General features: G+C 42.5%; 1 protein-coding gene, 2 long non-coding RNA genes and 1 pseudogene across 4 annotated transcripts; 2 read left to right on the top strand and 2 right to left on the bottom strand.

Moving 5' to 3' along the window:
• Nucleotides 1-13,012: 13,012 nt before the first annotated feature.
• On the top strand, nt 13,013-13,823 carry LOC122056669. The gene is made up of 3 exons (XR_006133352.1): nt 13,013-13,205; nt 13,283-13,477; nt 13,549-13,823. It is a non-coding gene; the product is annotated as an uncharacterized LOC122056669 (long non-coding RNA).
• A 16,431-nt stretch (nt 13,824-30,254) lies between these two features.
• LOC122054977 lies at nt 30,255-31,123 on the bottom strand (annotated as a pseudogene).
• Nucleotides 31,124-32,450: 1,327 nt separating this feature from the next.
• LOC122056667 lies at nt 32,451-37,408 on the bottom strand. Its single transcript, XM_042618723.1, has 3 exons — nt 37,194-37,408; nt 37,073-37,118; nt 32,451-32,627 (listed from the first exon to the last, which is right to left on the bottom strand). Exons 1-3 carry the CDS (start codon nt 37,312-37,314, stop codon nt 32,624-32,626), a joined length of 171 nt encoding a protein of 56 aa, XP_042474657.1. The 5' UTR covers nt 37,315-37,408; the 3' UTR covers nt 32,451-32,623.
• Nucleotides 37,409-37,455: 47 nt separating this feature from the next.
• On the top strand, nt 37,456-56,051 carry LOC122056668. 2 transcript variants are annotated; one of them, XR_006133350.1, is made up of 3 exons: nt 37,456-37,852; nt 38,346-38,451; nt 55,727-56,051. It is a non-coding gene; the product is annotated as an uncharacterized LOC122056668 (long non-coding RNA). The 2 variants fall into 2 exon arrangements; XR_006133351.1 differs by lacking the exon at nt 55,727-56,051 and adding an exon at nt 53,981-54,406 and having other exon boundaries at nt 37,544-37,852.
• The last annotated feature ends 16,038 nt before the right edge of the window (nt 56,052-72,089 follow it).

Below are 72,089 nucleotides of genomic sequence, written 5' to 3'. Positions count from 1 at the left end.
AAGAACCGAACCTGAGTCAGAAGAAGAACCAGATTCGGAAGACGATGATGAACTTACAACCGAGATAGTCAACTTAGTAAAAAAGCTCTGCAAAAAGAAGGGCTTCAACAAAAAGGATCTCAGAAAAGCCATCCAGTCTAAAGAAGCCCAGCCAAGCTCGAAGGTTAAATTCGAAGTGACCTGCTATGGGTGCAATCAGAAGGGTCACATCAAGGCAAATTGCCCGAACCAGAAGGATTCAAAGAAACCCAAAAGAAAGAAGGCATTGAAGGCAACATGGGACGAGTCTTCTTCCGAGGAATCCGACGACGAAGAACTGGAACAGACGAACTTTCTCGCCTTGACAGCCAGGGACTACACCAACGGATCCGGAAGTGAGGACGAATCGGAAGCTGAGTCCAAGAGAAGCCACGGATCCGCATCCGTTTCCGAAGGGCCGAACCCCTCTGTAAGTAAAAGTCTTTTATATAGTTTAATTAATTATTTAATGCATAAAGTAGCTAACTCCAAGATTCGAATCAAAGCGCTTCTAAAGGAGGTAACACTCCTTAAAGAAACGCCTAACAACGAATCCTTAACTGATCAAGTTCAGACTGGAACCTCAACTCAAGTTCAAAAACTTGAGGAAGAGAATTTCAATCTGAAAAGTCAAGTCAAGGATTTGAAAACAACCCTAGAGCGATTTTCCTTGGGATCCAAGAATCTTGACTTGATTCTTGGAACTCAAAGGGCAATCTACAATCGAACTGGACTAGGTTATAAAAAGAAATATAAATCTTACCTATCCTTAATAAACAAACCAAATAGTAAATCAGTCCAAGCTTGGGTTGCCAAGTCCAATCTGATCAATCAAGTAGGACTTGGACATTACTGGATTCCTAAGGATCAAATACATTATCTCGATAAACCTTATCGAGGCTATGATCCAGGGGGAGCTAGCAGAAAAATAATTAAAATTAATAATTAAAATTCAAACTCAAAATTTGTAATTAATAATTAAAATTTAAAATTCAAACTCAAAATTCGTAATTAATAATTAGAATTTAAAATTCAAACTCAAAATTCATAATTAAAACTTAAAATTCAAATTCAAAATTCGTAATTAAAACTTAAAATTCAAATTCAAAATTCGTAATTAAAACTTAAAACTCAAAATAAAAAATTCAAAATTAATCTAAAACTTAAAATTCGAAATAAATCTAAAACTCAAAACTCAAAATTCAAAATAAATCTAAAACTCAAAATTCAAAATTCGTAATTGAAATTTTAAAATTTAAAACTTAAAAATCAAATAGAAGGAGGGTCCAGAATAGCTGGAAACTCCGAAATCTATTTACCCGATAGGGTAACCGAACTTAATCTACCCGAAATGGGTAAACAAGAGTAGATTACCCGGATGGGTAAATAAGGATAGATTAAAAAGGGTTAAACTTTAACTTGAAGCACAGTACTGGTGAAGTTTTTGGATGATAGTACGTTGGGAAAACTTGGGCACCGCATGTCTAGGAAGATATGGCTTCGACCTGGTGCATTTGGCCAAGTGGAACTAACCGAAGCTACCCTTAAATGGATCCTAACTAGTTAGACCAAGGTTTAGTATTAAGTTCAATGGGTAGGACTATTTGGAAAATCTCAAAGGCTTGGTTACTTTAATGAGCTCCTTGTGACTCACCATAGCCCAGAAATTTATCCAAAGAATGCTTACTTGTTTAACCCAAAGTTAAACCTGAATCTAACATAAAGTTAAACTAAGCCCTAAAAATTGAACTAATTCATCTCACAGAATAATAGGATACCCTGATTGAAAACATAGATCGGGTGAGATGACTAGGCAAACTAAATTTTAAATCTTACTTAAGTTAAGTTAAACATTTTCAAAATTGAATTAACTTAAATATTTTCAATTTTAAAATTAACTTAAACATTTAAAAAAAACATGTGGTGAAGACAGTACCCGGGCAATTTCCAGTGAGAGCATTTTTTTTTCGTTATTCTGTTAAGTTAAAAAAAAAAAAAAGGGTACAAAATCGGGGGCGGGCGCCCCCGGTATTCGGACTCAGGGCGCCCGCAGAGATCCCGGGCGCCCTGCCTCACACGACCTCAGGCGCACGGAACAAGTCCGGGCGCTCGGACTCCCTTATATATAGGGGGCAGGGGGCGCCCCCTACCCTTGCACCTTCAAGTCTTCCTTAAGCTTTTTAGCTTCCCTGCGAAGACTTTCAAAATTAAATTTTCCGCGGTTGATACGGAGTCGTGACTCAACCGAGGTCGTCAATTCTAAAATTTCTTACAATGGCTCCTCGGTAAAATTTCTATCTCCTCCTAAACTTTATTTCTTATAATGTTTGTTTATTTCTTAGTGTAATATTAGTTTGAAATTTAGGAAGCGTTCTAAATCTGGTGCTGGGCCCTCTACACCTAGCATTGACCCTAGGTTTCCCACCGACGAACTTAGGATTAAGTTTATGTCAACAAATTACATGGCCATTAGAACCAAATGTATAGATAGATCGTTCTTTCTACGCTCTTGTATTCCAGTCTTCGAGGCTATAAACCACTATAGGTTGCGAAACCTTGTTGAGTGCACCAGCCCAATAAACATAAGTTTATGTGCCGAATTTTACAACAACCTAGTAAAAGTAGACGACTTCTCCTATACCACTAGGGCAACTGGCACGGATATCACATTATCTCCCACTACCATTCGTGAGTTTCTAGGGTTACGAGAGTCACCCTGCACCTTTCTATGCTATCCTCCTAGGGAGCTACCTTTTGGAGATCCCTACTCACATATTACCCTCGATACGATCTATTCGTATTTCTTTGAGGACCAGCGTGATCCCACTGAGACCCAGTTTAGGTTAGTTAACCTTAGAATTCAGGACTACGCCCTTTATAGGGTTCTAGTGCTTTGTATTCTACCGCTGACTACTCACGACATTGCCGTGATGCGTCCATTTCACTCCTTTCTTCTCTATGTCCTGTGTCATAGGTTAGACATAGACATTAGCCTACACATCTTTTCCACTATTATTTACGCATCTGGATACGTGACCAGCAGACGAGTACATATGCCTTACTGTCACATTCTGACAGCTTACATGTCCTCATTGCACATTGATGTCACCGGAGGTGACATCCGCTACATGACCGAGTTTGACATCATAGGAGCTAGGAACTTTTCCCTAGCAAATATCCATATAGACGATGAGGGTACCATGTCCTGGCGTAGGGGGGCACAGCACCAGCAGGCGGGGGAGGCAGAGCAAGATGAGTTCATGTTGGCACTATTTCCCGAGGAGGCTCCTCCTGCCCCACCACCACCTCGAGCACCACACCCAGCACCCCGCACTCTAGCTGATCGAGTTTCCGGACTAGAGAGGGCTATGTCGAGTCTCCAGAACGAGAGCTCCGAGTTTCATCAGGCCATGCGGCGAGAGGTCTCCGATCTTCGACGAGAGGTCCGACAAGAGGTCTCTGACTTACGACGAGACGTACGGCAGGAGCTCTCCGACCTACGACGAGATCTACGAGAGGACGATCGGGCTCGTCACACTGAGCTCCTGACACTACTCCGGTCGCTGGGTTCCGGACCACCTCCCTCATCATCTCAGTAGCTCCGACTGTAGCTCTGTTATGACTCTAGTACAGCATGTAGCAGCTCTATTATGACTCTTTTATCTATGCCGACTTTTTTCTAATAGACTGTTTTACTTCTGACTTGATTGACTATACCTTAATCTAATAGATCAGTCTTTTATTCACATTTTTGAAATTCTAAGCAAACTTTGATTTTTCAAATCCCTACTTTACTAGACTTTCAAAAGTTGGATTTAGCCTAAGATTTCCCCTAGAAATCATGTTCCCCCAGGTCTCAGCCAGAGCATCTCACAAGCACCTAGGTTTACCTTGATTGTGTTTGTAAAACATAGAACGGTGTGAGATGCATAGGGTACAGTCTGGACTCGAGAATGATTATTTCTGTGCATCAATATGAGTCTGGGCGTTAAATACGTGATTAAAAGTAATCAAATCAAGTCTTCCAGCCTTAGTCAAATCTAACTGGATAAATTGACTTGACTTGACTAACCAAGTGAACACTGTTGCCCTCTAGGCAATCAACAAGTAGCTAAACGGTTAGACAGTTGGTGAAGAAAATAATAAGTTTAAGCATGTCTGTACTTAAGGGATCTGATACCTGATCAAAACAAATCTTTACTCATGCTTGGACTTTAGGGCTCTGATACCTTACTAAAACAAAATGACAAGCTATTAAAAAATAAGATTATCGCTTCTCCTTTGCCTTAAGTATTCTTGAAATTCATTTCAAAGCAGCTTTTTCAAAAACTTTCTCCAAATTTTAAACTTTCAAGTGTCCTCTATTCTGAAAATCTTTTTTAAATCTTGTTAGAAAGTTATTTAAGCTGAAACTTTTTCGAAAATTCGTTAAGTTAAAATTTTTTTTAAAGCTTTGAAAATTTTTAAGTTGAAAATCTTCCTTGGAAATTTTCTTTAAAAAAAAACCTAAATATTTTTTTTCTTTCAGAAAATTTCTGAAGCTGAAAATTTTGTTTGAAAATCTTTGAAGTTGTCATTTTTTTTTCTGACAAATTCTGAAGTTAAATTTTTTGCTTTGAAATTTTTCTGTGAAAATTTTGGAAACTCCTCAAAACACACTAAGTTAAAAAGAGTTCCTCTTGGCAAATCACTTCAAGCAAAATCAATTGATAAAATTTTGAAAAATTTTGCTATTATAAGGTGTTACCTTTCACTTGCTCCTTGCCTAAGTTAAAATGTTTTCTGCTAAATTCTGTCTTGAAAAATTAAGTTTTTCAAAACTAGCTCATTTTTGATATATGGCAAAGGGGGAGAGTAGAGAAATTCAATTCAAAGAAAGAAATAAAAATAAATAGAAATAAAAATAAAAATAAAGAAAGAGTAGAGAAATTCAAAGAAAATATTTTAAAGGAAGCTTGTATTAAGGGGGAGCTATGTTTATCTTGCTATCACGCTTATCTTGTGTCTTGTGCTTAGCTTAAGGGGGAGCTATGTTTATCTTGCTATCATGCTTATCTTGTGTCTTGTACATAACAACATATTTCTTTTTACTTAACATTGAATTTCAGTTGCCATTATCAAAAAGGGGGAGATTGTTGGTGCGAGAAGCATCCGACGATCGAACCTGAGTTTTGATAATGGCAAAGGATTCAAAGTTAAGGTTTGGTGTGATCTAACATGTTTGAATGAGTGTTTCAGGAAAGTCCTAGCTGCGGTTAGGCAAAGGGAAAATCCTAAGGGGTGGTAACCTTAGGTCCTAGGGGGCGGTAACCCTAGGTGAGGGAAAACCCTAAGGGGCGGTAACCTTAGGTCCTAGGGGGTGGTAATCCTAGGTGGAGAAAAATCCTAGGGGGCGGTAACCCTAGGTCCTAGGGGGTGGTAACCCTAGGCGGAAATTCCAGTTGGTCTGGAGGACCGGACTGGCATCAGGTAATTTCTCCTGAGGGGAGTAGGTGAGGACGCGTTCCCCGTAGAGGGAATAGTAGGCGTCGGGTCGACCTAGGGTTTCCGGTAGGAAATCCGAAGTCAGACTCGGACAGTCCGAAGACTGTCAGCTCCTTTTTACTTATGAATTATCATATTCTAACATTGTCTTGCAGGGTATGCAATTGCTCGGACTAACCTTGTTTTGCAGGAGAAGCAGCTCCTGGAAAAAGGAGGTCCGGGCGCCCGGGACCAACATTTATCCCTGCCGCGACTTCGCCACGTGGAGCATCCTGGTTGGTTGGCCACGTCACACTCCAGGCGCCCGGAAGGGATCCAGGCGCCCGGAATGTCATATAAAAAGAGGGTCGAGGGTGCAGCCAAAGAGACAACGAATTCTAAGCTTTCTTCTGTGAAGTGCTGCCAACGAGACGACCTTGAAGTGCTACTACTCGACGTCGACAACTCGAAGCTCAGACTCTTCGATCTTTTGTTGTCGGTATTAGTTTACTTATTGCATTAATTGTAATTCAAATTGTAATCTTTCCGATATATAGTTGTTTCCCACCGAAAGCGGTCAAGGACCGCGGGCCTTCCAGTAGGAGTCGCCATAGGCTCCGAACGAAGTAAAACACCTGCGTCTCTGTGTGTTTGATTTTACTTTCCGCTGCGTTTCTATTCTGTGTTTTAAATCGTTAAAATAGCCACGAGCGCTATTCACCCCCCCCTCTAGCGCTTTCGATCCATCATGGGCGAGCAGCGATCCAAAATCCCAAGGACAAAGAAAAAGTAGTCTCATGATGGCATACCACCCACTCAGGCCACATGACAGTTAATGCCGACCAAGGGAAGGAAGCTAACAGTACAGAAATTACATTTAAAACAAAAGTTGGCCGACCGAACGACATAAATACAAAGACGCAAGAGACACTTCATTCGAGATAATCAAAAACACTCTTCGGTATGGTGGTGAGAAGCGCTGCATGCTCCCGAACGGGAATGACAAAAGATTCCTCCAAGTGACCTTGGGCTTTCAGGTGGTCCGCGGTGGCAGTGATGGCCAACTCGAATGCAAGGACGAGCCGATCACACACCTTCTGAACGAAGTTGACCGAGCGGATGTAGGACTGCCTCATTAAAGCAAAGCGGCTCGGCTCACCCTCCTGGTACTCTTTAAGGGCAGCGCTGGAAGCATTGAGAGCCTCTTGCAGGGCCTTCAGCTCATCCTTAAGAGCCACCACCTCGGCCGAACGACCCTTCTGCTCGCCGTCCAGCAGATTCGCCAACTCTTTTACCTGCTGTTCTAGGGTGCGGGCCTCCACATTCTTCGCTTCCAGATCGGCGATAGCGTTATTCTTCCGAGTGGTCGCGAGTTCTATCCTGCGGTCATAAGTTTTGACCTGCTTTTCGAGTTGGCCCAGCATGTACGCCTGGTCAGCCGTCTTCTTCTGCTCGGCCTTTAGCAGTTCCTTGGTCTTGGGCAGCTCCTTCTGCAACGCGGCATATGAAGGGCCCTGAGAAGAGGACGACCAGCCAGAAGTCTTAAGATGCTTCAGCTCTTCTTCCAGCATCGCCAGACGAGCGACCACCGCTACGTCTTCCACCCAACGCTAACGAAAAAGAAGCTTGTTAGTGCCGAACGGGGAAGCGATGCACAGAAGTTTGGGTGGACAAAAGACTTACGTCGGTGGCATGTTGCATGTGACTGTTAGCCATCAGATCGGTAGGCATTATGGCAACGCGAGCTCGGGCATCCTCCCATACCTCAGCAAGCGACCCCCGGATGGCGATCATGTGCTCAGGAGTCGTGGGCCGATCTGACTCCGCCAGGTAATCCTCGGTGGGGAGATGCAGGGTGGCCTTAATAGTACGGCGCTTGCCCGGCGTCGTGTGAGCGGACGCGGAGGGATCAGATGCTGGAGCAGACAGCGCGGAAAGTATGGTCGAGCGGCGAGGCCTCCGAGATGCAGGAGGCAGGGAGCTGACCGGCTGAGCTGCGATGGGATCTGCTGGCAGTTGCAGCTGGGAGAGGGTCCGGTCGGAAGAGAGGGCCTCCACGGACGGCACCTGCTCTCTCGGGGAAGGAACGCCCGCCCGCTCGGATGCCTGTATTGCGGAAGTAGCCGAGCGCAGGGGCACCTCCATCCTGCGTCTCTTCCAGTTGAGGGGGATATCATCTTCCAGTGCGGAATCGCCGGCAATCGGACCCCTGCTGGTGGTTGCCTCGCTCGTCGCCTCCGCGGGGGCGGTCGGAGAGGCCGACTCCCCAGCGTCCGCTTCGCTCTCACCTTCGTGAGAGCCGACCTGAGCGATGTTCAGCTGCTCCATTTCCTTGGCTGCTGCTGCCTCAATTGCTGCCGCCATCTTCTTCAAGATGCCAAACAGGACGGACTCCATCACAATGTTAGCTATGAAAGAAAGAGAAGAAAATTAGTTAGACGCAAATTACAGACAAAGATGAACTTCTTACCGAAAGTGTTCGGAAGCTTGGTTCGGCTCGGACTCAGGCAGAACATATACATCACCCCTTCTGGTAAGAGCTTATTGATATCGAGCTTGAGGCCGGCCAGCATATTCGCGGCCTAGAGATAGTCCGACCGGGTCTTGTATCTCTTCAGCTCGGGGGAGGTCGGTGGTCCGACCTGCCGCTTACTCAAGAAGGGGAGCCGTCCGGGAAGACGAAGGAAGAAAAAGTATTCCTTCCAGTGTTTATTGGAGGTGGACATCTTATCAAAGAAGACCAAGCCGATCCGAGACTGGAACAGATAAGTGCCCAGCTCAGATTGCTTAGGGTAATAGAAGTAGTAGAAAACCTCTGGACAGAGGGGAATATTATGGATTTTGAATAACATAACAACCCCACACAAAAGGCGGAAGGAATTTGATACCAGCTGGCCTAGCAGAATGTCGAAGAAATTACAGACTTCAACGATAAAGGGATGAAGAGGAAAGCGTAGACCGACCACAAACTGGTCGTGAAAAAAACAAACAGTGTCGGGCGGCCGTTTGTGCGGCCGGGCGGAAGGCGAGGGCAGAATAAGTTCGAAGTCAGAGGGAAGATCAAAAGCATTCACTAGGCCCTCCGCGTCACGCTGATCGAACCGTGACTCCATGGTAGTATACCACGGGTCGGGGGCGAGGTCTGAGGGCTGGGAAGAACTAGCCATTGCTGGAACAGTGGAAAGTGCGAAGTCAGGAGAAAAAAGCAAGGGGCTCAATGGAGAAGATGTACGGAACAGTGACCAAGAAGCAAAGAACACGACGAAGAATGCAAAGAAAACACGAGAACCAAGGAGAAAGAGGCAAAGGATCCTTACAGAAAAGAGGGCGGTCGAAAGAAGAGGACGAGGAGTCACCGGAATACCAAGGAGCAAGTTCGCCGGTGCACTAAGCACGAGCAGAAGATTCTGAATGCACGACTGCAAAGGTGCGACGGAGGAGGGGGCGAAGGCTTTATAGGGTTGGGCCCGATAGTCTTGAACCGTCAGATGCATGTCACAAGGACCGAGGCCCGTATCTGGCCACTCATTTTAAACCGCCAAAGGTCCCATCGGACGCGACGCCATTACGATGACGATAGCGGCGCCATGTGTCGTCAGGTCATAGGTATGCATTTAATGAGCTCCATTACGGCGCAGAGCCCGCGTGCTCAACCTTAATGGCGGGGATTTGCACGCGTTCCAAGGGGATCCTGAGGACGTCAGGGGTGACAGGTTGTAGGTCGACTCGGCCGAACGACCCCACTTGACATCGTATTGGCCGAGCGAAAGTGCATTTTAGAAGGCGGCAGAGCGGATGCCACCCAGTCAGACTCACAGTCCAGTCAGTCGGACTTAGCGCCTCCTTCGACTAGACTTGAGGGGAAGACATGTGATCCGGTGGTAAGGACGGGGGACCGACGTCGGTGGCGGTCAACGACGCGTGGAGGTCAAAGGTCAATAAGGGCGTCCTCAAGGTCCTCGAGCAGACAGGACATCTGACCGGCCGGCTGGATACCCTCCCAACCGAGCGGAAAATAGCTTGACCTACGGTCGAGCTTCTGACGCTCAAGGTAAAGGAGCTTGTGGGCCGAGCGGACAGGCCTCTCGGTCGAAGCACAGATCACTGAGGTCTGATCCCATCCGAACATAGGACCGAGGATCTTCCTGCTCGGTCCGATGCATACAAGGGCCCGGGTGCTAGGAGCGCTGAGCAGCAGGACCGCCTGGCCCTGGAACAGACAAGAGACGCAAAAGGATGAAAGAGATAGCTGGTAACATCATCCTCGAGACGCTTGGCGCCGACAAACAGCATGGTCGGCGGCCGGACCGGACAGAGTATCGTATGGTGGAAGTTTCCACCGTCACGTTAGGGATATACTCGGACGATTGCGGAATGGCGTCAGACATACTTTTCTGACACACTCATTTGGAGGTATGTTTGGGGAAGCGTGCATGTATCGAGAAGCGTGTCCCACCTCCTTGGGGTTAGGGATGACAATTTCACTCGAACTCGATGGAGGATCCGACATCCGACCCGAATGGAGGAGGGTATGGAGGGACTATCAATACCTGATACCTGACCCGAATACCCGATTAAATAATATATATACATATATTAAAGAAAATTTTATTTTTCTAAAATCAATTTACTATTTTTTTTTATATTAGTAGGCCTATATAGATGTTTAATCTTTTTTTTTTAAATTATATATATATATATATATATATATATATATATATATATATATATATATATATATATATATATATATATATATATATATATATATATATGTGTTTTTGTTTAATGATAATAGCTCGATAGAAAGAAGAAAAATTACACGTATAGAATATATCCACCCCTTTAATGGGTATGAGTATACCCATTGGACATCCTATACCCGATGAATATGGGTACGGAGGATATAGAATCTGACCCGAACCCGACTCATTGTCATCCCTACTTGGGGTCCTATATAAGGACCCCAAGCTTTGACGGAGGTATGCAGAATTCTCATCACTGTAGCCACAGTTACTCTGCCTCCTTTCTTCTTCGTGGCTTGACTTGAGCGTCGGAGGGTCGTCGTCGGGAACTCCTTCCCGGCTCGGTTTCTTTGCAGGTTCGCCGGAGATCCACATCACCAGTCGGAGACAGCGGAGAGCGCCACGCCCCCAGTGTCCGTCGACTCAACGCTCGGACAAGATCAACGGTGAAGGATGATGTAGAAGGCATCCGAGGGACCGCCGGACGATGAGCAACGGAGTGGAGTCAAGGAAAGCGGACTTTAAGGAAACGCGAAGGATGCATGGAGAGGAGCCGTGAGCTTGTGTGCATCTGAGACACAAAGGCCAAGGAAGAGGACTTCAATGGTGACTTTGGAAAGGATGGATGTGAGTGAATGTAAGGTATTAGTCAACTGATACTGAGACCAGTCGACTGGTCCAAATTCACGAGAGCACAGAATGGTTATGTGCCCGACGGTTGCGAAGACCAGTCGACTGATGTTGACACCAGTCGACTGGTACAAGGTCGTTGGCGATCGTTGGCAAAATCCCAAATTCTGCGGAGACCCATTGGTTGAGCCCAACGGCTACACCAGTCGACTGGTGTATGGACCAATTGACTGGTGTCGAAATGAGTTGAATTCTTGTTCAACTCTCTCTTCTTATTTAAGGGGATCTTTGGGGCATGAAGGAGGTTACTTGTTTTTACTGGTTATGATTGTAATACTCCTAAGTTTTTACCCAAAGCTCCCAAAGCCTACACTCTTCTTCTAAAGCCTAATCTCCATCTTGTAAAAGAAGAAGAGTGACTTGTGAGAGACTTGCTCCACTGAGAAGGAGAAAGCTCTAGCCGGAGATTACCGGGGACTAATCCACTAAACGATTAAGGGATCGTCCACTTCAAGGATAAGTCGTGGAGTAGGTGCAATCAATCTCCGAATCGCGTTACATCGAGCTTATTAGCGTTAGAGCCGTCAATTTGGGTTTGACCCGTCAGGTTGGTCCGTCTCGCCAAACAATTTAAGCTGGTTGGGTTAGTATTTTATCAACCCAAACCCGCAGCGGGTCGACCCGCCTAGGCCCGCGATCCGCGCGAGTCGGCCCCCGACAGGCTTGGGTTGGCTCGCGGGTTGAGAAACACATGTAAGCTAAGTTTTTTTGCCGATTTATTATCTTTCTTTGTTATAATTTTAATATAAAAATAGTACTTTTCATCCCATATTAGTACTCGTTTATGTTTATTTATATTTAAAATACATATTTATGGATACATTTGGTTGATGAAACTTTTTCGAAGTAAAATGTTAAAAATATGAAACATTTTTTATTTTTTTTTTTAAATTGATGGGCCCGCGGGTTGGCCCGCCAAACCCGCGACCCACCTTGGATTGGGTTGGATTGGAAATTTTCCAACCCGCCAAGTAGACGGGTCGGCCCGCCCCACCCCGCCTCGCCCTGCCTTGCCACACCAAATAGTTGGCCTGCCACGGGCCGACTTTACCCCGCCACGGGTTGGCCCGTTTGACAGCTCTAGTTAGCGTTTGTGTTCTTTCTTTATTGTTTTCATTGTTTTAGTATATTCGCTACGCACTAACCTTTTTATAGAGAAGTAATCAATTTGGAGTGACCTAACTTATTCAACCCCCCCTTCTAACCAGTTATCAATCCCCAACAATCTTCTCATTCTAGTGTCTTCTCCTTTCTTTTGTTGGGCCATGCAACAATTGTCTCATTGAGCATTGAGACAACTCTCTCATCACGCTAGCCTTATGCTATGGAGCCGAGCTACTTGAAGCAAAAAAAAGGGCTAGGTTATTGTCAAGGATAGTCTCTATCTAGGTTTGTCTTTGACAAGACACCTTATACGTTCGTGATGTTCAAATCACTCATGATGCGGGGATGTCTATTAGAACCTACCTGTACTTTTCGAATTTATTTTAATAGTTACTGGAAAAATTTTGTGAAATTGAGTCGGTCACTTCGATTTGAAAAGATGAATATTTAGATTAAAAAATAAGAAAAATAATTTAGATATATTTACTGTGTCATAAAGATTAATTCAATTAAATTATTATTAAACTAAATAAGAATTTATAATATTATTAAATTTTATTTTATATATTAAATTATATAATTGATAATTCCACATACTATTAAATTATATTTTATGTGATATTAGATTATTTTAAAATCAATAGCTAATAAAAATAGTATACGAATTATATATTTTTATCCAAAAAATACATATTGTAGTTTGTACATTTATAATAATTACGATACAATTATTAGTTGTTATAATAATAATAAAATAAAATTATTTTTGGATGAAAAATTTATTGTAATACCATTTTATTTTAATTTGAAAAAAAAAATCTTTGCCAAAAGCGATAATAGGGGTGCTCTTTCAGTTGCGACCGTCAGATCTGACTAGATTAATTTTGGACCGTCAATTAATTAAAAACGAACGCCTTAGATTTAATCCGTTCAGGATGGACGGCTGTAAAGAGAGTATACCGATAGTCTTCGCGTTGGGGCTCTTTCCGTCTCTAAAAAAGTCGCGTGCTGCGATGGATCGGCCGCCGCCTTCGACAAACAACGCCAATGAGCGGTAGCCGCAAGAAGTTCGGCGGAAGCAGGCCGCCGTCCGGCACGCCGTCCCTCCCCTTGTCCTGCGCCGTCGTCGTCGTCTCTCTCCTCGCCGGTGCCTCCATCGTCCACAACATCTACAAACCCGACCTCGTCCGTCTTATCCCTCCTCTTTTCCTTTTTTTTTTGTTTCCCTCCCATTTACTCAAACCCTAATATGGCCTTTGCAGACTCTGCCGCTGGTGGATCCTCCCCCACCCGATGAATCCAAGGGAAACAACCTCAAGTAGCTTACTCGATCGTTCAAATCGCTCTACTCGACTCCTTTCATCGGAGAATTTTTCTTGTAATCAATAAAAAAAAATGCAGTTTTTTGGCTGATGTTATCTGGATCTGCCCTCTCTTTGCCATGGTTATGGCTATAGGTACCTCGCTATCTCTATCTTCCCTTCATGGAATTTCGACAAACTCTTACACTTGAATTCCTACTTTACAGGATCGATCGGTGTTCTGTATCTGCCTCAGCTTTCGACCACTTCAATGAACTGTTCGTCCAGTCTTCATAGGCGAGCTTCACTTCTCTGTGTTCTACACCAGTTTCAGGTTTCATCATCTTTTCTGTGCATTCCTTATTTCAATTCAACAGTGTGATATTTGTATGATCTAATTCACAATTGGAAACAATTTCATGAAATTTAGAATTAGATCATTTCAATTTGTCTCAATCAAAGATGGATGACCTATGAATTTCATCAGTTTTTTTTTTGCTTACCTGAACGATGGCATGAATACAGAATATTTGGGTAGAATATAAATATCATATGGAATCCAACTCATTATCAAAATTGATATAAATTATGAAAAATTCTGATACCTTGATAGCATGTGGGAGGAAAAATATTATTGCATTCAGAATTTGAATTTCAAATGGGACGAATATCTCTTAGAGGTCGACTTTTGAATGGGTATAAATTGTACTTTAAATTTATCTATTGGATGAATTAAGAGTAAAGGTCATCTACCTCCTGCATTAATCGGGCAATATTTGGATTTCTGAATTATTAAAAAAAATTGGTAATACAAGTTTTACATGAACATTGTTGCACTTAAAAATTTGAGTTTATTCGGATGGCACCGCTTAGGTTACAAGATTGGTTTTGTTTACCTAAGCTCTTCCTCTCCCGCTCCTACTCAAAGGCAAGATGAGCTTTTACAGACTCTCTTTAGTTGATCGTCTCTTAGGGAATCTTTCGGAGCTTCCACTCTCTATGTGGCCAATGGGAAGGAGCTCCCTCCATAAGTGGAAGGGGGTTCCTTAGATTAAACGAACAATGGAGCCGTTTCTCTAAATTTTTTATTTTTTCATATTAAAATAATTTTTTTAAAAAATATTTGTAAAAAACAAAAGCAACATCAAGTACAACGGTTAATTTTTAGTTGTTGGTGAACTTTAGCCGTTGAACAACGGTTAATTTTTAGTTGTTATTCAATGGTCACAATTTATTTTTTTTTTATTTTAAAAAAAATCTATAAATACATTTCCAATTAATGCCACACAGGCAACATTTGGTATGCATTCATCATAAGATTAGTCACCCATGGGTAGTCAATTTGGAATGCTTTCTTCTTACGTATTTTCTCCTACTTAACCATCAGTCATGCTTTCAAATGAATCAAGAAGTGTTACAATTGACCCATCTATCAGTGACAAAGAATCTTTGATGCCATCGTCTGTTCTAGCAACTCAGTGGTCACCACACTTATCACAAAAGAGCGTGAAGTTGAACTGAAGAAAGATGATTCGAAATGAAGATTTTGATTTCTTGATGAAGACGTGGTCCTTGCGAAGTCATGGACAACTATCAGCATCGATGTAATAATTGGTAATGACCAGAAGGATTAAACTTTGTATAGCTGATTACTACAACAAGCATTGACCCATTGGATTTATGACGATAAGCTATTAGTGGCTAGAATTGCATTACTATAGGTTTACATTAATGAAAAATGAATTTTCTGTAACTTATTATAATTTGTATACTCATCGTCAAAGTAGTTGGAGTGACGAGAACGTGTTGGAGAACGCACTGAATATGTGGAAAGCTAACAACAATAACAAGGACTTTAAGTATATGCATGTGTGAAGGGTTTTAAGAGAGTATGAGAAATATGTTCCAAAATCAATTCCTCATTACTCTAGCAAGAAGGCAAGAACATCTGAATCAGGGAGGACACTTCAACATTAAATCCAGATATGAGTGTTGATGTGGATAATTCTGAAATCCGCATTTGTCTGATAGGGCAAAAGGCAGCGAAGAGGAAAGGTAAATCCAAAGTCAGAGAGGGCGACAAAATGGAACTAAACATCGACAAAGAATGACAAGAATATCAAATGTAAAAATTGATTTTGCGGAAAGTCGATATCTTTCATAAGGATTATGAAATTCTTATGAAGGATACTAGTGAGATGACATCAGGACAACTTCATATACATGAGAAAATAGTTGAAAAAAAATTAATTAGAGACATGGTCTAGTGTAGATGTGTTTAAGTTTATTTTTTTATATTATTATAATTTATATCTTTTTATTTGATATACTGTAATATTTATGTTTTTTTAATTACTAGTTTTATTTTATATTTGCAATTTATGGATTTAAATTTTATAAAAAAAAATTAATTATATATAATGTAAAATATGAAGGAGAGATGAGAAATATATATAATGAAAAGTGTGAGATCTACGAAGGAGTTGTTGAGAGATTTTTTTGATAGTAAAGAAATATATAGGATTTTTTTATTTTTGACATGATGTAGATGTGACAACGAAGGAGTTCTCTAAAGCTCCAACTATTATGGATACTCTTAGGGTGCGTTTGATTGGATGTTATCCTTGATAATCTTGGTTATCCATCCAAGGTTATCAACAAAAACGCTGTTTGATTTAGGTAATCGATGATTCCCGAGTAATGCTCCATGCCCGACACGTCAGTAAAAGGGGCATGCAACCAGGAATTGGAAAACTGAGGTTTTTCTTGATTCCGGGGTTATCGAATTTTTTTAACCCAAAATATCCTCGGATAAAAGAAAAATGTGAAAAAAAATAGAATGTAAAAAAAACGAAAAAAAAACGAAAAAAAAACAAAAAAAACATAAATTTAAAAAAAAAATCATTAAAAATAATAAAAAATAAAAAATGATAAAAACAACTTTAAAAAAAATAGAAAAAACATTAAAAATTTAAAAAAAAAAAAACAAAAAAAATATAAAAAAATAGAAAAAACATTAAAAAAATTTAAAAGTAAAAAAATAATAAAAATGTTAAAAACATTAACAAAAATTAAAAAATTTGAAAAATGTAAAAAACCCTAAAAATAAAAAAATAAAATAAAAAATATATATATATATAAAAATAAAAAAACATGAAAATATAGTAAAATATAATAGAGTTTAAATAATAATAATATTAATAATAATAATAATAATAATAATAATATTATTATTATTATTATGTATAGTTGGTTTTGTAACTAAGGTAATCTAGTAAAATACTAAACTATGTTATTCATTAAAATCTTCAAACAAACATATTTTTGTTGCATTATCTAGATTGAACCAAACAACATTTGGTTATGTTTTATTCCCCATAATCTTGGTTATGTGATTACCTGATAATCATATAACCAAGGATATACATGATAACTTGAATCAAACGCACCCTTATAGTCTTATAACTCTTCCCGGCTATATCTTTTCTCGAAGATCTTAAAATAGGCCCTATAAATCCTCTCTCTAAAGGTAAAAGAAAAGGCCAACATATAAGCTATGAGCATCGTGATGCTGGTAACAAACTAACAATAGGCTCTCATGAATGCTTAATAGAGTTCCCCGACTCCTCGTCGTTTGCTACCGTGTTGGTGACACTCAAAAATGAAGACGTCCGGATTAATTTGGGACGCTAGAATCATTTTAGTATGCCACGACTAACTTGGTTGTTAAGTTAATGTTATTATATTTTTTTAAAAATCTTCTAGTTTTAAATCATAAAATTGACAAATTTCTTTTATTAAAAATATTTTATAACTCTAAAGAATTAAAATTCTTACCAAATAAATAAATACTATTTGAGTTTTATTAAATTTAGTGATCCGGTAGTAAAGACGGGGGACCCTCATTGGCGGGAGGTCAACGACACGTGGAGGTCAAGAGGGTCAACCCCAAGGTCGTTTCGGGCAGACAGAGGTCATGCCGAGCGGACTGGCGGGCCGACCGAGTATTCGGCCGATCGAGTATCCGGCCAGGGGATTCCCAGGCCGGACGAAAGATAGCCCGACCAAGGGTCGGGTCTCCGATGCTCAAGGTAAAAGAGTCTCTAGGTCGAGCGGGCAGGTCGCTCGGCCGAGCCACAGGACAATAAGGTGCAATCCCATCCGAGCACATGAGCAGGGCTTCCCCGCACGGTTCGAGGTATGCGCATTCCCGGAGGCCTTGAGAGCCGAGCGATCGATCCGCTCGAACCGGGAACAGGCAAGAGGCGCAAAGGAACAGCTAGTAACATCATCCTCGAAACACTTGCTGCCGACAAACAGTATGGTCAGCGGCTGGAGAGGACAGAGTATCGTATGGTGGAAGTTTCCACCGTTACGTCAGGGATATGCTCGGACGATTACGGAATAGCGTCAGGCATGCTTTTCTGACACAACCCTACTGAGGTATGTTTGGGGAAGCATGCACGCATCGAGAAGTGTGTCCGCGCCTCCCCGTGGTCCTATATAAGGACCCCCAGACTTCGACGGAGGTATGCGATTCTCATCACTGTAGCTACAGTAGCGTTGCCTTGCTCCTCTTCTTTTTCACTGTCTGACTTGAGCGTCGGAGGGTTGTCGCCGAGAAACCCCTCCTGACTCGACTTTTTTGCAGGTTCGCCGGAGATCCACATCACCAGTCGAAGACAACGGAGAGCGCCACGTCCCCAGTGTCCATCGACTCAGCGCTTGGACAGGATCAAATTGGCGCCGTCTGTGGGAACGTTCCTGAATCCGAGCAGAGACGATGGAAGAAGTTGGACGCCAACTCATGGTGACACTCTCTCCCGAAGAACTAGACGCGCTCATCCAAGCGCGGGCAGCCAAGATAGTCGAGCAACAACAAAAGGCTCAAGCCGATCGGATAGCGCAACAGGCAACGTCGACATCAGGCGGTCGGACGTCACCAGACGATCGGCCGGAGCATCTCTCAATATGGGGCCAGAACAAAGGGCCGACCGACACTCAGGTGGAAGCCCCACCCGCCCCGATACCGTTCCATCAGGCTTTATTCCAAACGCCCTCGGAAGTCGCGCAAGCCAACCTTGATCGGGGCTCTTTGTCCGATGAGGCGCCCCTCCGCGACGCAAGGAAGGGTATGGCGCCACGAACAGACTCGTCCCCCGAGCGGGTCAATAGACAATTCTTCGAGGCCATCCTGTGCGACCCATAGTTTGCAAAATCGCGATCCGGATCGTAGGATCGTACGATTCTACGATCCGGAAACCCAAAATCGATCCAAGATCGTGCAGAATCGAGTTTTGCAGTAGAATCGCAGCAGGATCGGTAGGATCGGAACAGAATCGGTAGGATCGGAGCAGGATCGGTAGAAGCTTTGAGAGGTCATAACTTTTGACTCGGATTGAACCATGTGACCTATAATATATCAAATCAAAGCTCGTTCAGAGATCTTTAATAAATTTCAAAGTTTATCTTTAACCACCCTATTTCAAAGCCAAAAAATATCATTTAAATCCTTTTCAGATGTCTAGGAGATTTTATATTTTTTTTTATTATTTTTTTCTCATCTTATTAGGGGTTTAAATTATTTAAACATATGTTTAACTATTTTTGAGTTAATTTTTTATCAATAATATTCTGTCATTTATTTTCCTCAAAATAATGAGTTTTTGGATGCCTATTATCTAGTATTGTGTGACATCAACCAGTCTTTAGAAGATTATTTTCGGTACTCATATTTGAATCAAAGGATTCAATAGCTTCTATTATATGCGTTAGGTGCTTTGTTGGCTTGTAAATTGAATTATCTTATAAACCAAGGAAATATTTATTACATTGAATGTGTTATTATTATTGTATTAATAGAAATTTTATATTTTTTTCATTTTATGATATGAAAATATAAATATTATTACTATAAGAGAATAATAGTTGAATTACAAATTAATTTAAATTTGTACATGTAGTAATGTAATTTGAGGTGTTGAGTGTAAATGATTGCATATATATACAAAATTAGTTATTTATTTATATGTAAATGAGATTTTTAGGTATTTTATCTAATTATTAATCATGTATGATAAGATTTTAAGGGTTTTTGGTAGGATCGTACGATTCTACGATCCGATCTTGACCGATCCGATCCTGACCCTAAATCGATCCTGCGTAGGATTGCGATTCTACAAACTATGGTGCGACCCACTACCAAGACATTACGTGCCCCCGGCGAACGGGGAATACAACGGGACCACCTACCCGGACGACCATCTGGGTAAGTTCGACAACACAGCCACTTTACATCAATATATAGATGGTGTGAAGTGTCGGGTGTTCCTCACCACCCTTTCTGGATCGGCACAATGATGGTTCCAGAGGTTACCGGACGGATCCATCACGAGCTTCAAAGAGTTCCGCACGGCCTTCCTCCATCACTTCGCAAGCAGCAGGTGCTACCAGAAGACCAGCGTCAGTCTGTTCGCCATCAAACAAAGCTCGAAGGAGTCGCTCCAAGCCTACATCCAGCGTTTCAACCAGATGACCATGGATATCCTGACGGTCACTTCAGAAACTATGATGAACGCGTTCACACAGGGGCTTGTGGATGGTGATTTTTTCCATTCGCTCGTCAGAAAGCCGCCTCGCAACTACGACCACATGTTGAACAAGGCCAACGAGTACATCAACGTGGAGAAATCTCAGATGGCGAGGAAAAAGGAAGCGCCATCCGAGCCACCAGCTCAGGCCGAGCGGAAGCCGCCTTCCAATTATCAACCACCGAGGGGATCCCGCGCAGAAGCTGCCCGGCCTCATCAGCAAGCAAGGCCGTATGTCGTTCAACAAGTAGCGGCCGATCGGCCTAAGCCCAGGGGGAAGGTATGGACTCCCATGTTTTGTTCACTCCATCAGTCAGCAACTCACAACACCCACGACTGTCGGAGCCTCCCCCCAATCGCCCATCCTACGCCAAGGAGCTATCGTCGTCGATCGCCTTCGCCGAATCGACGACATCGACACCAGAGCCCTAGTTGGCGTACAGAGAGAGGATCCCCCGAGCGGCAACATCATCAGCAGCCCAGGACTCAACCTCGGGCATCGCACGAGTGTCCCAGGCCATCCGCTCGGGAGGAAGAGAATAGAAGCAACGTGTCCAGAGGAGAAATTAACATCATCGTTGGTGGACCAATCGGAGGTGACTCCAACAGGGTGCGGAAGGCGCATGCAAGGCAGTTCACGATCCATGCGGTTGGCTGTAGTCAGGAGCAGGCGAACGGGCCCGAGATCAGCTTTGGGCCTAGGGACTTCGAGGGAGTCGAAGTCCCGTATGATGACGCTCTCATCATCTGAGCGGTAATAGCTAACTACACTATTCACCACATCTTTATTGATACAGGCAGCTCGGTCAACATAATCTTCCAGAAGGCCTTCGACCAATTGCAAATCGACAGAGTCGAGTTGCTGCCAATGACAACCCCCCTCTACGGGTTCACCGGTAATGAAGTTGTGCCGGTCGGACATGTCCGGCTGGCTATTTCGCTGGGAGAGGAGCCGCTCAGAAGAACGCGGACTGCTAACTTCATCGTAGTCAACGCTCCCTCCGCGTACAATGTGATCTTGGGGCGATCGGCTCTCAACGAGTTCCGAGCGGTCGTCTCCACCTTCTGCCAGAAAATCAAGTTCCCAGTAGAAGACCAAGTCGGAGAAGTCCGAGGGGATCAACTAGCAGCCCGGCGATGCTACGTAGAGATGGTCCGAGCCGAGGCTAAATCCGCTCGGAAAGTGCCACGAGTCGAGGTAAACGCTATAACCGAAAAGCCACCTTCTCTAGTTTATGAAGAAAAGGAGGAGGTACAGATCTACCCTACTCGACCGGAGGCCACGACATTCATAGCATCCGACCTGGAGCCAGGCCAGAAGGAGGAGCTGATCGGACGTCTCGAGCGAAACTGCGACGTCTTCACTTGGTCAACTCATGAACTGCCAGGGGTCTCGCCGAGCGTAGCGCAGCATGAACTCCACGTCCGATCGGACGCTCGGCCGGTGAAGTAGAGGAAGAGGGACTTCAGCGCTGAACAGAATGTCATCATCCGAGCTGAAGTTGAGAAACTGCTGGAGGCCGGCCACATACGGGAGGTGCAATTCCCGAGCTAGCTCGCCAATGTGGTGCTGGTCTCCAAGGCAGGCAACAAATGGAGAGTCTGCATCGACTTCCGGGATCTAAACAAGGCATGCCCAAAGGATTTTTACCCTCTGCCCCGGATCGATCAGCTGGTAGACTCTACCTCGGGGTGCGAGCTGATATGCATGCTGGATGCATACCAGGGCTACCACCAAGTGCCGCTCGCTCGGGAGGATCAGGACAAAGTGAGCTTCGTTACGGTGGATGACACCTACTGCTACAACGTGATGCCGTTCGGACTCAAGAACGCTGGGGCTACTTACCAACGACTGATGAACAGAGTATTCCGGGAGCAGATCGGGCGTAACCTGGAAGTCTACGTGGATGATATACTAATCAAGTCACTCCGAGCGGCCGATCTTTGTACAGACATAGAGGAAACCTTCCGAACACTGAGGAGGTACGGAGTCAAGCTGAACCCCCAAAAATATCTGTTCGGGGCAAAAGGCGGGCACTTCTTGGGATATATCGTGATCGAGCGGGGCATAGAGGCGAACCCTGGCAAGGTAAAAACACTGCAAGACATGCCGCCTCCCAGGAATCTGAGGGAAGTGCAACGCCTCACCGGCCGGATAACGGCATTGTCAAGATTCATCTCTAAGACAGCCGACCGGAGCTTGCCATTTTTCAAGATCCTGCGCCGGGCCACCAAGTTCTAGTGGGATCAGGAGTGCGACCGGGCGTTCGAAGAGCTAAAAGTCTATCTCAACTCACTACCTGTACTGGCTAAACCAAACGTGGGCGAGCCGCTCCGCATATACCTGTCATCAACCGAGCATGCTGTCGGCTCGGCATTGGTAAAGGGAGGCGGAGAGGAGCAGCCAGTGTATTTCTTGAGTCACATCTTAAAAGATGCTGAGTTTCGCTATACTGGTCTCGAGAAGCTCGTGTTTGCCCTAGTCCTGGCCGCATGGAGGCTCCGTCCTTATTTCTTGGCGCATACTATCATCGTTATGACAAACAGCCCGCTGGGAAGAGTACTTCTAAACCCTGAGGCGTCCGGGCGGCTCATTAAGTGGACGACGGAGCTCAGTGAATTCGACATCTAGTATCAACCCCGCTCGACGATCAAGGCGCAGTCTTTGGCAGATTTTGTAACTGAGGTACATAATCCCGAGCCCGAAGCTTTGTGGAAAGTATTCGTGGACGGATCGTCCACTCGGCTCGAGAGCGGAACAGGTATTTTACTACTTTCTCCTCAAGAAGAGCGGATGCACCTATCTGTCCGTCTGGATTATCGGGCAACAAATAATGAGGCGAAATATGAGGCCCTCATAGCCGGCCTACAGGCCGCGAGGCATGTGGGAGCCCACTGGGTGATACTGCACTCTGATTCCCAATTGGCCGGTCAGCAACTCTCGAGGTCTTTCGAGATAAACAGCGCAAGGCTCCGGCTTTACGTGGAGGCCTTTGAAAAGCTCAGAACTAACTTCACCGAGGTTGTTATACAGAAGATCCCCTGAGTCGAGAACCAGTCAGCGGGTGAATTAGCCAAGCTCGCTAGCTCAATATCGTCGATCGTCATCCAACAGCCAATTGAGCAGGTGTCCTTGGTGGCACACATCGACCAGATGGAATGTCTCACATTCCCTAGCGATTGGAGAACAGCTATAATAGAATTTTTACGTTCGGAGGTCACGCCGTCCGATCGGGAAGAAGCCCAGCTTCTGAGGAGAAGAGTCGGCTGGTTTACGCTTATTGGGGACCATCTTTACAAAAAGGCGTTCTCCCGTCCGCTGCTGAAGTGTGTCAACCCGGAGGACGCATAATATATTCTCTAGGAAGTACATCAAGGATCTTGCGGAGGTCATCCGGGTGGGCGATCGTTGGCTAGGAAGATCCTGCTGGCCGGATACATCTGGCCAACTCTACAAGAAGACGCCGCTCGGACCGTCGCTACCTGCCTTTCCTGTCAGAAGTTCCACAGCTTCTCCCATAGGCCAACGGAGAAGATGAAAGTGTCTACTGTGTCCTGCCCGTTCGACCAGTAGGGTATGGATATAGTAGGACCTTTCCCCATGGCAACTGGGCAGCGGAGGTTTTTGTTAGTGGCGGTCGACTATTTCTCCAAATGGGTCGAAGCTGAACCACTCGCAAAGATAACCGAGTAGATGGTCAAGAAGTTCATCTGGCAGCATATAATTTGTCGGTTTGGCGTTCCTCGACGACTCATTTAAGATAACGGGCGACAATTCGTTGGTTAGGAGCTCGGAGAATGGTGCAAGGGATACAACATCGAACAACATTTCACTTCCGTAGCGTATCCTCAGAGCAATGGTCAAGCCGAGGTAGCCAATCGGGAGATCCTGCGAATACTTCGGGTTCGGCTCGATCACATGGGAGGAAGCTGGGTGGACGAGCTGCCCGGCGTGCTATGGGCCGTTCGCACAACCCCAAAGGAGGGAACGGGGGTAACACCGTTCCACTTGGTATATGGGGGCGAAGCGGTCGTCCAAGTCGAGATCGGAGTCGAGTCCAATCGGATCCAGAACTATGATGGGGACAACACCGAGCGGAGATAGCTGGAGTTGGACCTAGTTGACGAAGCACGAGCTAAAGCAGTTATCCGGCTGATGGCGTACCGGCAAAGAATGAAGCAGAATTACAACAGGCGTGTAATTCCCAGAGCATTCTAGGTCGGCGACCTAGTATGGAAGAAGGTGAAGCCGGTCGGCGATGTGAGTAAGATGGTAGCTCCCTGGGCGGGGCACTTCAGAGTCGTTGAGAAGCTCCAATCGGGGCCATACTACCTAGAAGATGAGGATGGACGACGGCTAGAGCGACCATGGAGCGCAAACCATCTCCAGCCGTACCGAGCGGGGTAAAAGGTGCGCCAGTGTAATCTATTTCATGTATGTCTCGTTCGTTTGTATCCTTTGGCTGCAGGAGTAAAAATTTAAAAAGACAAAGGATATGAGCACTTGTTGTCGAACGGCAAAACTCCCGGAAGACCGTCGAGCGGCGACGTTATACTCTAGAGTCGGACTGGCGACTATAAACCCCCCGGCCTAAAGACCGTCGAGCGGCGACGTTAAACTCTAGGGTCGAAGCGACGACCATAAATATCCCGCTCAGAAGACCGTCGAGTGACGATGTTAAACTTTAGAGTCGGATCGGCGACTATAAATCCCCCCCGGTCTGAAGACCGTCGAGCGACGACGTTAAACTCTAGAGTCGGACCGGCGACTATAAACCCCCCGACCTGAAGACCGTCGAGCGGCGACGTTAAACTCTAGGGTCGAAGCGGCGACCATAAATATCCCGCTCGGAAGACCGTCGAGCGGCGACTTTAAACTCTAGAGTCAGACCGGCGACTATAAACCCCCGGCCTGAAGACCGTCGAGCGGCGACGTTAAACTCTAGAGTCAGACCGGCGACTATAAACCTCCCGGCCTGAAGACCGTCGAGTGGCGACGTTAAACTCTAGAGTCGGACCGGCGACTATAAACCTCCGGTCTGAAGACCGTCGAGCGACGACGTTAAGTTTTAGAGTCGGATCGACGACTATAAACCCCCCGGTCTGAAAACCGTCGAGCGGCGACGTTAAACTCTAGAGTCAGACCGGCGACTATAAATCCCCCGGCCTGAAGACCATCGAGCGGCGACGTTAAACTCTAGAGTCGGACCGGCGACTATAAACCCCCCCGGCCTGAAGACCGTCGAGCGGCGACGTTAAGCTCTAGAGTCGGATCGACGACTATAAACCCCCCGGCCTGAAGACCGTTGAGCGGCGACGTTAAACTCTAGGGTCAAAGCGGCGACCATAAATATCCCGCTCGGAAGACCGTCGAGCGGCGACGTTAAGCTCTAGAGTCGGACCGGCGACTATAAAGCCTCCCGGTCCAGAATGCGTAGAGCGGCGATTGAGAACATGACTTATAGATTAACGAACGACGATTAGAGGGTCCAGCTTGGGCATCGCAAAAGTCCAAGGAAACTTACGAAAGTGATATGGCATTAGACTGCTTAACTGTAACGTGAAAGTCGAGAGGAGCATGATTAGACAAAAAGACGGGCATAGGTTCATTCAACAAAATTAGCCGAACGACGATTACGAAAGGGTGTTATAGGCCGGACGACCAACATACATTCAAGACTTCACTCTAAATAGTTAAAAAATTTGTCTGGAATTGTGGTCAGGAGGTCGGCATGATCGCGAATGGGGACAGTAAAGTCTTCAGGCAGCTGGCCCTTTTTCTTCAGATAGTCGGTCGTGGCGGTGATAGCTAGCTCGAAAGCATGGACGAGCCGAGCGCAAGCCTTCTCTACAAACTTCTCCGAGCGGATGTAATTCTGTTGCATGACAATGATTCGACTCGGCTCGGCTTCCTGATATTCTTTGAAGGCAGCGCGAGAGGCATCCAGCGCCTCTTGGAGTGTCTTCAGGTCAGTCTGAAGGACGACCACCTTCGCCGAACGGTCATTCTTCTCGGCAGCCAGCAAGTCGGTCAGCTCTTTGACTTTGACCTCAAGGGTCTGGGCTTTAACATTCTTCGCCTCCAGGTCAGTGACGGTCTGATTCTTCCTGTTAGTGGCCAGAGTAATCTTCTTATCGTAGGTCTTGACCTGGGTCTCGAGCCGGTCTACCATGGTTTGTAAGCCCGAAGATTTATGCCGTTCGACCTCTAGTAGTTTGTTGGCCTTCTCCAGATCGGCCTTCAGCTCGGCGTAGGAAGGGCCTTGAAGAGGGATCCCCCCCAGAGACCTTGTGCTTTTTGAATTCCTCCTCGAGGAAAGCTAAGCGGTGGCACACCGCTATACTCTTGACCCAATGCTGCGATTCAGTTAAAAATGTAAAATACCGAACGGAGGATAAGAAGAAAAAGCTTGTAAAAGTTACCCCAGTAGCTTGTTGCAGATGACTGTTGCCGAGCAGCCCAGGTGGCATCACGCCCACGCGCGCTCGGGCGTCCTCCCAGACTTTTGCGAGGGGTCCCCGAATGGTTATCAAGTGTTCGGGGCTCAACGGCTGGTCAGCCTTGCGCAAATATTCCTCTGTCGGCAGGTGGAGCAGAGCCTTGATAGTCCTATGTCGGCCCGGAGTGGACTGGGCGGATGCGGAAGGAGCAGAAGTTTGTCCGACCGGCTCAGAGCGTATGAGAGAACGCTTGATTATTTGGCGAGCTGGAGGGAGCGAGGTGAGAGGCTGAGCGGCGATGGGGTCGGCAGGCCAGTCTCCTTGAGATTGAGTCTGGTCGGACGATAGCACTTCCACAGATGCAGGAGCTGGGGGATCGTCCGCCTGTTCAGAAACATGAATGGCAGAGGTTGTTGAGCGGGTGGGGGTGCCCGTTCGGCGACGTTTACGCCCAACCAACGGAACTTCATCATCATCAGAGCCGGCTTCCTCGGGCCGAGTGGTCGGTGGCGCACTCAGTGGAGCGTTCTCCCCAGCTGCATCGGTGGTGACCGCCCGTGCGACCGACGCCTCGCCCCCCGTACGTACCTCTTCACTCTCACCCTCGCGAGAGCCGATCGGGGTGAGGCCCAGCTTCTCCGCCTCCTGCGCGGCAGCCGCCTCTATCTCGTCGGCCTTGCGCTTCAGCAGGCCAAACACCACTGATTTCATCAAAATCTCGTCTGCAAGAAAAAGAAAAGAAATCAGTTAGACGCCAAGAAAAGGAGAGAAGGTTATTCCTTACCCGGGCCGTTCGGAAGCCGCGTTCGGATCGGGCTTAATCCGAATAGGTGCATCATCCCTTCGGGCAGCAGCTTGTGTATGTCTAGCTTCAACCCGGCTAGCAAGTTCGTCGTGTGCAGAAAAGCGGGTTCAATCCGGTACCTTTTCAGTTCGGGAGGAGTCGACAACGAAGTTTGCCATTTCGTCCGGAAGGATGGTGGCTCGGGAAAACGCAGGAAGAAAAATGCTCTTTCCAATGCTTATTGGAGGTAGACATTTTATCAAAGAAAACTAGACCGATCCGAGCTTGAAACAAGAAGGTGCTCAGCTCGGACTGCTTGGGGTAGTAAAAATAATAGAAGATTTGGGGCTTAAGGGGAATATTGTGTACCCGGAAGAGCACAACTACGTTGCAAAGGAGCCTAAAGGAATTTGGAACAAGCTGGCCGAGCGAAATACGAAAATAGTTGCAAACTTCTAAGATAAATGGGTGGATCGGAAACCTAAGGCCGCCTACGAACTGGTCGCGGAAGAAGGTAACAGTGCCGGTCGGTGGGTCATGGGGCCGGTCGGACGACTTGGCCAGAATCAGTTTATGGTCATCAGGGATTTCATAGGTATTAAGTAATTTGAAGGCGTCTCCCGAATCAAACCTACTCTCCATGGTTTGATACCAAAGACCGGGAGAAGGGGTAGAAGAACTAGCCATTGCCACCAGGATGCAAGACAAAGGGAAAACAGAAGGCAACGGAGGAGATGAACGGAACAGTGCCTGCGATGCGTAGACACCACCGGAATGCAAAGAAAAAGGGCGAAGAAAACAAAAAGGGAGTGAGCAAAGAGTTCTTACATAAAAGAGGACGGCTGGAGAAGAGAGCGAAGGGCCGGAATGTCGAGAATGGGTTCGCCGGAGAACGAAGCGGGAACCTTCAAAAGCACGGACGCGATAGAGCGGAAGCGGCAGAAGAAGAGGAAGCGACCTTATAAAGGTTGGGCTCGAGCTGCAGGGACCGCCCGATCCAGGGCACGGGATCCGAGGAACGCATCGTCCCGTTGAATTCAAAGCGCCAGGGGTCACATCAAGTCTGACAACTCGAGCAGGCGATGACGGCCGCCTGGCCACGTGGCATCACCCCATTGGGTGCATTTAATGACTGCCATTATGCAGGCGAGGGCGTGTGCTCAGCCTTAATGGCGGGGATTTGCACGAGTTCCAAGGAAATTCGGAGGACATCGGCGTTGATCGACGTTGGGTCGGCAAGACATCCACCGGCATGTCGAACTCTTCAAGTGTCAGTGGGTTCTAGGCCGAGCGACATTCTCATCAGATACAGAACGACCGTCATGTCGCCAGACCGATAATCCAGTCAGTCGGACTTAGCGCCTCCTTCGACTAGACTTGAGAAGGAGACATGTGATCCGGTGGTAAGGACGGGGGACCCTCGTTGGCGGGAGGTCAACGACACGTGAAGGTCAATGATCAAGAGGGTCAACCCCAAGGTCGTTCCGGGCGGACAGAGGTCATGCCGAGCGGACTGGCGGGCCGACCGAGTATTCGGCCGACCGAGCATCCGGCTAGGGGGCTCCCAGGCCGGACGAAAGACAGCCCGACCAGGGGTCGGGTCTCCGATGCTCAAGGTAAAAGTCTCTAGGCCGAGCGGACAGGCCGCTCGGCCGAGCCACAGGACAATAAGGCGCAATCCCATCCAAGCATATGAGCAGGGCTTCCCCGCCCGGTTCGAGGTATGCGCATTCCCGGAGGCCTTGAGAGCCGAGCGATCGATCCGCTCGGACCGGGAACAGACAAGAGGCGCAAAGGGACAGCTAGTAACATCATCCTCGAGACACTTGCCGCTGACAAACAGCATGGTCAGCGGCCGGAGAGGACAGAGTATCATACGGTGGAAGTTTCCACCATCACATCAGGGATATGCTCAGACGATTGCGGAATGACGTCAGACATGCTTTTCTGACACAACTCTACTGATGTATGTTTGGGGAAGCGTGCACGCATCGAGAAGCGTGCTCGCCCCTCTCCGGAATCCTATATAAGGATCCCCAGACTTCGACGGAGATATGCGATTCTCATCACTGTAGCCACAGTAGCGTTGTCTTGCTCCTCTTCTTCTTCACTGCTTGACTTGAGCGTCGGAGGGTCGTCGTCGGGAAACCCCTCCCGGCTCGGCTTCTTTGCTGGTTCGCCGAAGATCCACATCACCAGTCAAAATCAGCGGAGAGCGTCACGTCCCAGTGTCCATCGACTCAGCACTTGGACAGAATCATTTAGGTTTAGTTTTAATTTCTTAAAATTGAATATATTTTTACTAAATTATTTAATAACTAATAATTGGTTAAATATTATTATATTATGTAAAAATATTCCAATTCCAGTTTTAAATCCCAATTTATTAAATAGGTTATTTCTAAAATACGGATCATGATCTGTCCCAATTGTAACCTTGTGCCCAAGGGTATAGCCACGTTAATACCTACTCGGGATCATGATCTGTCACAACTGTACCTTTGGGCAAAACCATTTTAATACATACTCGGACTTTAGCCTGAGGGCTCAACGGTGTTGAAAAAGGAGACAAACTTAGATTTACAGTCTGAAAATAAAAATTGTGAGAAAAAGAAAAAGGCAGTTCTGGCTGATTACTTCCACGTTCATGACCCATGGTCTGGGATTAACATGGTTGAACATCCGGATGGACTCCGCCATTGATTATGCCTAGGTTAAAAAAATGATCATCTGATTCTAAAAACTTTGTACTAGTGCTAAATGGACATTTATTACGCATTCATTCAACCCCAATTATTGTGCCCAAGGGCATAACCACGTTAATACCTACAATTGATTGTGCCCACGTTAATACCTACCATTTATTACGTATTCACTCAAACGGGCTCCACCATTGATTTTAAAATTACGATATCCGATTCTAAAAACTTTGTGTACTAAATAATTCTAAAAACTGTCTACTAAATATTAAATCAGATAACATCCAATTTTCAAAATATATCGAGGATGGACCAGATCATAAAAGTTTTTCTAAACTTTCTACTCATACCAAATGAACATTTATTACGGATTATTGTAATTGTCTACGTTTATTCAGGTAGCGTATCCGGTAGTATAGTTAAAGGCGACGAGGTTCGGCCACGTGGCTTCCGAGTCGGACACGTTGCCGTCGATGTCCCTGACGTACCCATCCTTCTGCCCCCACTCCTTCACCTCCGGCGCGCTCACCGGCACCGCCCCCTTCTCCACCCCCCTCTCGTATGCCGCGTCCACGTCTGCATAGTCGAAGCACACCTCCACCGGCCCCCTCGCGCCTCCCTTCTCTTCCTCTGCCGTCCGCACCGCCCCTGTCCGACCCTCCGTCTCCCTCTGGTGAAGCGGCGTGACTGCGATCGTCGTCGGCCTGCTCTCCAGCTCCCCCCACCTGCGCACGGCATCCGGTCGTCCGTAAACAATCGAACGATAAAATTTTACAGGTAAGAAATTGAATCTGTGACCGGTCAGTGGGAGCAGTCGAGGCAATGGACGGTGCAGCCGAAGGCGGCGGAGTAGAAGTCGACAGACTTGGCCACGTCGACGACGTACACGATGATGTAGCCCAAGGTGGGGCTCTGCGGCCTCGCCATTATCGACGGAATGAATACCTTCGATTGGAACTCTGTTTGAAGAAGCAAAAACAGAAGGATTTCGAAGTTATAGCCATCAAGTGAAGAAGAGAGGAAGACAGGTGGCGACCATGCACGCCTTGCTATTGCCTCGCAGTTCCACGTCCATGGCGGCGATGGACCGTTGATTTCAGTCAAAGTCGACCTTCAGGATTAATAATAATCGGTAAATTATTAAATCAGGATGGTAAAAAGATGAATACGTTCATCTCTAATATTTAATAATTATTAATTTTTAGAATAGTGATTAGTATATAAAAGAGATATTTATCTTGATTTTACTAAAATTCGAACCTTTGACCTCATGATGATAATACCTCATGCGTTAGTCAGTAGATAGGGATGTAAATGAGCTGAATCGAGCCGAATAGTATCAGGCTCGAGCTCGGCTCGAGCTCGAATCGAACTTTTATCACAAGGCTCGAGCTCGGCTCGTTTTAAAATTATTAAGCTCGCGAACAGTTCGAGCTCGGCTCGTTATTAGTTCGATTATCAAAGTTAACGAGCTTAACTCGTTAAGCGAGCTCGGGCTCGTTTAGAGCTCGTTTTTAGTTCATTTTTTTTTGCTCTATTTAAGGCTCGTTTTAAAGCTTGTTTTAAAGCTCGTTTTTTTGGCTCGTTTTAGAGTTCGTTTTTTGGCTTGATTTAAGGTTCGTTTTAAGGTTCATTTTTTTGGCTCGCGAGCCTATAAATAAACATGTTCGCGAGCTCACGAGCCGAATATCCTTAAGCTCGAATTCGGCTCGACAAAATTGTCGAGCTCGAAATCGAGTTCGGTTCGATAAGATAAACGAACGAATTCGAATGAGCTTTTTATCGAATTTAGCTTCGAATAATTCGTGAACCGTTTTATTTATTTACATCCCTATCAATAGACCATCCGAAGGGATGGTAAATCACTAAACTACAAGGACAAGGAGTTTCCAAAAGATTGTGTTATCTTAATTCCAAAATTATTAAATCATTCGGATACTATTTATTAGAATATTGAATCGTTTGTTATAATGTAATTGATTAAAAAATTTAATTAATATTAAAAAAAAATTCAATTCGATTTTGAAAACCAACTGATGTACTAAGAAAGCTCGAAACATTCTCAATCGGACAAAATTAGAATTGATAAAACCAATAAAAAAATCTATTATTTCAATAAAATTAAAATAATCAAAAAATTTTTATTATAAACTATTCTGAATCGTGATTCGAAGTTATCTTATTCAATTTAAACAATTAATTCAATATTTTAAATTCTAAACGAATACATTTATAAATTAATCGAATCAAATATTCGATTTCAATCAATTAATTCAATTTAAGCAAATATTTTACTCAGCAGTATTAGTTTAAATTTATTTTTAAAAAAAAAGTATGAATCCAATATTCGATTCAATCAATTAATTCAATTTAAGCAAATACTTTACTCAGCAGTATTAGTTTAAATTTATTTTTAAAAAAAGTATCTAATTCTAAATTTCCATCTACGCTTAATTCAATAAGAGTACTAATTTTAATTGATACTATTTAAATTTATAAATACATTTATTTATGATGTTTATGAATTTAACTTATGAACAAATCAAATTTAATAGTGCTAATTTATTTTATATATTCTTTATTGAATAATCATAAACTGATTTTATCACACAAAGTAAAAAAGAAGTTGGAGTGTTATATCATAAAGTTGATACAATTGGTTCAGCATCAAAGACGAGAGCCTTATTTTTCGCTCAGAGAACGTTTTTACGTTGGGAACTAAACAAACACCAAAACATATCAAAGCCAGCGAGCTGCATCACTGAAATTCAGCTACAAAGCCATAGCTTCACCTGAGAAAACAAAAACTAAGTTGTTAATAAATTAATTCTTGAAGAATATCTGCCTTTAGAAAAAAAAAAAATCAATTGAAAGTTCTATTGTAGCTAAAGACTGCACAATCAATTAATAATCGAATTGATTGAATCGAATGAATCAAAAACAAACTTTTTTCCGACAAACCAAACGGCAAACTTACCGATTAAACTAATATTTAAAAAAATAACTGAAATTCTAAATTAGCTTTTGATCAGCCCTATTTGAAGCTAAGCAAATTTCAATAATTTGATTGACAAGTTTCAGGGAAGGAGTGAATAAAGAGATTAAGATTGGACTTGCTACGGAAGTTTGTAACAAGCTATTTCAACTATACAAGAGCTCCCGGTAAACTTCTACTTTCAAAGAAAACCTAACCCCTTAGACCACAAACTACAGGTGGAATATAATAATTTGAATGATTAGTGTGATCCTAAATTATTAGGAACTTCAAACATAGCATGTTTGTCCTATTGGTAAAGGTTACAACCTCAAATCCCATCTGGTAATATGAATTTAATCAGAAGTTGGATGCACGATTCATCTGTTTAAAATTATGTATAGGTAATATTAAATAATTCTGCATAGGCTTTGCAAATGTCGGGCCGAATGAATATTGAAGTCAACTTAAAATAATATTTTCAGAAGGCAACATAGCCAACACAAACTAGAAGAAGAAAGGTGCTAAGTTAGTAGCACCTATGCATGTGGTAGAGTGGTAGAACACACAAAAAAATAATAAGAGAATTTGAATCCTAATTGGAGACAATTATCTTGAAGATTAAATTCTGAGTATGCATAAATTATGCTTTGTAAGACCATCTACCTCTAAGATTAGTAAGACAAAGCCTAAACACTTAGATTATTAAAAAAACAAAAGGTACTGAGATGTGTGCCCATGAGTTAGGCCCTATCTTTTTTTAGACACTTGCAATTTGATATTTCCTTCATTATCCATCACCTTGATGCTGCACTATGACTAAGTTTTCCTTTAGTGCTTAGTGGTGCCTAGCACCTTTAATATCGGTTGAATCTAAGTCAATCTAATACAAGACATTCGCTATATGAAGGAATTGAAGGCTCAAGGATGGAAAATTGGGGGCGATAGCCAAATGAATATGCCATGCAACATGTCCACACAAAAAAGGGAGGTCCACAAAAAAATAAAGGGTAAAAGTGGTGCCTAATTACTTTCCAAATCATCAAATCATCAAAGGATGCTCCACTTTACTTTTTAATCAAAAAGGTGCTCATTGTCACTATTGAGTCGTGTACATTTACCCTCCTACCCTCTCGTAAATCTCCCACCTAAATCATGAACTTACACAGGTGTGGCAGTTACAATTTCATAGCTACTACAATGCATACTTAACTCGGTAAAAAACATTTATAGCTACTACAACACGGATTCGACCTGCTCACCAAACATTCACGTTATAGCAATTACGAAATCGCATCTACTACAACATGTGTCTATTCCAACATGTGTCACAACTACAATTTCGTAGTTGTTACAACGCTTCCGATCGGTTCACAATTTAAGCGAGAGATTTAGGAGGGAGATAATAATGAGAATAGTAATGGAGGCAAGAGAGTAAATGTACATGGCTGGGAAGGAGCACACTTTTGATTAAAAAGCAAAGTGAAGCGCCCCTTTATGATTTGAAAAAAAAAAGCACCATTTTGGTTGTTGCCTAAAAATAACACCATTTTATCCATCAATGTTGGAACAATAATGTACACCAAGCATGCATGCACCAAACATAAACCATTCAAGTCAAAGCAAAACATAAGTTACAGAAACGAAGGTTCTGATGAAAATGCAATGCAACACATACAATGATAAGCTAAAACTAACATGTACTGCGCTAGGAGAGTTTTACAAAGTGAAATCCTATTTATCCACTAAACCAAACCTCCTACACTGAACCAAATTAATTTAATTTGTTTTAACAGCATTTGGCTTTAAACTCAACCAATTAAAGTTCAAATTGCACTCATGTCCGATGAAATTTCTACCAAACTCCATATACAAAGGCAATTAAACTGCTGTTAAAACCAATTAAAACCCAAATTATCCAAAATCAATTTTGAAAATTTAATTAAGAATTAAATTCACAAATAAATGCAAATTTAAGTAATATATCAAGTATAGTATACATTCACCTAAATTACTAATAAAACACAAGCTCAGTAAAAGAGACAATGAACCAAAGTTTAAAACTAACATACACTGAACTATCCAAACCATCTTTACTATGACTTAAATACTGAAGAACATATCTTAAATTTAAAAACTTCTCCACAAATCATCAATGCATCAATTAAGTCCCCATGTAACAAAGTCTTGGATATCGAGAAGAGTGACCCAGGGCCTAGCATAGATAATGGGTGCACACATATTTGATGTAATGACCAGGGGTCGATTACCGGAATTGACGACCTGTGGTCACCCCACCATGTGCCTAACACCGATGTATCTACATTTATCTCCGTCCATATCCGTGGGGTCGATACTATAGGGTCGTTCAGATGGCAGATCTACTTATTTTTAGATATCAAGAAGTGAAATGCCCCACTATACACATTGACACCCAAATTTAGGGGGGTTCGTTGAATTTAGTTATAATGTTATAAATCAGATTTTCAAATGGATTACATGATTGGGGGCACAAATATTTTAACTATTTAAAATTTTTTGTTTATTTATTAATATAAAAAAAGAGTAGCCCGGTACGTGAATTCCTGCTAATACGGGATCCTAAAGAGGGGTCGGATCAGATTGGATCTATTTATTATACGCAGTCTTACCTTGTATTGCAAGAGATTATTTCAATGACTCAAACCCGTAATAACAAAGTCACAAGGCAACAACTTTACTATTACGCCAAAGCTCCCATTTGTATTTATATATTAATATACATCAACAAACAAGTCTTCTATATGAATCCTTTTAACGTATTGAGCTCTATCTCCTATTATATCATCACCTATACTTAAATAAATTTTATGTTATTTTATTGTTGCTAACCAAGTTTTTTTTTTTGTCTTCCTCATCCTCATTTGATATGTGTTTGTCATAGTTTCACATCGCCTAACTGGAACATTTATTAGTCGTCTAAGTACATGCTCGTACCATTTTAAATGTGTCTGTCAAAATTTTCCCTCAATAGATGTAAACTTTCTCTCTAATACTCTCATTTCTTATTTTGTTCATCCTTGTATGTCCACACATCCATCTTAACATCATCATCTCTACAATTCTCATATTCTGCTCATGTACTAGAGTAATAACCCAGCATTCATATTCATATAACATGGCAGGTTTAACTGCAGTTTATAGAATTTTTCTTTAAGTTTTAAATGTACTTTACGATCACATAAAACACCTGACGCTCTCCTCTATTTCAACCATCCTGTTTGTATTCTATGTAAGACATTTCTCAATCCCTCATCATTTTGCAAAAATGATCCTAAATATTTAAAACTTTCGATTTCGGACAACTCGGCATCTGCTATCTTAACAATTATTTATATATTAATACATTGTAAAAAAATAGCATTCACTTTGAATAATACTTTAATGATTATTTATAACAAATAATTGTGTTATGCATGGTAATTGATTAATAAAGACCTGTCCTGTTAGTTTATTTATAGAATGATTAAACCAAAAGTAATTTAATAAAACTTATAAATTTCTTATAAATCTTACCCTTTATATTTATAGGGCAGTAATTTTTTATTTAATTTTGTTGATCATGTATTGAGAATAAATCTTACCCTTTATAATTATTGTATCTAACTAAGCTTATATTCGATTCTATTTAATAAACCCTGTCTCACACCAATATGTTTTGTTACAATCCTAAGAAGGTCTTGTTTACATGGAGAGAGATCAAAAAGATGGATATATAGAAAAGGAAGAGATAAAGGAACTGAAAATAAAATTAAACTTTGATGTGAATCAAGAGAATGGCAGAATGCATCACTTTTTCGTACGGTTTCAAATGGATGAGTTACAAAGGATGGATGCTTAAATGGATCTCATTGTTTGATATCAAGAGAAAAAAGGATTTTCGTCTTTCATCCTAACTCTTGCTCTAGATCGTCCATTACGCTAAACATGCCAACAGGTTTTCAAGATGAAGAACGCACCTCATCCTAGGGTTCATCGGTAAGCGGTATGCAGTAGATTGAACCTTCTTCAGTGAAACTTGTTATCATACGCACAGAGTAAACAAGACGATGGACGAAAAAGCAAAAGCGGGATATAAGTTAAAATTACACCCATAAATTTGATCCAATTATATATTAAAAAAAAAAGAATTAAATCCCGAACTACCGAATCAACATATAAGATATGAGATCAGATCACAAATCAGCATAAGAATCTAAATCAGAATGAAGAAGATCTACTCACTTTCGGTTGTGCTCCTGCACGAATGGGGAATTCTTGGCGTCCTCCTCTGCGAATTAGACAACGAAATCATGATTTACGGAGCCACTTAACGATCAAAAGACAAAGAGGTAAGAGGGCTAACCAGTGAGGCCGGCGGTCAACTTAACGACGAGGACTCCGGTGACGAAGAATCCAACGAGGAAAGGCCAGTTGCGGTTGAACTCCCTCCTGAAGAACACCGGCCACGGATCAAACTTCCTCATCTCTTCTCTCGCCGCAGTCGCCTCCTCTCCTCTAGGGTTTCACCTTCCAATGCCCGACCTCGTCGAAGTGATCTCGACGCTGCCTCCTCGATTGCGATAAATAATGGATTCCGCTGGTCCGTGGGCCTTAATAGGCCGTGAGAGGCTTTAATATCTGCGCGAGCCTGATAATTTATGTGATCTTTATCCGAGACTTGGAATTCATCCTGTCCGTTTGGTTTCACAAAACTGACGGCGCAGGATCGACCATGAAACCCCAGCTTCCAGGACGCCGGACCACTCGCCAGGTGTCCGGTTCTCACGACTCCCTGGTCGCCACGTGGAATAAGGCGGTGGCGCCGGAGTCTTGAGGCCCGGTACGGGATCACTTGAGAGGAGATCCTGGAGCCGGCGGTTGGGATCGCGAACGGGGACGCGGTGGTGATCCAAGTAGGGAGAAGGGCCGGCGAGCAGAGCGTAGTCACCGTCAACTGCCCCGATCAGATTGGCCTCGGATGTGACCTCTGTCGCGTCTGCATCATTCGAGGAGGTGAAGAAGGTTGTTTCGCTTCGTTCGATTTCATTGCCGTCCCCTTTTTTGCCGTTTTATTCTGCTCGATCGATCTTCCTCTTCTTGTACACTTGTGTGCTTCAAACACACAACTCTCTATTGTTGTTTGTGCTTCTTAGGGTTATGAGATTCGTTCGTACTTCAACTCTCCATTGTTGTTTGTGGAACTTCTAGCTTTCTCGATCATTTAGCTGAACTTCTATTTTTCTGTTCTACTTCCCGATTTTTGAATCATCTTAAATCTGATGGAAAACGAACTAACAAGTAGGAAAGAGGGATATTCATCTATAGCTGCTTTTTTTATATATATATTTAGCTTATCCACATTCTACTTTGATTCATTAAACCCATCCACATCTAATTGATTCTCTGTCAACTGTACAGGATTATTGCATGATACTTGTACTATTTTTGTCTGCTTCATAGATTGTTCAGGTTGGATAATGCATTTCGTATTGATCTTCAATCTTCTGTACTGTAGATGCTTCTCAAGTTCTTTGTGAGCTTGAGCTTATGATTCACAGAGTAAAGGTTTCCACAACTCCAGATGATTGAGTCATCGACGTTTTCAATATTACAGATGGCATGTGAGTAATCATCTACTGAGTTTGGCTTCTTATGGTCAATAGGTATTTCTTAGCTGTTAATCTATCAGATATTTGATTAGCTTTGACATCACTATAAGTTTCTCCAAAGTGTTATTAAATCAAGACTGACCTTTTTCTGTATCAACAAGGAATGCTTTAATCTTATGCAGATCAGAGTTGGTCTTGTTTCTATAACTATATTTGTGTGACCTTTGGTCTATTCAAGCAATATTGATCTTCCAACATCTAGTTTGACCAGTGACCAGCTCATTTTCTTTCTTTCTTTTGATATCTATGGGTGAATATAGCTTGTGTTAGCTGATTGATGACTTATTCCCATTAGCTTATAGGAAATAACATTTTCATGTGAATAATCTCAATAATCAGTCAATCACCTGCTAAGAGGACAGCTAAATTAGTCTTGTTTTGCTTATTCTCAATAGCAAAGTGATTTTACCATTGTTTCATTGTGTTTTCCCTTCTAACCTCGCATTTGCATAGTGATCTTGTCCGAAGTCGAGGCGATGGAGGCTAGGGACGTGGCACTCCTGTTGACCGTTGGTGGACTTCTCGTCAGCGAAATCTACAACCACAACAACGTCAGTGCCGAGCCGGGGAGGGGTTCTCCGGCGATGGCCCTCCGACGCTCAAGTCAAACACCGACGATGCAGAAGAAACGAGGAAGTAAAATGGCAGAGTAACTGTAACTACAGTAGTGATTGCGCATACCTCCGTTGAAGCTTGGGGGTATTTATATAAGACTCCCAGGGAGGGCGTGCATGCTTCTCGAGGTGCGCACACTCCTCAAAACATACCTTGAAGAGACGTGTCAGAAAAGTGTCCCTGACACCATACCTTAACGATCCGAGCATATATCTGACAAGACAACGGAAGTTTCCGTCGTACGATCTTTTGTCTGACCATGCCGCCAAGCATGCTGTCTGTCGGCGGCCCAGGTTCCCAGAAGGATATCCTCTGATCCTCCTTTTGTTTGTTACAGGCCGAGCGGAAGAGTCGCTCGACCATCTATCGGTCGTCCAGGCGATCTTGTCCTCGGGCCGAGCAGAATGACCGCTCAGCCAGCATCCCACTATCCGGGCTCCGCTGCTATGCAGAACGGAGAAGCTGTGTCTGAATATAGTCTGCTCGGTCGTCACTGTTTGCCGATGTGAGTCTGAGCGGGTTGGCCGCTCGGCACATACCTTGTCTGTTTGAGCGCTGAAACCTCGGTACATAACCGAGTTGTGCTAACGTCTGCCTCATGTAGGCTCGGCGATTCTTCCTCCCAGTCAGGAAAGGAGGTCGCTCGATCGAACGATAATGTTTGGGTGCTGACCAACTTGACTTTGACCTCCAACTTGTCATAGACCACCATGCTGACCGGGTCCCTTCTCATCACCGGATCACATGCCTCCCCCTCAAGTCTAGCCGAAGGAGGCTGCAAGTCCGACTGACAAGACGAGCTAGTCCGGGGACCGGTTGGCCGATCTGTCGTGGTACTGGTTGGACCCCGACCGGTCTGCCTGAGGGTGTCGGGCCGCCCTGAGATTGTTCATTGAGGCTGATCGGTACTTCGCACTTGAGAAATTTGCAGTTTCTATTCTTGGCTGAGAGCAGTCAACACTGTCGTCATCCGAATCCCTTCGAAAATCGTGCAAATCATCTCCATTAAAGCCGAGCACGTGCCAAGCCTATTAATGGCGTTCATTAAATGATGTCATGTAGGCGTGTGCCACGTGTCACTATCGCCGTCACCGCTTGCCCAAAGCGATAGATGTTGATGTGACGTTTGGCGATTTGAATTCGATGGCTGAATCTATGCTCCGGCTTCTTTGACCTAGATCGAACGACCCCGGTTGGCCGAGCTCGAACTTTATAAAAGTCATAGCTCCGGCTTCTTCTTTTTACCTGTGTTTTCTACGAAGGCTGTCGGCGAGTTCCTGTGCAATTGGTGCTCCGGCAACGCTCTGCTCCTGTTTGCGGCGACATTTCCTTCTCTTGTAAGCTCACATTCCTTCCCCTTTCCAATCGCTCGCAGCCCTTTTCGTTCCCCACAGCGTTCGTTTTGCGTTTCCTGCTTACTGTTCTGTTAAACTTCCGTCGAACCTCTTGTTTTTCGTTTTCCGGTTATGGTCAGTTCTTCACAGCCGTCGGACCCCTCGCTTGGGCTCTGGTATTCTACCATGGAGATCAAGTTCGATGCGGGTGACGCTGAAAGTCTCATAAACACCTTTGGCATCCCTTATGATCATGAGGTCATTTTGGTTTCTTCGTCCGATTGGTCAAATTATCCGTCGACCGACACCATCTGCTTGTTTCGAGATCAGTTTGTGGTCGGCCTGCGATTTCCTATCCACCCCTTTGTCATCGAAGTTTGTAATTTTTTTCATGTTCCTCTTCCGCAACTCGTCCCAAACTCTTTTCGCCTGCTGTGCGGCGTTGTTATCCTGTTCCGGCTGCACGACATCCCTTTGACCCCTCAAGTATTTCATTATTTCTACTACCCCAAGCAATCCGAGCTGGGGACATATCTCTTTCAGTCTTAGATCGGTCTAGTATTTTTTGATAAGATGCTCACTTAAAATAAACACTGGAAGTAGTACTTCTTCTTCGTGCGGCTTTCCGAATGACCAAGCTTCCGAACCCAATGGCAGGTCGGACTACCACCTCAGCCTGACATGAAGAAGTACAAGAGCCGACCGGATTACCTTCACGCCGCGAACATGTTGGCCAGTCAGAAATACGATATCCACAAGCTGCTGCTAGAGGGTGTTATGTATATCTTTGGGCTAAGTCTGATTCGCACGAGGCTCCCGAGCGGCTTAGGTATGAAATTTCTTGGTTCCTTTCTTTTGAGTCTAACGGATTTTCTTTTTTTCTTTTGCAGCAAAAATCATGATGCGAGCGCGCGCGACCGGCCTGATGAAGCTGAAGGATGCTGAGATCGAAGCGACCGCTGCGAAAGAAATGACGAGCCTTAGCCCGACGTCGATCGATTCCCATGAAGGCACGCAAGCCGAGAGCGGGGAGACCCCCACCGCCGTTCAGACAGCCAGCATCAAAGAAGTTGTTGAGCCTCTCCCAACTCTCGAAGCACAACCCACCACTCGGACCGAGGATACCGAGTCTTCAGATGATGGGTTACCACTCGTCAGGCGCAAGAGGCGCCGCACGGAAAACACCTCCCGATCCGTTACCTCAGTTGTGGGTACCACCGAGCGGGTTGTCACTTCTTCCCCTGTGGTCCCCACAGTGGAAGCCACTTCGTCCGACCGGACACCATCTCAGGTCGAGCCACCTTCAGAGGTCATCATTACTCTCCCGGTCTCATTTGTGCCGCTGCCCCAAACCCTACAAAGACCACTGGTGTCTCGGATCGACCCTGTGTCGACCGCTACTCCCTCCGGTCCTGCGATCTCCTCCTACTCGGACTCGAGCGGCCGACGATTGGTGACTGCAACCCTCAATCTTTCCACCGAGGACTATCTTAAGAAGTGCGGCCGACCGACCATCCCTGAACACAAGATTCTGATTCGCGAGCCACTCGTCGATATTTGGGAGGAAGCGCGGGCCCGAGCGGCGACGATGTCGCTAGGAGCGCTCGGGAACAATCATCTGCAGATGTCCACTGGGGTAAGTATTTCGTCACTTCATAATGTTCCTCTGATCGGTGTCAATATTTTTCTGTTCCCCTGCAGTACTAGGTGAAGAGCATGATCATGTGCCAACGATTCGCCCTTGTGGAGGAAGAGCTGAAGAAGCTCAAGATTTCTAATGGCGCGTCTTCCTCCCAGGGGCCATCGGTTGCGCAGCAACAGGTCGATATGGAGAAGGTCCAACAACTCCTTGCGGCAGAGCAGCAGAAGTCAGTCGATTAGGCTATCAGGTTGGGCCAGATCGAGACACAGTTGAAGACCTACGACAAAAAGCTCGAGCTAACCTCCATAAAGAAACAGCGAGTCATCGTCGACCTGGAGCTAAAGAACCAGGAGGCTCGGCGGCTCGGCCAAAAGCTTAAAGAAGCTGAGGACTATCTGATCGCCGAGCGGGCCTGCCGAGTAGCTGGAGAGGAGTCCTGGAATAAGAAACTCCAGGATGCCGAAGCTACCCTAGAGGCCTCCCGTTCTGCCCTGACGGTCTATCAACAGGATGAACCGAGCCGATTTTAGTCATGAAACAGGAGTATCTCCACTCGGACCAATTCATTGACAAGGTTGTCCATCGGATCGTCTGGGCCTTTGAATTGGCTGTTGACGGGATGATCGGTCAGCTTAAGGCGAACGGTCACCTCCCCGAGGCCTTGACTGATGGCGTCATCAATCACAACCAGCTCAATGACTCGATGTCTGATGATGTCTTCGATTATCTTGAGTGAGACGGAGAGTTTGTAAGAAAATTTTTTGAAGTATGCCTGTACGTCAACCGCCCGACTATTCCACTTCTTCTTAATGAAACATCTTATTTTCTGCAAATTTTCCTTGCTCGTACGCCCGCTTTTAATCCCCTCAGTCAGCATAACCACAGGTCTGTCTTGCTCAATTCGCTATTAGCGAAGTTTTTGACTAGATCATCCCGAGCGGATAGTATATTCGAGCTCGGATCGTAGTTCGACCGCTGATAAAATCAATAGGGTTGTAACTCTCGGATGTAAGGTCATCGCTCGATCATTTATAAGGACTCGCGCTTGATCTTCGCCATTTGATGATTTGATAAAGTCGTGGGTTTAGGGTCGCTGTTCGACCGTTGGCGAAGACTGGGGCTTAAGGTCGCCGCTCGACCATTAGTGAAAATTGGGGTTTAAGGTCGCCGCTCGACCGTCGATGGAGACCAGGGTTTAACGTCGCCACTCGACGATTTGATGAAGACCAGGGTTTAAGGTCGCCGCTCGACCATTGATGAAGAATTGGGTTTAACGTCGCCGCTTGACGATTTGACAAAGACCGGGGTTTAAGGTCGTCGCTCGACCGTTATTGAAGACTTGGGTTTAACGTCTTCACTCGACGATTTGATGAAGATCAGGATTTAAGGTCTCCGCTCGACCATTGGTGAAGACTTGGGTTTAAGGTCGTCGCTCGACGATTTGACGAACACTGGGGTTTAAGGTCGCCGCTCAATCATTGTTGAAGATTTGGGTTTAATGTCGCCGCTCGACGATTTGACGAAGATCGGGGTTTAAGGTCGCCGCTCGACCGTTGAGCATGTCGTTTGGCACAAAGCTTGGAAGCTTAATCTTTTATTTCCTGTCTTGCATCGAAGGAACACAGGGATATAAAGGTACATTGATCACATCGGCGCACCTCTCATCCGGTTCGGTAAGGCTGGAGATGGTTCGCACTCCATGGTTGTTCCAGTCGCCGCCCATCCTCGTCCTATAAGTAATAGGCGCCTGAACGGAGCTTCTCCACGACTCTGAAGGGTCCAACCCACGGGGCTTCTAGCTTGTTGACGTCGCCAACCGGCTTTACTTTCTTCCACACCAAGTCGCCGACCTGAAACGATCTTTGAATCACCCTTCAGTTGTAGCTCTGCCTCATTCTTTGTCGGTATGCCATCAGTCGGACGATTGCTTTAGTGCACACTTCGTCTACCAAGTTCAGCTCCAGAAGCCTCCGCTCGACGTTGTCTTCATTGTACTGCTGTATTCGATTGGATTCAACCTCGACTTCGACGGGGACGACCGCTTCGCCGCCATATACCAGGTGGAAGGGTGTTACCTCGGTCCCTTCCTTGGGAGTCGTGCGGATCGCCCATAGCACTCTGGGGAGTTCATCTACCCAGCTCCCTCTGACGTGGTCAAGCCGAACGCGCAGGATCCAAAGTATTTCGCAGTTGGTGACCTCCGTCTGCCCATTGCTCTGGGGGTAGACTACCGAAGTGAAGGCTTGCTGAATGTTGTATCCTTCGCACCACTCCTTGAGCTTCCGACCCATGAATTGTCTCCCATTATCGGAGATGAGCCGACGTAGGATCCCGAACCGGCAAATGATGTGCTGTCAAATGAACTTCATGACCATCTGCTCGGTTATCCTAGCCAATGGCTCGGTTTCAACCCATTTGGAGAAATAGTCAACCACGACGAGCATGAACTTCCTCTGACCCGTCACCATGGGGAAGGGCCCCACAATGTCAATGCTCCACTGGTTGAATGGGAAAACCACTGTGGATGCTTTAATCTCCTCTGTCGGCCGGTGCGAGAGATTGTGATACTTCTGGCAGGACAAGCAGGTGGAAATCGTCCGAATGACATCCTCTTGAAGGGTCGGCCAGAAGTATCCAGCAAGTATAATCTTCCTTGCTAATGAGCGGTCGCCCGGGTGTCCTCCACAGGACCCTCAGTGCACCTCCTGTAATATGAAGTCGGCATCCTCCGACCCGATGCATTTAAGTAGGGGTCTGGAGAAAGCCTTCTTGTAGAGTTGATCTCTGATCAGGGTGAACCAACCAACCCTCTTTCTTAATAAGCAGGCATCTTCCCGATCGGACGGTGTAGCTTCCGACCGCAAAAACTCCATCAGCACCGTCCTCCAGTCGTCTGGGAAGGTAAGTCCCTCCATCTAGTCAATGTGGGCCACTAAATACACCTGCTCGATCGGCTGTGATATGACGATCGACGATAACGAACAGGCCAATTTGTCTGCAGCTTGGTTCTCCGCTCGGGGGATCTTCTGTATTACGACCTCCCTAAAGTTGACCTTCAGCTTCTCAAAAGCCTCAGCGTAGAGTCTGAGGTGCGTGTTGCTTATCTCGAACGTCCCGGCCAACTACTGCGCAGCCAACTGCGAGTCCAAGTGGAGGAGGACCTTGACGACTCCGACGTGCCGGCCAGCTATAAATGCTTCATATTCGGCTTCATTGTTGGTTACCCGGTAGTTTAGCCGAACGGACAGCTGCATCTGCTCCCCTTGGGGGGAGATGAGTAGTATTCCGATCCCGCTCCCTTGTTGAGTGGTCGAACCATCTACATATATTCTCCAAACGACTTCTCGTTCGAGATTCTATACCTCAGTGACGAAATCCGCCAAGGATTGCGCTTTGATGGCCATTCGGAGCTGGTACAGGATATCGAACTCGCTGAGCTCTGTCGTCCATTTGATCAGCCGTCCGGACACTTCTGGATTGAAAAGGACCTTCCCTAAAGGATTGTTGGTCATCACGATGATGGAATGCGCGAGGAAGTAGGGGCGAAGCCTCCGAGCGGCGAGCACCAACACAAAAGCCAATTTCTTGAGACCGGTGTAGCGGGATTCAACATCTTTCAATATATAACTCAAGAAGTACACTGGTTGTTCCTCACCGTTCGGCCTAACTAGTGTCGATCCGACTGCATGCTCGGTCGAGGATAAATAAATTTTGAGTGGCTCGTCGACAGTTGGCTTAGCCAATACTGGCAATGAATTGAGGTACTCCTTCAATTCTTCAAACGTCCGGTCGCACTCCTCGTCCCATTGAAATTTGGTGGCTCAGCGTAGTATCTTGGAGAACGACAAGCTCTAGTCGGCTGACTTGGAGATGAACCGAGATAGTGCAGTTATCTGACCAGTGAGACATTGGGCTTCCTTGAGATTCCTTGGCGATGACATATCTTGTAGTGCTTTCACTTTGTTGGGATTCATCTCAATGCCCCGCTCAGTGACGATGTAACCCAAGAATCACCCGCTCTTTGCGCCAAACAGACACTTGCTTGGATTTAGCTTGATTCCGTACATCCTGAGTGTCTAGCAGGTCTCCTTGATATCTGCAACTAGGTTAGCGACTCGGAGGAATTTAATTAGTATGTCGTCGACATATACCTCCAGGTTGTGGTCGATCTGCCGCTGGAACACCTTATTCATCAACCTTTGATAAGTAGCGCCAGCGTTCTTTAGCCCGAATGACATGACATTGTAGTAGTAGGTTCCATCAGCCATTATGAAACTGACATTCTCTTGATCTTCTCAGGCAAGTGACACTTGGTGGTACCCTTGATACACATCCAGCATGCATATTAGCTTGCACCCGGCAGTGGAGTCTACCATCTGATCGATTCGAGGCAGTGAGTAGAAGTCCTTCGGGCACGCCTTGTTGAGGTCCCAGAAATCAATGCAGACTCGCCACTTGTTGCCCGACTTTGAGACCAGCACTACATTCGCGAGCTAGCTCAGGAATTGAACCTCACGGATGTGGGCGACTTCCAAGAGTTTCTCTATTTCCGCTCGAATGATCAAATTTTGTTCGACGCTGAAGTCCCTTTTTCTCTGCTTCACCGGTCAAGCGTCTGGTCGGACGTGAAGCTCGTGATGCACAACGCTTGGCGAGATCCCGAGGAGCTCGTGGGTCGACCACACGAATACATCGTGGTTTTGTTGGAGACAGGCGACCAGCTCCTCCTTCTGCTCAGCTCCCAAGTTGGACTCGATGAAAGTTGTTGTCTCCGCTCGACAAGGGTGGATCTGTGCTTCTTCCTTTTCTTCATAGACTAGAGTAGGAGGCTTTTCGGTGATGGCGCTTACCTCTAGTCGGGGCGTCTTCCGAGCGGATTTGGCTTCGGTTTTGATCATCTCGACATAATAGCACCGAGCGGCCAATTGGTCTCCTTTGACCTCTCCTACCCGGTCTTCTACCGGGAAATTGATCTTCTGGCAGTACGTTGAGACTACCGCTCGGAATTCGTTGAGGGCCGGTTGGCCCAGAATGACGTTGTAAGCTGAGGGGGCATCCACCATAATGAAGTTTGTGGTCCTTATCCTTCTGAGCGGCTCCTCTCCGAGCGATATGGTCAACTTGGCTTGACCGATCGATAGAACTTCGTTGTCGGTGAACCCATATAGTGGGGTCGTCATCGGCAGTAACTCGTCTCAGTCAATCTGGAGCTAATCGAAAGCATTCTTGAAAATTATATTCACCGAGCTCCTTGTGTCAACAAAAATCCGGTGAATTGTATAGTTGGCGATTACCGCTTAGATGATAAGGGTTTCATCGTGAGGGACTTCCACTCCTTCGAGGTCTCGGGGTCCGAAGCTTATTTCGGGCCCACTTGCCTTCTCTTAACTACAGCCCATGGCGTGAATTTCTAAGCGCTAAGCGTATGACTTCCGGGCTCGGTTAGAGTCACCGCTGGTTGGCCCGCCATCGATGATGCTTATTTCTCCCCGAGTGGCATTGCTTCTGTTTTCTTCCTCCCAAGCGGGCGGCCTGTATTACTCGTGTGAAGCTCGGGGATGGTCATTGTTCCTCTGTTGATGGTGGTGCTGTCGCTCGGGTGACCGCCTGGCGTCTTCTCGTCGCCCGGCGGTTTGATGCTCGTGTTGTCGATCGGGTGAAGGCGATCGGCGATGATAACTCCTAGGTGTCGGTCGGGCGACTGGCGTCAACCCACGACAGTCGCGGGTGTTGTGGGACGCCGATTGATGGAAGGAACAGAACATAGGTGTCCATACCTTGCCCTTAGATGTTTTTAGCTGATCGGAAGCCGCATGCTGCACGGCTTGTGCCCTCGTTTCTTGGTGCGGTCGGCCTTCAGCTCTCGGCGCCCTTAGCGGTTGGTGGTTGCTCGGCGGTCGTCATTCGGTTGGCACCGAGGGCTCGGATGGCGCCTCCTTCTTTATGGCTGCCTAGGTCTCCTCCACGTTTATATACTCATTAGTCTTCTTGAGCATAAGGTCGTAGTCGCGGGGCGGCTTCCTGATGAGCGACCGGAAGAAGTCTCCCTCTACGAGCCCTTGGGTGAAGGCATTCATCATGGTCTTAGATGAGACCAAGGGGATATCCATAGCTAGCTGGTTGAAGCGTTGGATGTATGCTCGGAGGGTTTCTTTTCAATCCTTGTTTCAAAGAGAACAGACTGACGCTCGTCTTTTGATAGCGCCTGTTGTTTACAAAATGGTGGAGGAAGATCGTTCGGAAATCCTTGAAGCTTTGTATTGATCCGTCCGGCAGCCTCCTGAGCCATCGTTGGGTCGAGCTGGACAACGTTGTGAGAAAGGCTCGACACTTCACCTCATCTGTGTATTGGTGAAGTATAGCAGCATTGTTGAACTTTCCCAAATGATCATCTGGATCGGTCGATCCGTTGTATTCTCCGATTGCCAATGGAGCGTAGTGTCTTGGTAATGGGTCTTGAAGTATTGCTTTAGAGAACTGGTGGTTGATCCGGTCAGGAGACACGTCAGCTCGGGGTGCCTTGCCTTTCCTTGCGTCCCGAACGGGCGCTTCGTCTGAAGAAGATTCTCTCTCCTGATTTGCTTGCGCAATCTCTAAGGGTGTTTGGAACAGAGCCCAGTGGAATGGAATAGGCGCGGGTGGAGCTTCTCCATGCGTGCCGGTCGACAGTCTATTTTGTCCCTAAATAGAATACTGCTCTGGTCAGTCGTCGTGAGCCGCTCGGCCCCCAGAGGCCTATGTTGCGCCAGTCGGTCGGCTAGTGTCTTTTGCTGCTGTTGCTCGACGATCTTTGTCGCTCGCGCTTGTATTAGCACGTCGAGCTCCTCTTGAGTGAGCGTTGTTGGGACCGAAATGTAGCTAGAGGGGGTGAATAGCTCGTCGCGATCTCGTGCTTGTCGTTGCTTGCTTCTTGTGATGATGTGCAGCGGAAAATACAAGAACCAACACAACAACGCTAACTCTAGGAATTTACTTGGTATCCACCTCAAGAAGAGGTGACTAGTCCAAGGATCTACACACTCACGCACCCTCCATTATGAAAACGCTCCTTTACGGTAACTACCGTAGGCGGAGAAGCCTTACAAGCTCACAATACAACAATAAAAAAGAAAAAAGCAAAATACAAGTAAATCTTACAAGATTACAATAAAAACCCTAGCTTCTTCTTCTTCTTGTTGCAACTCGCCTCTTGACTTGGATGTGCTTCCAAGAACCTTCAAGAATTGGCAGTGAGGAAGAAAGGATCGCTGTGTAGAGTTGTTGTGATTGCCCGTGGAGAAGAGATGAAGGAAGTGCGCAGAGAAACGCTCGCCAACAGCTTTATCTATGCCAACGGTCGAATCCCAATCGATTGGATTGCTCCTAATCAATTGGGGAGACTTTGAATCGATCGGCCGATCGATCCAGAGCGCCTCTGTGCTCTCAGGAATTGCCTGGATCGATCGGTCGATCGATCCAGGGCTTATCGCGCAGAATCGCTGCTCCCAATCGATCGGGCGATCGATTGGAGGCTCTGAATTGATCGGTCGATCGATCCAGAGCTGTTCTGTACGATCGCGAGCTTCTCCCAATCGATCCACCAATCGATTGGGAGGAGGCTTGTCGCGGGGACTCACCCAATCGATCAGTCGATCGATTGGGCATGAGCCAATCGATCGGCTGATCGATCCAGCTCATGGTTTTTGCTCAAAACTAAGTCTAAAATCCCTTAAACCAATATCTAGTCAATCATGACCTGTTGGTACATCATGCCTAGCATCCTGCCACCCTTGACCTGTTAGGACTCTCTCACCAAGTGTCCGGTCAATCCCTTTGACCTACTTGGATTTTCTCCTTATGCCAAGTGTCCGGTCAACCTTGACCCACTTGGACTTACCAATACCAGATGTCCGATCAACCTTGACCCACCTAGATTTCCGCATGTCTGGCTTCACTTACTAGTCTTTCCATCTGTCTAGCTTCACTCACTAGGACTTCCCATCTGCCTGGCTTCACTCACCAGGACTTTCACCTAGCTTCAATCACTATAATTTTCACCTGGCTTCACTTACCAGGATTTTTTCACTGTCCCGCTTCACTCACTGGGACTCTCCATCTGCCTGGCTTCACTCATCAGGACTTTCACCTATCTTCAACTACTAGGATTTTCACTTAGCTTCACTCACCAGGATTTTTCCACTGCCCGGCTTCACTCATCGGGACTTTCCACCTGTCTGACTTCACTCACCAGGACTTTCACCTAGCTTCACTCACTATGATTTTCCAACTGTCTAACTTCACTCACTAGGTCTTTCACCTGGCTTCACTCACCAGGATTTTTCTTTCTGCTTAGCTTCACTCACTAGGACTTCCCAGTCAAGTATCCAGTTAATCTTAACCTACTTGACTCTTCTCCAAACTCAGATTGGTCAAACCCTAACCAGAGGGGAATTGCTCCAGCAATCTCCCCAATCGGATGATTACACCTGTAATCTCCACGTATTATCTGTATTGTCAAACATCGAAACTCAAACATAGAGACTCAAGCTTGAGTCAACTCAAGCTTAGTCAACCAAGTCAACCTTGACCTAGGGATATTGCACCAACAAGCATCATGGTGTGAAGTCGTCCAGCTTCTTCCATTTTCTCGGCTCGGATTCAGGTGTGTTCCCACAGACGATGCCAAATTTGATCATGTCCGAGAGTCGAGACGATGGAGGCTAGGGACGTGTACTCCTGTTGACTGTTGGTGGACTTCTCGTCAGTAAAACCTGCAACCACAGCAACGTCAGTGCCGAGCCAGGGAGTGGTTCTCGGCGATGGCCCTCTGACGCTCAAGTCAAACATCGGCGATGCAAAAAAAACGAGGAAGCAAAATGGCAGAGCAACTGTAGCTATAGTAGTGATTGCGTATACCTCCGTCAAAGCTTGGGAGTCTTTATATAGGATTCCCGGGAAGCGCGTGCACATTTCTCGAGGTGCACACGCTCCTCAGAAAAGTGATCCTGACACTATACCTTAACGACCTGAACATATCTCTGACAAGACAGCAGAAGTTTTCGTCGTATGATCTTCTGCCTGACCATGCCGCCAAGCATGTCATCTGTCGGCCGCGCAGGTTCCCAGAATATCCTCTGATCCTCCTTTTGTCTATTACAAGCCGAGCGTAAAAGCCGCTCGGCCATCTATTGACCGTCCGGGCGATCTTGTCCTTGGGCCGAGTGGAATGGCCGCTCGGCCAGCATCCCACTGTCCGGGCTCTACTGCTATGTAGAACGGAGAAACTGTGTATGAATGTAGTTTGTTCGGTCGTCACTATCATTTGCCGATGTGAGTCTAAGCGGGTTGGCCGCTCGGCACATACCTTGTCTGTTTGAGCACCGGAAAGCTCGGTATATGACCGAGCTATGCTAACGTCTGCCTCATGTAGGTTCGACGATTCTTCCTCTCGGTCTGGAAAGGGGATCACTCGATCGGACGATAATGTCGGGGTATTGATCAACTTGATTTTGACTTCCATCCTATTATTGATCATCTACTGATCGGGCCTCTCCTCATTACTGAATCACATAGTATACTAATTATTATTTTTCTCCTGGGAATTCCTACATTGCGAAGAAAGACAGGATGAGGCAATTGAAAGGCTGACTGCAGTTTTGGGAGAGTCGATCAATAGATGTGAGATTCAATTGGCTGAAGATTTTCAACAAGGTTTATCTTCATTGCCACTAGAAGTTGCGGTGAAGTTTCGTCACAGGCACTCATTACGAGTTTGAAGGATTTGAGGAAGGCCAATGTTGCCATTGATAATTCTTTGAGGCCACCTTGAAGGACTGTGATATCCAGGTTCTTGACACTTCCTGATATACTTCTTTCCCTAATATTACAAATCCCTTGCTCGAAGAGTTAGTATATAATTAGCCATTTTCATCAACCAATTGTTTCATTGATAAATGAAAGGCAATTGTGGCAAAAAGATGAATACGCTCGTCCCCAGCGTCCCCGTCAATCCGTCCCAAGGTTAATACGGAGGAGGTAAATCACGAGCGGCTATTAGCATTTGGAATAATGACTAGCACATAAGGGAGGTATTTATCTCGATTTTGTCGAAATTTGAACCTCAGACCTCATTGTGGCAACACCTCATGCGCTTGTTACTAGACCCATCCGAAGAGACGATAAACGAAAGGCAATTGCTGTTAGAAGAGGTGGTCAGCATTACTGAAGTCATGTGATTATGTCATATATGTTGGAAGTGTGCAGTCACTGCACACGTTGATGGAAGAATGAGTATTGATTGATTGTCCATTTCTCTTCCTCTTCCATCCATTATGTGTAATTAGAGCTTACAATATGGAGGAAGGTGGAAAGCTTGGAAGGTGAAAAGTTTACCTTCTTCTTCTATATAAGTTCGTCCAAGGAATTCATAGAGACTAGAGTTCATCATAAGAGTGAAGAACACAAGAGAAGGCTTGAGATTTGGTTCGTGGAATCTTGAAGAGCTTTTCGATTCATTCGTGATCATTCTTCTGACGACAAACAAAGATCAAGATCTACTACGGAAGATCACTGTGAGTTTTACAGATTTCATATTTCTATATTTCATGCATTTAGATCAATAATGGTATTAGAGCAAACGTTATCAATATGATCATGTTGTCGTGAAAGCATAAGATCTCTCATGCTTGTAGATCATGTTACTATAAAAGGATCTGTGCAAGATATGCCACTAGATTTGTTTAAATAGTAAGCACATGTTTATCGCCGAAGGAATCGTCGACGGAGTTTGCTCTATTGGATTCCACCGTTGTCGAGCACGTCGCTGGGCATAATCAACATCTGCGCCCTCGCCGAACCCTAAGAGCAACATATGATAACCACGAAGTTTGTCTCTGTTTTTGGCCGATGGGCGTTTAAGAGGTCAGTCCTCCGATTATGACTGACGGGCAAAGGGGTCGGAGGTGATGGCGGTGTAGGTGCCGGCAACGGAGAAGAGAAAAGCGGTGTGGGTGATAGCGAACAAAAATCGAAGCATTAGGTTTTGTACCAAGCATTAAGTTTTATGCATATGTTTCAACAAAGGTTTTTTTAGCAACTATTAAGTTTATTATTAATGCATTAAACTAAGATTTATTAATGCATGAAAAAAAATTTGAAACTCATGCATGTTGAAATTAATGCCAATGCCAGTAGTGTTAGTATAATTTTTAAATTAATATATGTTGCAATTAATTAGAAAATGGTTTAATTAATCCACGGTTCAATTAAATTGGAAATTAAATTTTATTTTTTTAATATTTCAATTAATTGGGCATGGATTTGAATAATTGGGTCATGGAGACCGGTGGTTGGTTTAATTAGAGAAGTTTGGTACAGTTTGACAAAGGTCTAGTTTAAATCATTGGTTGGTTTAACTAGATTAAGTTAGTCCTTTTAGATCATGATCTGGTTTAAACTATTAGTTAGTTTAACTAGATCAGTTTGATTTAATCAGACGCATTAAATCTAATTGGATTAGACCTTTCTAGATTTGATCAAGTGGATTAGATTTATTCTAATATGTCAGATTTGATCAAAATTGAGTCAAATTGTTCAATGGGCTAGGATTGGTCAAATAAATATTGATTTGATCAATAAGTCTGGTTTAGACTTAAATGGACTTTAGGTTAAACAATAATAATTAAACACCCAATTAGTTTAGTTCTAATGAGTGCAGGAGACTTAGGGTCTAGTTATCCAATCGACTAGTCCAATTTGTTAGTCAACTGAAACTCTTCAAATAAAGAAAATTTATTTTTCTTATTTGCTTAGTTATTCTATTTATTGGTTCTATGTATATGTGTGAATTGAAATGAATTGATTTTGTTCCTTATTTGTCAGTTTTTACTGACATTGTTATTTTCAATTCTAGATGCCGAGGATGATATACACGATAACTCGTCGTGACATGCGATACAACGAGTTGAGAGAGGAGATTGAGGAGATTAAGTATGACCCAGTTTATGGACTCAGATGACATATTGGACTACTCGATCAACTATTCTGGAAGCTCGAGCAGGAAGAGTTTCTAATCATGGATAATTATAGAATCTGGGTTTTGGTTTGATCGCTACCGATACACCCTAATAAAATAACACACCATTTATGGGGGCTCTCTAAAGGACGAATCTCATATGCACAGTTGTGTGGAATTACTTCACCATGTGGATCAAGAGAATCTCAAAGAATTTGAGGAGCATCCACAAGAGGATCCGAATGTGGATCCAATAAAGAATCCTGAAGTTGATCTAACTTGAGATTGTCCTAATTAAGTCCAGGATGAAAGAGATAGTGTTGATCGTTACACTAGTGTTTGTCCCAGCGACAGTAGTGTTAGCTTATCTAGCTTATTAGAGTATTGTTGTTGAACAATATTAGCCCATTAATTTTAATAAAATCATGTAGTAGAAATTGTTATTATGTGCGAATAGTATTACTTTATGAAAAATTATGTTATATGTTAACAAATTAGAAAAGTGAATGTTATGTGTTAACCGGCTTTAAAAAATGATTAGTTCATTTAAATGATGAGTTCATTTCATGATTTGTTCACTTAATGATTAGTTTATTTGATGGGATATGTATAACAGTATTGATCAATGTTGGTTATATTGGATTATACAAATAATGAGTGGAAATGTAGTTGTCACTTAATTTTGTAAACCAACTCAAATTAATATTGAATCAATCATAAATTATATACATGAGAAATATACTGAATTATTAAATAATATGTGTATTTATGTTAGATCATGGCAAATAAGAACATCATAGGTAAACTCAATAACAAAGAGAAATTATATAGGGATAATTACAAAATTTGACAGCTCAAGATATAATATGTTCTTGAAAAAAAGTTCTAAAAGCTATAAATCAGTTCATGGAAGAACCTGTTGATGGTTCTACAACACTGTACGAACGTGACCTTGATGCTCACTACCAAGGAAATATTTATTAGTTCAATGGTAGACGACTTGATATTTGAATATGAGTTTTACCATCTGCTTATGTAGTTTGGGTTGTCCTTAGAGAAAAGTATAGTGGAATAAGTTTAAGCAAGCTTCGTCAGCTGATAATCAAGTTTAATACCTACAAAAAGCGCTTGAATGTTATCATGCCAAGCATATGAGGTAAATGACAAATATGATTTGGGACTTAAAGGTTGCTTGGTCATGAGTTAACTAATGAATAACAGGTTCATGCAGTTATCCGTTCCCTTCCTGATTCTGGCATACATTGAAAGTATCAAAACGTTCATTGATGTCTCTTTCCATGTTGAACTGGAGGTGGAGAGAATATAATTCGCAAGGATTTCTGGTCAAGCTTTTGTAGCTAAAGGTTTTAGATCCAAGAATAAGAAAAGATTGTTTGAGAAAGGAAAGGGAAAAAAGAAAAGAAGTTAGCGTTGCTGATGGGCAAGGCCCAACCAAGAAGAAAGGAAATAAGTATGGAAAGAAACCTCAAAGTAAGATGACCTGTTATAACTATGGTAAGAAAGGTCACTTTGCACAGGAATGTACTGAGCTGAAAAATGTATATATATGTTTATCTTCTTTCCATGAGTATTGTTTTGCTAGTTTAGTGTTGTTTACTGATTTTTATCCTTTGTGGATTATAGATTCAGGAGCAACGAATCATGTAGCTCGTGATCGAGCTACATACGTGGAGTATCGTCGAGTAACAGCTAGCAACAAATAGATATATGTGGGAAACGAAGCAAGGATTGAAGTAAAAGAAGTTGGCACTTGCAAACTCAATCTATATGGTGGACATATTTTGTTTCTGCATGATGTCCTATATGCTAAGATTAACTTGTTTGTATGTGAGTGTTGTCTTATTGTAAAAATAACTAGGAAATCATTTTGTAAGACTATTAGAGTTGAGTCACCATTGTAGTTAATTCATTCGAATATTTGTGGTTCAATGAATGTGAATGCTAGAAATGGAAGTTCATATTTTATTACATTTATTGATAATTTCACACGATTTGATCATGTGTATTTAATTTCTCATAAATTTAAAGCATGAGATTGCTTCAGACGTTATTTGAACGAAGTTGAGAATCAATTGGAACATAAGGTTAAAACATTATGCACTGACCATGGAAATAAATATTTGTCTGCTCAGCTCAAGACAATATATAATAATAAAAGTGATTATTAGACAGCTCACGATCCATGGAACTTCACAATAAAATGGGGTTGCGGAAAGAAAAAATCAAACTCTTCTAGATATAGTTAGGTCTACGATGACTTAAGCTAATTTATCAATTTCCTATATACTTAATCAGAGTGTCTTCTAAATATGTTCCATCTACTTCATATTAATGTTGGACAGGCAAAAAATCAGATTTGAGTAATCTAATATATTGGGGGTCAGCTGCCTACATTTGTGATAAGACTCACAAATATGAAAAATTATGATCTAGAGGTAAGAAGTGTACTTTTATAAGGTATAAGTCTCAGGGTTATGTCTTCATTAATGGGTGCAAGAGGTGAAGTTGATAAGACGATTCATATATTTGAAACAGAGGAGAAAGATAATGTTCCTTTATCAACAAATCAGGTATTACGAGAGATACCTGAATCTAATCAACCTAGTGGGAGTGATTTGTCGATGAATGAGTCAATTTCTCAACTGTCTAACCTACGAAAAAATAGTCATCAGATTATTCCTCGGAGAAGGTTTGACATTAAAAATGAGACATTAATGATTCTTCTAGTTGACAATGAAGAACTTCAAATGGTTGAGGAAGCTTTGAGATGCTCAGTTAGAGAAGAATAGAAAATTGTAATGGATGAAAAAATGGAGTTAATGAAAAAATATGTATCCCAAGACTCTTGAAGAAATAGTTGAAATGAAGAAAAAATTATATGTCAGTGCTATTGGTAGTTTAATGTACACTATGTTATATACTCATCCTGATATAAGTTATATTGTTGGTTTAGTTAGTCGTTTCTCGTCAAACTTAGGATCGAGACATTAGAAAGCGGTGAAAAAGATATTCAGATATCTTAAAGGGATAACATATTGTTGTATATGTTTTTGAGGATATAAGATGAGCTTAAAGGGCTATACAGATGTAAATTGGACGGGAGAACTTGATGATAGAAAATTCACATATGACTTCTTGTTAAATAGTAGCGTCATCTCATGGAATAGCAAGAAGCAGGCTTATGTAACTTTGTCGATAATGAAAGTTGTGTGGCTTGGCTCGTGTAGCCTTGTCGATAATAGAAGTTATATGACTAGGCTTGTGTAGCATTATTGACAATGGAAGCTATGCGACTTACACAGCGAATGTGCAAGAAACTGTCTAGTTGAGAATGTTTTTGAAGCATCTAAAGATTGCTAAGGACATTGAGAGTCCTGTTACAATGTTTTGTGACAGTCAAACTGCTATAGCTTTTTCCAAAGATCATAGCAAAGACAAGCATATAGAAATTAAGTATATGTTATAAGGGATATTATTGATAAGAAATAGATAGTTCTTGAGTACATCCCTACACGTAATATGTTTGCAGATCATTTTATTAAGTCATTGACTAAAGAGTCATTTCAAGGATATGGAAAGTCTTTATGACATCATAAAATATAATATGTTGTAAAATATCATGATCTATTTGTTAGAATGTATACTAAAAGCTTAGCTTTTGGTATAAAACATTTATCTAGAAATAAGAATCACATTGGTCAAATGTCTATATTTGTGATAAATGTAGTTGTTCAATTAATTTATATTGTAGATAACATGGTGTGTGGTGTCACACACAGAAGATCATGTTATCAGTACCTTATAAATTATAAACAGTAGCTCACGACCATGATGGAAAGGAACAAACCATTGGAAGGTCGTAGTGTAATTAGGTGTTAGTTTATCTTAACTATATAATTACACTAGTGCACTAAGAGTGTATTGAGTAGGACCATTAGAGGTCGTTTCTTTTATACTGACTTTATAAAGGAACAAAAACCTCAGTTATTATGGAAGTGTGTGCTCTTAATCTTAATATAATAACAAGCACATATATTTGATATTTATTTCTTTAATTTATCAATGGGTGAAATTTAGTTCGATGAATCAATAAGTCCGATAAGTTGGGAAATGATATCACTTATAGTGTGTGTTGTTGATTATAGAAGGAAACTGTATCCTAGTAATCTAGGTTGAGAATGTCCCCAAGAGGAGCTCATAAGGATTATCATGTTAAACCCTGCAGGTGAACTTAGTCCGACATGATGATGAAGTTGAGTGGTACTACTCTTGGAGCTAGATATTAATTAAGTGAGTTGTTAGTAACTTACTTAATTAGTGGACATTTGTTATCTTAAACACAGGGAGACTAACACACTCATGATAAGAAGGAGCCCAAAATGTAATTTGGGATTGGTGCGGTAGTTCAATAATAGTTCTCTTTTGGAATGAATTATTATTGATAAAATTAAGTTGTGTGTTCGGGGCGAGCACGGGATGCTTAATTTTATCGGGAGACCAAAACCAATTCCTCCTCTCGGTCCCTATCGTAGCCTCTAGTATATAGAGATTTATACCCACCGCATACCCACATTCTTACCCATCCAATGGGGCCGGCCAAGCTAGCTTGGAACCCAAGCTAGGGCCGGCCAAGACCAAGTGGATGAGCCATGTAGGTGGCCGGCCAAAGCTTGGGTCCCAAGCTTAGGTGGCCAACTACTAGAATATTAAAAAGGATTTTTATTAAAATTATTTCTTATGTGGATATCATGATTTTAAAAGAGAGTTTAAAAATTAAAAATTTCCTTTTATAACTTTCTACAAAAGATTAAGAGAAGAGATTAATCTCTTTCCTTATTTGTAGTTTAAAAGGATGATTTTAATTTTTGGTAAAAACTTTCCTTATTTGTAAATCATCTACATGTTTAAAAGAAAGTTTAAAATTTGAAATCTTTCCTTATTTGTTGATTAAAGGAGAATTTTAAATTTTAAGAAAATTTTCCTTTTTAATCATGTTCATGATTTAAAAGAGAGTTTAAAATTAAATATTCTCTTTTATAAGTTTCTACAAAAGATTAAGAAAAGATTTGATATCTTTCCTTATTTGTAGATTAAAAGAGATTTTAATTTATAAAGATAACTTTCTTTTTATCCACATGTTTAAAAGAAAGATTTTAATTTATTAAATTTCCTTTTTATAAACCAATCATGAAGGGATAAAAATTATTGAGAAATTTTTATAAATTTCCGAAAGCAAATAAGGAAGTTTTAATTGGTGTTTAAAATTTTATTTGCTTGGAGATTTTATGGTGTGGCCGGCCATTGTAAAATTGAAAAGAAAAATTATTTTTAATTAAATAAATTTTCCTTTTCAATGGCAAAAGAATTAAGGAAGTTTTTATTAAATTTTCCTTATTTGCCAAGACCAAGGATTATAAAAGAGGGGGTAGAGGAGGCTTCAAGGCTAAGGACTCTATTCTATTTTTCTCCCTCTTTTCCTTGGTGTGGTGGCCGGCCCTTTCCTTTCTCTTCTCTCCTCTTGTTGTGGCCGAAATCTATCATCTCTTGGAACTTGGAGGATGTGGCCGGATCAAGGAAGGAGAAGAAAGAGAGAAAGCATGCATCCCTTGGAGCTTGGTTGGTGGAAAATTCTTCATCCTTTGGAAGTTCTTGTGCTTGGCCGAAACTTGAAGGAAGAAGGAAGAAGGTGCCTAGGTGTTTCTCATCTTGGAAGATCATTGCCCACACAACGTCCGAAGTTAGAAGAGGAATACGGTAGAAGATCAAGAGGTCTTTCTAAAAGGTATAACTAGTAATTTTTTTCTTTCCGCATCATACTAGTTATTTTTGGAAATAATACTAAATACAAGAGGCATACGATTCTAGTGTTTCGAATTTATTTTCGATATAGTATTTTTTTGTTTTTCTTTTCCTTGTGATTTGATTGTTCTTTTCGGTTGACCTAAAATTATTTTAGGAAATTAAATATTAGCTTTCCTTAAAAGGTTTTGTCTAGTCGGTGGTGGTTGCTCCCTTATCCAAGAAGGCCATGTGCCTCGCCACGTCAGTACTGGGAATCAATTTTGAAAATTAATATTTAATGAAATTAATAACTTAGGTGATTTGGATCAAACGTGTTAAGTTCCGCAGGAGATCCAAGTCAAAACCTAAAAGAACAAATAGATTAAGTTTTGGATCAAACGTGTTAAGTTCCGCAGGCGATCCAAAATTTAATTTAAAAGAACACATGGTAGCTAGGAAAAGGTTCAGACCTTTGTACAAAATTTTTGTACAGTGGAATCTCTAGGTTTTCCGAGTAGCAACCAACAATTGGTATCAGAGCTAGGGTTTTGCCTCTGTGTATTTGGTATTAGTTTAATTATGCACATGTCATACATAATTTAGGCAGGATAATAGTAGGATGTGCTAACTTTGTGGATGCAGGATCTAACTATTATGGCTTATAGTTATTATGTGTGTGATTGGACCCTTGGACATGTCAATGGCATTTTGTTGTGTGTGCATGATTGTATTATAAAATACAGCAGGAGCTGTATTTAGTTTTATTAGGATTTTATTTTTGATCTAGTTACATGTACATTCCTTTTATGAAATATAGGATCGATGGATGTAAATTTTATTTTATGTTCGATCTAGTTTACATGTACATTCCTTTTATGAAATATATGATCGATGGATGTAAATTTTATTTTATGTTCGATGTAGTTTACATGTACATTCCTTCGAGGAATATAGGATCGAAAAATGTAAAATTCTATTTATGTCGCGGATCGAATCTTGCAAGGCGTGGAACCTTTTGAGGATCAGAGGCGCAGCGGAACAAGGAGCAAGATGGATGCGACAACTAGACCCGGTGGCGGTGGCCAAAGATGGCAGCAGGTAGGGTTGACGACACACGGAGGACAGCAATAGATAAAAGTTATAATAGTTGAAAATTAGTTTTTTTATTTATTGCTTTTTATGTTGTGTTGTGTGTGCTTATTAGTATGCATGCTAAGTAGACTAGCATAGTAAAAATTCCTCACTTTAAATAACTAAGTGGGAGAGGGATTTATTTTTAAATAAATTCCACGGTCTCCATTACTGGTTTATAAGTGATGCAACAAGCTTGCGCGTTGGCTCTGAGTGCCTTCCTCCATATCGGATGAGCTTGTTTGCGGATCACTAGCTTAAACTTTCATTTTGGATGACTATAGGAAGTTAATTAAGAGCATGTGATCTTCCCCATCGGAAGGGACACAATCTTATTAACGGACTTAGTGTCAAGTAATGGTATACACTTAGGCACGTCTAATAGTATCCTACCCATCGGAGTCACTGCTATTATTTGTGTGACCGAAGAAAATCAACTATTGATTTGTCAAATAAATAAGTTGACAAGATAATAAAATTAAAAACCCCTCTTACAAATGTTTAATTTTGTATACGTCCACACTATCGTGACATACAAAATTCAACGGTGTTTGAGGTAATTTAATTTTGTCATAAAGATTTATTGACAAGATAATTAATGGGTAAAACCCTCCTCTTACAAATGTTTAAATTTTGTATACGTCCACACTATCGTGGCATGCAAAATTCACGGTGTTTGAGGTGTTGGTAATTTAAATAATATTGTTTGAGGAATCAATGTTATTTTAAATTCAAAAAGTTTTGACCAAATATTTGATCAAAGACAGATCAACTATTAATTTTATTCGTCATAAAGTAAAGTTGATGAGATAATAAAATTAATGAATAAAATCTCCTCTTCGATTTTGTATACGTTCACACTATCGTGGCATACAAAATTCATGGAGATTTTAAGGAGTTGATCTTGACCAAATATTTTTATGATTCTTAGGATTTAAAATGATTGTCAATCCCCTAGTAGTCATACTATAGAAAAGACTTAATAGTCTCAATTGTAATGATTGGAAATAGGACTTGGACATTAAGGTAGACTGTCTTCTTAGAATTAAGAACAATATAGGTGTATTTAATTCATTAGTTGAAACATGTTTAGTAGTGTTATCTACCAGAACCTGGAGTGTAGATACAGATGTCATTAATCATGTCCGCAATTCATTGCAGGGTTCCAGGAAACCCGGCAACTAAATGAAAATTAAAACACCGTCCACATGGGCACTACTGTAAAAATGGTAGCTGTTGCAGTGGGAGATGTTTATCTTTTGATAAGAATAAAACATGGATTTTTGAGTAATTGTCTTTACGTACCAAGTTTAGAAAGAACTAGTTTTCAGTTTTTAAACTATTCAAAGAACTTGATATTCTGTCTCTTTTAATAACAAAGTTGTTATTAAGAAAAAAAAGGGAAGTTATCTGTTTTGGTACGTTGGTTGACAATTTATAAAACCAATAACTCTCATGATGCAACAAATGGAAATTAGTAACACATCTTCAACTTTAAGAGAAAGTAACCTTCGGAAATGAACCAATTATATCTTTGGCATCTAAAGCTAGGTTATATTAACTTGAGTAGGATTCATTGGTAGCTGATGAACTTTTGGGTTCATTAGTAGTGGAAATCTTTCCAACCTGTGAGTCTTACTTGGAAGGAAATATAACCAAGAAACTTTTAAGTCTAAGGGATATGTAGTCAAAGATATGTTGAAATTGGTTCATTCTGATTTGTGTGATCCTATGACTATCCAGACAAGAGGTAGTATTGAATATTTCGTCTATTTTATAGACAACTATTCAAGATACAAATAAATTTACTTAATGTACCGCAAGACTAAGTACTTTGATTAGTTCAAAGAGTACAAGGCTGATGCGGAGAAATGTTAAAGTGAAAGTCACTATGGTAAGATCGTAGTGGCAAGTACCTCTTGGGAGAATTTAGGAGTCACTTATCAGAAGTAGAGATTCAATCCCAACTAACTGCACCTGGTACACCCCAACAGAATGATGTAGATAAAGGAAGGTATAGGACTCTTATGGAAATATGTAGATTGATATTACCAAAATCATTTTAAGGATATACTCTGAAAACAGAAGTGAATATAGTACCTTCCAAAGACAGAACTCTCTACTCATATAGAATTGCTAAATAGGCGTAAGCCTATTTCGAAGCATATTCGGATTCGGGTAGTCCAGCACATATGCAGAAGAGAGACAATGATAAGTTGGACAGGAATTCACTTGTTTGTGGGTTATCCTAGAAAAATGAAAGTAGGTTTATAGTCTTAAAAATCAGAAGGTCATTGTTAGCATCAATGACCGATTTTTAGAAAAGGACTATGTAATAAACCATGTGCCCATAAGAAAATTTGTTCTTAAGGAAATAATAAAAGACATGTCTAATCTAGTACCAACTGTATAAGATGAGATACCACAAGGAAACTGCAACATGTATCACAAATGATACACAATTGCAGAAAGTGTCTTGTCGTAGTGGGAGGGTTGTTAGGCAACCTAAAAGGATTCATGTTTTGGGAGAGTTTTTGGACTCGATCCCTGGAGGACATGAACCTGATCTCTGGACATATGACGAAGCACTCCAAGATAAAGATGCAACATCTTGGCAAAGAGTAATGAATAACAGAATTAGAATATATGTATTCTAATAAAATCTGGAAGCTTGTAGAAACATCAAATGGTGTAAAAGCCTTTGGGTGTAAAAAGGTCCATAATAGGAAAAGAGGGATAGACAGGAAGGTAGAAACTTTCAAAAGCAAGGCTAGATGAAAAAGGAAACTTTTTCACTGGTAACCATGCTTAAGTCTATCCGGATTCTTTTATCTATTTGGCAAGTGGATGTCAAGACAGCATTCCTTAATGGAAGTCTTGAAGAAAACATCCATATAAAGCAACCAGAAGGGTTCATTGTAAAGGGCTAAGAGCATCTTGTGTGCAAGCTCAATCAGTTTATGGACTGAGGCAAAGCTTCAAGGTCTTGGAACATCCAGTTTATCAAAGTAATCCAGACCTATGGATTTATTGTGTAAACGGATAAGTCTTGTGTATACAAAAGGTGTGATGGAAACGTGGTGGTATTTCTTGTACTATACGTAGATAACATTTTTGGTAGTTGGAAATAATATCAAAATATTGTCAGAAGTAAGGGTATGGTTGTCCAAATAATTCGATATAAAGGACTTGGGAGAATGTATATATTTTTGAGATCAAAGTAATAAGGGATCACAAGAAATATATATATATATTACTTATCCCAAGCTTAATACATCGGAAAAATCCTTGCTCGTTTTTAGCATGCAAAAACTCCTAGAAAGGTTTCTTACCTTTTAAGCATGGAGTGTCTTTATCTAAAGAGATGTCTCCGATGACATCAAAGGAGATTGAGGACATGTAGGCAGTTCTTTATGCTTCGGCAGTTAGACAACCTAATGTATGCTATGCACGAGATCAGAAATCTGTTTTGCCAAGGGCATAGTTAGCAGATATCAAAGTAATCCTAGACAAGGACATTGGACTGCAGTAAAGCATATATTAAAAGTACCTTAGAGGCACTAGAGATTATATGCTAGTTTACAAGGCAGTTAATTTAGTTCCTGTAGGTTCCACGGATTTTGACTTTCAATCGGATAGAGACAATAATAAGTCGACCTCGGGATTTTGTGTTTACTTTAGGAGGAAAAGTCATAATTATGGAAGAATGATAAGCATAGGTGTTTTTCTGGACTCCACCATAGAAGCTGAGTATATAGCAAGCCTCTGAGTAGCCATAAAAGATGAATGACTTAATAACCTCAAGATAAACTTAGATATGATTTCTAGTTTGTCTAAAGATTATTACAATTTATTGTAATAATAATGGTGCAGTAGCAAACTCGAAGAAACCATGAGTCTATAAGGCAAGTAAACACAATAGAGCGCAAGTACTACCCAATACGAGAAATTGTTTAATGAGGAGAAGTTGTTGCCGCCTAGATTGCATCAGATGATAACCTAAGGTCCTTAAGGCAAGAGCTTTTTGAAAGGCATGGGAATCAGATGTATGGCAGCTTAGTCTTTTAGTATAAGTGGGAGATTGTTAGAATGTATACTAAAAGCCTAACTTTTGGTATAAAATATTTATCTAGAAATAAGAATCACATTGGTCAAATGTCTACATTTGTGATAAATGTAGTTGTTCAATTAATTTATATTGTAGATAACATGGTGTGTGGTGTCACACACAGAAGATCATGTTATCGGTACCTTATAAATTATAAACAGTAGCTCACGACCATGATGGAAAGGAACAAACCATTGGAAGGTCGTAGTGTAATTAGGTGTTAGTTTATCTTAACTATATAATTACACTAGTACACTAAGAGTGTATTGAGTAGGACCATTAGAGGTCGTTTCTTTTATACTGACTTTATAAAGGAACAAAGACCTCAGTTATTATGGAAGTGTGTGCTCTTAATCTTAATATAATAACAAGCACATATATTTGATATTTATTTCTTTAATTTATCAATGGGTGAGATTTAGTTCGATGAATCAATAAGCCCGATAAGTTGGGAAATGATATCACTTATAGTGTGTTATTGATTATAGAAAGCGTGTCCTAGTAATCTAGGTTGAGAATGTCCCCAAGAGGAGCTCATAGGATTGTCATGTTAAACCCCGCAGGTGGACTTCGACATGATAATGAAGTTGAGTGATACTACTCTTGGAGCTAGATATTAATTAAGTGAGTTGTCAGTAATTTACTTAATTAGTGGACATTTGTTATCTTAAACACAGGGAGACTAACACACTCATGATAAGAAGGAACCCAAAATGTAATTTGGGATTGATGCGGTAGTTCAATAATAGTTCTCTAGTGGAATGAATTATTATTGATAAAATTAAGTTGTGTGTTCGGGGCGAGCACGGGATGCTTAATTTTATCGGGAGACCAAAACCAATTCCTCCTCTCGGTCCCTATCGTAGCCTCTAGTATATAGGGATTTATACCCACCGCATACCCACCTTCTTACCCATCCAATGGGGCCGGCCAAGCTAACTTGGAACCCAAGCTAGGGCCGGCCAAGACTAAGTGGATGAGCTATGTAGGTGGCTGGCCAAAGCTTGGGTCCCAAGCTTAGGTGGCCGGCCACTAGAATATTAAAAAGGATTTTTATTAAAATTATTTCTTATGTGGATATCATGATTTTAAAAGAGAGTTTAAAAATTAAAAATTTCCTTTTATAGCTTTCTACGAAAGATTTAGAGAAGAGATTAATCTCTTTCCTTATTTGTAGTTTAAAAGGATAGTTTTAATTTTTGGTAAAAACTTTCCTTATTTGTAAATCATCTACATGTTTAAAAGAAAGTTTAAAATTTGAAATCTTTCCTTATTTGTTGATTAAAGGAGGATTTTAAATTTTAAGAAAACTTTCCTTTTTAATCATGTTCATAATTTAAAAGAGAGTTTAAAATTAAATATTCTCTTTTATAAATTTCTACAAAAGATTTGATATCTTTCCTTATTTGTAAATTAAAAGAGATTTTAATTTATAGAGATAACTTTATTTTTATCCACATGTTTAAAAAAAAAGATTTTAATTTATTAAATTTCCTTTTTATAAACCAATCATGAAGAAATAAAAATTATTGAGAAATTTTTATAAATTTCTGGAAGCAAATAAGGAAGTTTTAATTGGTGTTTAAAATTTTATTTGCTTGGAGATTTTATGGTGTGGCCGGCCATTGCAAAATTGAAAAGAAAAATTGTTTTTAATTAAATAAATTTTCCTTTTCAATGGCAAAAGAATTAAGGAAGTTTTTATTAAATTTTCCTTATTTGCCAAGACCAAGGATTATAAAAGAGAAGGCTTCAAGGCTAAGGACTCTATTATATTTTTCTCCCTCTTTTCCTTGGTGTGGTGGTCGTCCCTTCCCTTTCTCTTCTCTCCTCTTGTTGTGGCCGAAATTTATCATCTCTTGGAGCTTGGAGGATGTGGCCGGATCAAGGAAGGAGAAGAAGGAGAGAAAGCATGCATCCCTTGGAGCTTGGTTGGTGGAAAATTCTTCATCCTTTGGAAGTTCTTGTGCTTGGCCGAAACTTGAAGGAAGAAGGAAGAAGGTGCCTAGGTGGTTCTCATCTTAGAAGATCGTTGCCCACACAACGTCCGAGGTTAGAAGAGGAATATGGTAGAAGATCAAGAGGTCTTTCTAAAAGGTATAACTAGTAATTTTTCCTTTCCGCATCATACTAGTTATTTTTGGAAATAATACTAAATATAAGAGGCATACGATTCTAGTGTTTCGAATTTATTTTCGATATAATATTTTTTTGTTTTTCTTTTCCTTGTGATTTGATTGTTCTTTTCGGTTGACCTAAAGTTATTTTAGGAAATTAAATATTAGCTTTCCTTAAAAGGTTTTGTCTAGTCGGTGGTGGTTGCTCCCATATCCAAGAAGGCCATGTGCCTCGCCACGTCAGTACTGGGAACCAATTTTGGAAATTAATATTTAATGGAATTAATAACTTAGGTGATTTGGATCAAACGTGTTAAGTTCCGCAGGAGATCCAAGTCAAAACCTAAAAGAACAAATAGATTAAGTTTTGGATCAAACGTGTTAAGTTCCGCAGGCGATCCAAAATTTAATTTAAAAGAACACATGGTAGCTAGGAAAAGGTTCAGACCTTTGTACAAAATTTTTGTACAGTGGAACCTCTAGGTTTTCCGAGTAGCAACCAACACTATTCAGTGTATATGTTATATTTTGGATTAAAGTTGAAGGTGCTGGAATTTCGTTCTGTTTAAATTTTCCTATACAAAAATTATACAAGTAGAGAACTTTTCCTAGCAACCCACATGTTCGATCAAACATGTGTTTGATCAATCAAGCAAATTCTTGACGGATCAAAGCACACCTTGATTGAAGTACAAGATCGCTGGCCTCTTGTGTTGGTATTCCAAAAACGATACAAAGAAAATGAACTAATTACGCAGCGGAATTAAAGAACTAGTTATATCTTTTTTTGTAGCTAAAGACTTCTTGATCTTCTGCCGTATTCCTCTCCTCTTCTTGAACGTCGTGTGAGCGACGATCTACCAAGACAACACCACCCCCTCCTCTTCTCGGTTTCCAAATCGTTGGCTACAAAAGGAGACTCTAGGATGGGGCACCTTCTCTTTTTCTTCGTCTTCTTCCTCTTCTCCAAGCCACCGCCCACCAAGGAGTAGAAGAGAGGGGCACCGCCCTTAGCAAGGAGGGGGCCACCGGCCCTAGCAAGGAGAGGGGATGTCGATTCTTAGCAAGAGGAGGGGAGGGGCGCCAGCCCTAGGTGAGGAAGAAAGGGAGGGGCGCCGACCACAAGGAGGAGAAGAGAGAAAATTAGGAAAATTAGGCTTTAGAATGCACCATCTACTTCTTTTATAATCTTTGTCGTCAGTTACAAAGAAAGAAAAATAATAGAATTATGTTAAAAAAAATCGCCCTTTCTATAACCTCGTTAAACCAAACCAAGTTATGGATGGGTGGATACGATGCTTTATATAGAGGCTACAACAGTGACCTAAAAGAGGAATTGGTTTAGGCCTCCTGATGGGCTTGGGCTTCCTGTGTTCGTTAATTAAATGAGTTTCTGACAACTCAATTAATTAACATCTGATTCCAAGAGTAGTATCACTCAACTTTATTATCATGGCAGACTAAGTCCACCTGCAGGGTTTATATGATAATCCTTATGAGCTCCTCAATGGGACATCATCAACCTAAATAATTAGGACACAAATTCCTTCTATAATCAACAACACACCATATAAACAGTATTATTTCCCAACTCATCGGGTCTATTGATTTAATGAATAAATCTCACTCATTGATAAGTTAAAAAAATAAATACTAAGTATACGTGCTTGTTATTATATATGGATTAAGAGGACGCACATCCATAATAACAGAGATTTTATTCTTTTATGTAATCAGTACAAGTCGAACAACCTCAAAACGGTCATGCTCAATACACGCATAGTGTACTAGTGTAATTTTATTGTCAAGACAGACTAATACCAAATTACACTACAACCATTTCAATTGTTTGCCCCAATCCATCTTGGTTGTGAGATATTATTTATAATTTATAAGAAACTAATAACATGATCTTTTGTGTGGCATCACACACCATGTTATCTACAATATAAATTAAATAGAGAATTACATTGACATATATATAAATATAAAATGCAAACATTTGATCAAGGTGATTCTCATTTCAAAATATTTCAAAACAGATGTTCATACAAAAGCTAGGCTTATAGTATATATCCCAACAATCTTCCACTTATACTAAAAGAATATGCTGCCATAAATGTCATACATCTGATTCTCATCCCCTCAACATTTCTATCAAAAGCTCTCGCCGGAAGGGTCTTAGTGAAAGGATCTGTCAGGTTATCTGCTGATGTAATCTTGGCGACAACCTCTCCTCGTTTTACTATGTCTCGTATCAGGTGGTACTTGTGCTCAATGTGTCTACTTGCCTTATGGGCTCGTGGTTCCTTGGAGTTTGCTACTGCACCACTATTATCACAATAAATTATGATAACTTTGGGCAAATCAGAAATCACATCTAAGTCCATCAAGAAGTTTCTGAGCCATACAGCTTCTTTAGCTACTTCAGAGGCTGTCACATACTCAGCTTCCATGGTGGAGTCTGAAGCGCATTTCTGCTTAATACTCCTCTATGCTATGACTCCACCTCCCAAAGTAAACACATACCCCGAGGTAGATTTACTACTGTCCCTATCTGATTGGAAATCCAAATCCGTGTAACCCATAGGGAGCAAATCATCTGCCTAGTAAACCAGCATATAATTTCTAGTCCTTTTCAGGTACTTTAATATATGCTTTACGGCAGTCCAATGTCCCGGTCTTGGGTTACTTTGATATCTACTAATCATGCCCACGGCAAAACAGATATCCAGTCTCGTACATAGCATTGCATACATTAGGCTTCCTACAGCTGAAGCATAAGGAACTGCCTTCATCTTCTCTATCTCCTTTGATGTTTTAGGACACATCTCTTTAGATAAAGGTACTCCATGCCGAAAAGGTAGAAAATCTTTTTGGAGTTTTGCATGCTAAAACGAGCTAGGATAATATCGATGTATGAAGCTTGGGATAAGCACAATATTCTTTTCTTGTGATTCCTTATTACTTTGATCCTAAGAATATGTCCACATTCTCTCAAGTCCTTCATATCAAACTGCTTGGGCATCTATACTCGTACGTCTGACAACACTTTGACATTGTTGCCAATGAGCAAAATGTCATCTACGTATAGTACAAAAAATATCACCACGTTTCCGTCACTTTTCTTGTATACACAAGACTCATTCGGACACTGAATGAATCCATAAGATTGGATCACTTCATCAAACCGGATGTTCCAAAATCTGGAAGCTTGTTTCGGTCCATAAATGGACCGATTGAGCTTACATACAAGATGCTCTTTGCCCTTCGCAATGAATCCCTCTGGTTGCTTCATATAGATGTTTTCTTCAAGACTTCCATTAAGGAAAGTTGTCTTGACATCCATTTGTCAAACCTCATAATTCATATGAGTAGCAATAGATAAAAGAATCCTGATAGACTTAAGCATGACTACCGGCAAAAAAGTTTACATATAATTGATTCTCTCTTTCTGAGTATACCCCTTCGCAACAAGCCTCGCTTTAAAAGTTTCCACCTTCCCATCTGTTCCTCTTTTCCTTTTATAGACTCGTTTACAGCCAATGGTTTTTGTACCATTTGGTGATTCTACAAGCTCCCAGACCTGATTAGAATGTATAGATTCTATTTCAGAGTTCATTGCACTTTGCTAAGATGTTGCATCTTTATCTTGGAGTGTTTCATCATATGTCCAGGGATCAATTTCATGTTCACCAAGGATCAAGTCCAAAGACTCTCCCAAAAACATGAATGTTTCATGTTGCCTAACAACCCTCCCACTACGACGAGGCACTGCTTGTAATTGTGCATCATTTGTGACACGTGTTGCAGTTACTTATGGTATCTCATCTTGTACCGTTGGTACTAAAGTAGAAGTGTCATCTCTTATTTCCTCAAGAATAATCTTACTCATGGGCTTGTGGTTCATTATATAGTTCTCTTCTAAAAATTGAGCATTGGTGCTAACAATAACCTTTTGATCTTTAGGACTATAAAACAAACCACCTTCATTCCTTTAGGATATCCCACGAACAAGCGAACTTTTGTACGTGATTCCAACTTATCAGTGTCTCCCTTCAGCATATGTGCTGGACTACCCCAAATCTGAATGTATTTCAAACTAGGCTTACGCTCATTCCACAATTCTGTGGGAGTAGAGGGTATTGACTTAGAAGGTACCAAGTTCAGAATGTACGTCGCTGTTTCCAGAGCATATCCCCAAAATGAATTTCGTAATTCTGAATAACTCATCATTGATCTAACCATTTCTATAAAAGTCTTATTTCTTCGTTCCGCCACACCATTCTATTGGGGTGTACCAGGTGCAGACAATTGGGATTGAATCCCGACCTCTGATAAGTAACTCCTAAACTCTCCTAAGAGGTACTCTCCACCATGATCAGACTGTAGTATCTTGATACTTTTACCATGACGTTTCTCCACATCAGCCTTGTACTTTTTGAACTTATCAAAGCACTCAGACTTGCGACACATCAAGTAAATGTACCTGATCCTGTCCGAACCAGGAGTCAACGGACACTGGGCACGTGGCGCTCCCTGCTGGATCCTCGAGCGCTCCGGCGAACCTGCAGCAAAACCGAGCCGGGAGGGGTGTCCCGGCGACGGCCCTCCGACGCTCAAGTCAGGCGAAGAACGAATAGGTGGCCTCAAGATAAGATTTGCATACCTCCGGTGAAGAAATGGAGACCTTATATAGACCCCTCGAAGAAGCTTGGGCGCAATCACCTGCATTTGACCATGCCCAAGTATGGAGTGTCGGAAGGGCCATGCCGGATATGGATCCGTCGAGACGTCCATGAGGCCACATCGCCATCATCAACCTTTCCATGATGTGGCGGCAAGATCC

The sequence above is a fragment of the Zingiber officinale genome, chromosome 3B, assembly GCF_018446385.1.
Source record: "Zingiber officinale cultivar Zhangliang chromosome 3B, Zo_v1.1, whole genome shotgun sequence".
NCBI classification, from domain to species: domain Eukaryota; kingdom Viridiplantae; phylum Streptophyta; class Magnoliopsida; order Zingiberales; family Zingiberaceae; genus Zingiber; species Zingiber officinale.
Note: the sequence above shows the minus strand (reverse complement) of the source record. Positions and strands in the feature narration are given on the sequence as shown.

What these genes read in the sequence shown, in the direction of transcription:
- LOC122056667 (XM_042618723.1), bottom strand. Translation starts at nt 37,314, where the DNA reads ATGAGGAAGTTTGATCCGTGGCCGGTGTTCTTCAGGAGGGAGTTCAAC. An exon ending in GTTGACCGCCGGCCTCACTG is followed by an intron (nt 37,119 to 37,193) that starts GTTAGCCCTCTT and finishes TCTAATTCGCAG; the next exon opens with AGGAGGACGCCAAGAATTCC.